Here is a 72,089-nt window from a genome sequence, read left to right on the forward strand (position 1 = left end):
CTAAACCCTAAAGCAAAAAAAAAAAAAAAAAAAAAAAAAAAAAAAAAAAAAAAAAAAAAAAAAACCGGTTAACCGGTTAGACCGGTTATTAAAAACCGGTTGTAAAAAAACCGGTTTAATAACCGGTTCTAACCGGTTTCTAAACCGGTCCAAACCGGTTTGGCCGGTTTGAGTTTTCATTGACAAAAACCGGTTAATAACCGGTCCGGTTATTAACCGAACCGGTTTTTTTCTGGATAAAAAAAACCGGTCCGGTTAATAACCGAACCGGTTTTTTCAAAAAAACCGATTTGTGCACCTCTACCTCAAGCACAAAACCTCAAACACAGTCACAAAACAATCCCGCCGTCAACACCGTCAATCCCTCCGTCAATCCCACCCAGATCTCAATCACAGGTTCAGCGGCGATGAAGCAAATCGGAAGATCGAGAAACTGAAGCAAATCGGAAGATCGAGAAACAGGTTCAGCGGTGATGAAGCACAAACACAAACCACCACTGTCAATCCCACCATCGCCGGCGGCTTCGAAGCTTCTCCGACGGCTTCGTTAACTTCACCGTCAAACAGATCCTCATGTTCAACAAGCATTTGATGTCATCATCTCCGGTAACTTCTCCGGCGGCTTCGAAGCTTCTGTTCAATCTCAACGGTAATATAACGGATTTGTTTTTGATTTTTGAGCCATTCTCGCGTTTTATAGAAAACGCCGGAAATTTTTTTTTTCCCAAAACGCCGTGGGGGGCGGTGTGCCCCCGACGTTATAGCCCATAACGTTTGGCACAACGTGCCACTACGGACGGTCTTAAGAGCACACATCATATCTATAATGTAAACACACCATATAACAACCCATATAATTAGGACAAAATTCTTTATATTATACTAGTTTTTATCCCGTATTACGGGGTTGTTTTACATTATTCGTTTCTAATATTTATATATGTTTTTTTAGATTTTAATTATATTTATTGCAAGAAAGTTAATAATATACTTAAGGTTTGATAATAAAATGGTTTCACAAATAAATGAGATGTTATAACCCGGTTAAAAGCTATCTGGTTTGGTGAGAACCATGACCCGATTATTTTTATTATTATTACTATAAAATTGATTCTTAATTATAAATAATATCTTTTTTTTAAATCGGATACTAATTATTTTAGTATATTCCTATTTTATAGGATTTTAATATAAAATATTTGGTGAAATTAATTTTAATTTAATGAGATGTTATAACCCATTTAATGGCTATCTGGGTTTGGTGTGACCCATACCCGTAAATTCGGGTTAAATGCAATGAGAAGTTTCCATTTACAAATAAAGCAATATGGTCGCTTGAGAGAATATATAGAGGTCTCTTTTATATATATTTAAGATTATCTTTTAAGAATCCTTGATCAAAATACATAACTCTGAAGGTGTTGCTTAAAAAGATTGAGAAAACATATTAGAGTTTTTGAGTCTTGAATACAATCTTAAAAGATTTCTTTGAATGTTAAATGTTTGAATGCATTTTTTTATAAGGTTTGTGAAATTTGTAAAAAAAGTTGACAATGAACTACATACAAAACCCATCATTCTGGGTTATAAATTGATGTTTGTTTCAACCAAGTGTTAGTTATACCCAAGCTTTAAAATTACCATTTGATACAAATTTTTATATAAGGGTTAATTACACTATTAGAAACTTTTTTCAGATAATTCACAAACTTAAGCAATTGAGTTTGATGATTATCAATTAAAAAAGTTTACAATACTAATATATTGTATATAAATCACAGGTCATATTTTAAATATATAAATGACTTTAAGTAGATTGTGAGAATTACAATTATAAACATTAAATTCAGGCTACGTGTTGGGTTTTTATGGAGTACTGAAAATGACCATACTTTCAACAATAAGGTCTAATCGACATCAACTCGGAAAGAGGTCAAAACAAATACGTTCCTATGATTAAAGTGCAAAGTCAAAAACGTTTCTATTGAATGAGTTTCTCGGTGTAATGAGTTTCACGTGTAAAATTTATGTTGTACTAAGAGCATTCATAACTACTCCTATGTAATATGTGAGGTGGTTCTCTATATTATATAGAGTGTTGGTTATGAGTGGACGATAGAGAAAATGTTACCGCTTATGAGTAAATCTAGAGAAATATTGTTCACCTTCTATAATTTTTTTGTATTTGTTGAAAGTGGTTGTGAGTGAACGAAAGAGAAAATGTATTGATAAAAATATAAAAAAAATATTATTTAATTAAAAGTGAGAAAGAAAAGATGATGACATTATATATATATCAAAAAGCAAGATATCACCCCCTCCCCAAAATTACTATTCATGAAACTATTAAATTTGTACCATTCATTTTTCCATAGTCTTCAACTATTAATCAAACTACCAAATTTGGACCACTCATTTTGCCATAGTTTCACACCAGACACGTGTGATCCCATCTGTGTTATCTTTAGTGGAAGGTTTTGGTCTCTTCACTTTTCTACAGACGCTTACTTTCTCTTTGCCAATGACACAATCAGGTAACATATTTTGGGTATGCAATGTTATGTATCTGTTAGTGTTCTTACTTTTAGGGTTTTAAACTTTGTTGCATGTGTCTTTTTGTTCATGTTTTCTGATTTTTGCAGGTCCATCGTCTCTGTAGTTTGTGGTTTTCCAATGCCGTTGCAGCCATGGCGGTTGAATAGTTTTTGCTTCAACGGTAAAACAGTCTTAGCCTCTACAAGTGAAAACTCTATTAGCATTTTCTGTTCATATGGGAATAGCAACTGAAACGGCTCTCGAGAGGTATGTTGGTGTGAGTCCTGTGTGCAATGTTGGGTTTATTTTGTGACTTGGTTAATTTGTAGGAGACTTCAAAAAGTAATTTCATGTTAATCCCTAATTGTTGTTTGTTATGGTTGCTGTTTAAATTGCATTTTTGTGTTTGCAAACTGTTATATGTAATGATGTTTGATACTTTGGCTTTTAATTTAGTGTTAATTCCTTATTGTTATGTGGTCTAATTCCATTTTTGTGTGTGCTTATTGTGTTTGGTTATAGTTAGGCATTGTGTTTGCGTATATGATTCTTTTGGTGTATGCTTATGTGTCTTGACTAATGTAGGCTACTTATATTTAGTCTCCTTATTTTGAATTTATTTATTTTGTGAATGTAATTTGGGTGGAAATTCAATGGTTACGTTAGAACATTCGTATGTGTATTGTAGCTTGCTTATATATTTTTTATTGGGTTCCTTAACTGTTAGTGTCCACATAACATTATAATACACACTCCTGAAAATGATAACTTCATTATTACAGATTCATTAACTCACCAATGTAGTCGCCTACAACACCCTCGAAGGCAGTAACTGTTGCATATATACGGACACCCCACAACGTACAAGGTAAACCACAACTTCCATTATACGATAGTTTTTAAGATGTATTTATGTTGGTTATTGTTGATTGCGGTTTTTCTTTATTTCAGAGGTGGCTGGATATATGAAGAGTATTGCCCAACTAGATACCGAACTTATTGTCAAAGACCAAAATCTACTTGCAGGTGGATACAAGAATGTGGTTGGACATTGGAGCAAGGAGGCACCATGGCACATTATGTCATCAATTGAGCAAAAAGGGGAATACAAAGGAAATGAATGCAAAGTTACTCTAATTAAGTCTTACTGCAAAACAATCTAAAGATGAGCTTGCCAAAATTTATAGGAACATCCTGGTCAAATCATCACCTTCGTCCCCTTATTTGTAGGTTGTTTGTCGCATAATATTATTCATGGTTTGTAGCTTTTGATTAATGACTAACAAATGCCCACGCGCCGCAACGCCCGGATATGAAAACTTGTTTTGTATAATTACAAAGATGGAGATAAAAGTAAAAAAGAAATAATATTTTTGTAAAATTTGCCATAAAAAACAATGATTCATATTAGTGACTAGTGAGAGTTAAGTTTAGAGTAAAACAAAAGATATAAATGCATACAAGATTCTTGCAATTATTAAGTTAAAAGATGGTTTTCTATTGATCTGTTATAAACCTAAAGTCACAATGTATACATTTATGTCTTTTTAACTCCAAGTAGACATAACCCCCATCTCACATAAAGAAAACGATTTAACCCGTTTAACCCCCTCAGTTTAATTTAAAAACAAATTTTAAATTATTATGTGTAAGTTGAAATACGAGTAACCATTTAACTTATCCTTCTTGCTTTTAATGTCTCTTAACCCATGAAAGAAGTAATATCTTAATTCTTACCTTTTGCTAGCTTTAATGTCTTGGACATTAAGGTATACACCAAATACCAAGAGGACTAACACTTTTAGATTTTTCTTTTTTTAAATTTGTTAATATTGGACATATGACATATCCTTAATTTAAGACAGATATTAATCAACCGGAAAGATCTAACCTAACGTATTTGGAATCAAGATTTATTAGTTTAGTTAAAGTATTAAAAAGGTCAAAAATAAGTATATAAAATAATTAGAAATAGAATTTAGAAGAAGATTCAAAATTGCCGACGAAAAGAAAATGGTAAGCAGCAGGTTTGACCATGATCACTGCACCAGGTGTCAATCACCTTTACAACTATACCCAACCCAACCCCAACTTGATGTAATGTAATCACCGTTTCATTTCGTGCTTATACGGCGGCCACCAATTTCAATTCTAAACCCTAATTCCCAAAATGCCAATCTCAATTTCAATTCCAATTACATCTCTCTAGACTTTATTCATTATTATTATTATTATTATTATTCAATCAGATCCACCTACATTTCATCACAACCAAAACCCCTAACGATTCATGGACTCACGTGACTCACTAGCACAACAACCACCACCACCGTCACTCCAACGTCACCAACAACAACCACCACCACACCACCACCAGTTACCTCCAGGAAGGATGATGCCACCTGGGTCTTACTCCACCCACCACCACCACCACTTACCCAACAACTCCACCGCTCCTCCGCCCACCAACAACACCATCATAACCCATGAAACCCTTCAGCAAAGGTTCGCCTTTGATGGGTCTGACCAGTACGCCGACGGATCGTCGCCGCCGGGTGGGTTTAGGCCAGGTGGGTTTAACATTGAGCCGGCCAGGAAGAAACGAGGCCGCCCGAGGAAGTATTCGCCCTCGCCCGATGGCAACATTGCGTTAGGGTTAGCTCCTGCTCCGGTTCCGGTTACTGCCGGTGGCCATTTAGAGAGTGTGAATGACGGTGGTAGTGCCGGCGGTACTCCGGGAACTGACCCGGCTGCTAAGAAACACCGAGGGAGGCCCCCGGGTTCCGGGAAGAAACAAATGGATGCTTTAGGTAGTATTTATGTGCAAGATCTGATTTTTATTATATTATTAAATTAAGTAATTAATTAGTTTTGGGTAGTATGATCTTGACTTTATAACTATTAAATTAACTGGTCTATGTGGTTAGAATTTTTTTTTAATTTTTGTTAAATATGGCAATTATTAGGTGTTAATAAGTTGGGTTTGTTGACAGGTGCGCCTGGTGTCGGTTTCACGCCTCATGTCATCACGGTTAAAGCAGGAGAGGTACTGCTCCCCAACTTTCTTTATAATCTTGTTTATTAATCTTTATTCTTTACAATTATAGAACTGGCTTATAATTTTCTTGAAACCGGAAGGTATTATTTAATGTTTTCTTGTAGGGTAGCTGGTGTTTTGACTAGTCAGGTTTACATGTATAATTAATGAATATTTAGTAAGCATATCCAAGTTTTTGAAACTATAATAAATACATTGCTGTTGATGTTCAAAATGCATAAATAGAAATATGGAATGAGTCTTGAATTTTATTTGTTAATGGAAAGAAAAACTGCAATAGATTATGTTGTTAAATTGTTCCCAAAATTAGTAGATAATATGTGGTTAAACAGGATAATTATTGACAAATTTGTACAAGAAACAGTGAAACACATGATATTTTCTTATCCATTTTTACTTATACTTCTTTCTTCAAAGAGTTTTTACATTCTTTGCCCTTTTGTCTCTTGAAACTTACCAAATTTATTATTTCTGAGTTGTTTTGAACTTTTGATCTTGTTGCAACGCTTTCTTTTACCTAGTTGTGTTTTAAATGAGTCACTCTTAACTCTTATGCTCGTTTCCGTCATTCAATGAAGCTCTATTTACAATATTTAGTTTAGCTCAATTTGGCTAAACCAACGCACGCCCCTTTTTATATGATACAATGCATATCCTATATCGGATTGGTGGGTTACGCACGTGGTGTGTTTTTGTTAACCTTGGAATTTGTTGGATAAAAAGGGAATATAAAAGATGGAAAACTCATTTATTGTAACATTAAGGGTTAAAGGTAAATTTTTGAAGCAATTAGGGAATGCGTGTAATCTCTTTCTTGATGCTTGACATTCTTTGCTTTACCTTTTTTTTGGTTGGTACTTCTAAAGTTTCCCTTTATTGGCTACCCTATTGTATACGTGTGTGATGTATTTGCGTCATCCCAACATTATGGTTCATTTGTACTTTTAAACGCCATATGTACGAACCATGACGGACAAACTATCTTTTTATTATGTATGTGTTTATACGTATGCATATTTATGAGCATGTGTGTGTATGTATATATGTATTTATATATCATTTAGATACTTTATCTCGGTGTTGTTATATACTTGTGTATACATTCTATATCTTGTATCTTTGGACTATTAGACGATATATTAGGGATTGTATTTTTTGTAAATTTATAGTATGCATCTATGTAGTGAAAGGTGATGCCCTATGAAGTGAGTTTTGGGTTTATTTTGTTTCTTTTTCTTGTTTCGACCTTTTATATTTACTTGGACTTTTTATTTCTTGTTTTAAATTTATACACATGAGTGTTTAACAGGTAAAATTAATTTAGCGTACAAGTAGTTATATTATTCTCCCTCCGTCCCGGTCAAAGTGTCTTAGTTTGAAAAACACAAAGTTTAAGATAGATTAAATTATTGTTTTCTTTGTTTACCAATTGACAATAATGTCCTTGGAAATTGGGTCCATCAATATTGTTTATTAATGTTAGTTGTGTGTGTTTAAGGGTAAACTTGGAAATTGGCTAATAAATATTGAAAGTGGACACTTGTAATGGGACAAATAAAAAAAAATGTAGACACTTTTAATGGGACGGAGGGAGTATATATATATTTTTTGATTGGATGATTTTTAGTGTTGATGTTTTCTGGTTAAGCAAAGTTTGTATTGAGCTTGAGGTCCTATTAGGTCTTTTATTACATTTTTGGAGTAGCATTAACTTTCTAAGCCTATAATCAGTGTGTCGTGTGTGTTATACACACAAATATTATGGTTGTGTGCTTTTTTTGCGCTTTTTGTTACTCAACATGCTAACCCTTTTGAGTGCGCCTTGTACCTTTGTCTCCCTAGATTAGTATGTTATATATACATTACATAATTCATAATCTCATATTAAATATCAAATAATCTACCCTATATATACATAGTCTCTATGTCCAGTTAATGCAATGCTTGTGTTTAATGAAGAAATATTTTAATTAATTTGGCTCAAAGTAAGGCCACTCATCTATATCTATAATCTATAATCTATAATTCTATAATTCTATAATCTCTAATAAAAGACTACGAGTTTTGCCACTTGTCACTCCCACATTAAACCTCACCATTTTTAACAAATTTATGATAGTAAAATAATACTTACCATTTTTAAAATTTATGCTTCAAAATTTTTCTAATTTAATATTTACTTCCTATTTTTTTTAAATATTTGATATATATAAATATCTTTTACTTTAAAATTGTTTTAAAGACTATTGTACAACAACTGTATTAATAGTGTTTAACGGGTTTATTGTTTCTTGTATACTGATTATTTATTAAATATTGTATTTTCAAGAACTACTCGTGTAATACACGGGACTCAAACTAGTAGGTTTTAAAGAGAAGCTTGGTTTGTTACTTGTACTTGAAGCTATCTGCAGCTTATAAGATTTTAGAGAAAACATATTAAAAATATCACCTCCTTATGTACAAGCAAATATGGATCCTAATTGTACACGTTCTTATACAACATAGCTATGCCTTGCAAATTGATAGCAAAGATAATATGCTTCTCAGTGACTTTGTGAAATTTATTTTTAATAAGATGAGCGCTACACTCAATCTAGGCTTTACGTACTTTTTTTATTTAAACATCTTATTTAACGATTATATCTATAAATATAGGCATATAGCTGATTGGATGTTTTGGATTACAGGATATAGCCTCAAAGATGACTGCATTCTCACAGCAAGGTCCTCGCACTGTTTGTATCCTATCAGCAAATGGTGCCATCAGCAATGTAACTCTTCGTCAACCCGCAATGTCTGGCGGCACTGTAACATATGAGGTTTATATCACCTTCACTCTAGTATATATCATATATATGTGTATCTATGTAAATGTAGAATGGTTTAAACTAGAACCATTACATAATTAGGAACAAAAGGAACAACCTTTTGGCCCTTGGATCATATTTCAATGGATGGATAAGATTTAAGATCCGAAACAATTATGTCTCTTCCACTTTATGAATCGCACGATCATCTCCAAAAGTGGTCCGTCTAGTTCCTAGTTTTAATGGTTCTCGTTTAAACCCACACATATATTGACTTTTTATCCTCTGTTTATATCACCTTCACTCTAGTATATATCATATATATGTGTGTGTACATATGCATATGTACATGTATATGCATTTAACAATATTAGTAGTTTATTCACTTTTTTATCCTCTGTTTATGACTTATTCGGGGCATTCAACAACTTTTAGCATTTGAGTTATGTTTTTATCTTTCATAGCAGTTGAAATGCGTTATGAATGAAACGGGTTGACATTCAACGCTATTTTTAATTCATGCAACCTCCTAAATTGCTTCGTTCAATAACTTAGATCATTAATGTAAATATTGTAGATTTTGTAATCATAAGTATTTTTAAAAGAATTGCAATTAAGTATTTAAGTGAAATAAATACCCATTTTGACATGTTACACAACCTACCAAATCTGACCTATAAAAGTTATTCCTGCTGAACTAAGAAATCTTATGTGGCTGCTGTTGATGTCATCTTTTAGGGTCGGTTCGAGATAATTTCTTTATCGGGTTCGTTCCTGCTAACAGATAGCGATGGTAACCAAAGCAGCAGGTCAAGTGGCTTGAGTGTTTCCCTTGCAGGTTCAGATGGTAGGGTCTTGGGCGGTGGAGTTGCAGGGTCCCTTGTTGCAGCAACGCCTGTTCAGGTCACCCCCCCTCTCTCTCTCTCTCACACAGACACACACACACAAACACGCACATCTATGTCATGAATTAACATTGTGTTGATTGTTTTGTTTCTATCAGGTGGTTGTCGGTAGCTTCATTACAGATGTCAAAAAGCCTAAATCAAGCAGCAGCCCAGCAGTGGCACCGCCTACAAACATGTTGACTTTTGGTGGTGGTGGGTCTGTGCCGGGTGCTAGTCCAGCTTCTGATGGACCATCAAGCGAGTCGTCTGGTGGTGATAGTGGTAGTAGCCCTCTTCATAGGCACCCGTACAGCAATGCTAGCCAACAACATCAACAACAACAGCAGCCACCACCTCAGATGCCCATGTATTCCAACATGGGCTGGCCAAACTCCACCATGAACATGCTTCGTAATTGATAACGGCTAATTTGAGTGGGGCGGGTTTGGTTGGTTGGTTGGTATGGTGTTCTTGTAACATAGGATCTTGAACTAAGTGATGTGATTATGCTATTGCGAATCGATATGTAGTTGTAATGTAGGAAATAAGATTGGATGTGCTTGTTGCAGTGGTATCGATCTAGGATTAATCTTGATGTCTTTTATTTTGATCTCTATCTGAGTTGAGTTATGCCTTTTTATTTATTTTTATATAAATTTAAATTATAGGCGTGATTGGGTTGCCAAGATTCGAGCGTGTCCTGAATCTTTCCAGCCGTCGTGATATTCTTGGATCTTGTCCTTTGTATAAATCAAATGGAGCTATTTAGTATGCGAGGGTGATGATTGGAGGGTAAATGTGAGAATAAAGGTGAGTTCTTTCTCCTATATCTTTGGGAGAAGCGAAGCAACTATAAATTGATCTGCGATATGCCAGCGGAACTTAAAATTTGGGTAAAGATCTCTTTCTAGCGTTCATCATCATGACTTGTTTAGGCATTGACATGACTCCCTCTTGTTTCCATAGTACTTTCTTTGAGAGATTCGGTCCAAGACTCGACAGGATGAGGAAGGGGTAAATTGGATCTTAGCATTAAATGTTCTTGACCGTTTGGAGAAGATCTTTGTATCCATACCGACTCCTCCAACGCGTCCCATTAGAGCAGTAGATGCTCTTGTTCCCACTGTTTCTCCATTAAAACCATTTATCATTTCTAGTTTTGTTGTGGGCTTGTTGGTGATTGCGCCTTGAAAACCGGCTTTTTGCAAAACCGGTTATTGGTCAACGGTCAAATAACCGATTAGACTGGATAATCGGGTCGGGTACTACCTGTTTTTGAGACAAACCGGTAAATAATCGGAAAAAATCCGATTTTTAAAAAATGATTAAAAAAACCAAATAACCGGTTCGGTTAACCGGTTTTGGAGATCAATAATATAAACCGGTTAGAACCGGGTATAAACCGGTTAGTGGTAGACTGGTTACTAGCCGGTTAGGTTTCCGGTTAGAAACCGATTAGAAATCGACTAATCGGTTAGCTTGTCCTGGTCATCCTCCAGTTGTAAATAATAAAAAGAGGGTTCCTGACCCGAAATGGTGTGACAAAAAAAACCGGTTTCAGCCAAAGCGGTTCCCAAACTGACCCAGCCCACCGATTCAATCAACAGTTCCCCTTCCGGAACTACCAAACCGGTTTTAAAACCGGACCGGTCTGAGAAAAACCTGTTTCTAACCGATCTGTTTGACCAGTTTGAACTTTCATGCTCCTAAACCAGTTTCTAAACCAAATCAGTTTGGGTCAAACTGGTTTAGACCAAACCGGTTTGGTTTGAGAAAAAAACCGATTTTGTACGCAACTGATCCTCATCATAGCAACTTTTTAGTCACTAATTTTTCATATAAAAAAACAGGAGCAATGGAAATGTCAAAATGCTATGAAAAAGAAAGAAGAAGAGAGAATTATTATTTTTCCTAATTTTTCTTTTTAACAAGTTTTTTCACATAAACTATTTCAAACCTTGCAAAAGCAAAGATTTGAAGCCACAAGTCCACAACCTTACTTTTAAGAGACAAACATCATACCATTAAGTACATAATAGGTAAATTCACAATCATTATAATTAAGGATTTCATTAATCACCCATTAATTAAGCTTTGTTTCAACCCTTTGAATCCTTGCAATTATTTTTTGCCTTAAAAGGAAAAAACGTTTATTAACCTAAAAAAAGGTCTAAAACAATAGGTTGCGATGTTTCTAGAATACATTTAAGGGTCATGGTAGTTTGCTGGAAGCTAGACATGTAGTATAGGAGCAACTATACAAAGCTTGATTAATCAAAATAGATATCTAGTGTTATTTATACATGCTTTGGTTATTTATACACCCTTTGACCAAATGTTTTCGATTTCGGTTATTCTTTCGGGTTCGGGTTTCATGCCATCAATAGTCTAGACGGTTGTGTGTTATACATAACATGATTCATAAGCTCATCATGCATGGTGTGATATATGTTGAATTTTTAAGATATTAGTATATTTTATTTTTGGCTGATTATCTAAGTATACAGTTAGGAAGAGATCTTGTGAACAAGTATGCTAAATGGATAGGTTTAAAGTCCATCTTAATATCTTATGATCTTATGTTAAGACACCCAATTCCCATATAATGCAATACTAGATGTTGAATTTAATATGACAAGCTTATAATAAAGATATTGGAACACGTTAATGTAATCTCTCATGACATGTGTTCAGACTACAAGGTAAAGAAGGTTGAAGTATAGTTTTTAATAGTTCATTGATAAATTGCAGTGCATGTGCAACAATAATAAACTACTTAAAAATATAAAGTTTAGCTGCTTCAAAAAGCGTTGGCCTTGAGCTTTGAAATATTTTTTTGAAGGATTGGAACACATGCTAATAAAATATTGTGTCATGTGGAATTTGGATCTGTAAACGCATTTGTATTTACCTACATGTATCTAAATATATAACTTGGGTTCAATCTATTGTGACACCGTGTTATTATAATATTTGTAGCGTGTAAGTACTAAAAGTGAAAATCTAGTCTAAAGAATATTTTCATTTATGCATGCGTTTGTGTTAATGTGAGGATAGTATAGTTAATCATGGATATCAATAAAATAGGGGAGGAATATTGGTAATTTAGTGTTATCAACATATATTTAGTATATTGGATCAACTTGTCGACCAAGATAATAATGTTGGTGATTTACCGAATTGGATGAGTGGGAGTGCGGGTTCGTTTAACAATAATATTATTTGGCCTTTGAAATAAACAATTGGGCTTTATTATTTGATTTATTCCAAGTGGCCGGGTTTTTATCATATTAGGGCCCAAATGTAAAATCGGTCACTGAATTAAGACTAGCCCAATTATATATATAGTGTAACTATAAAGTTTGGTGTCACAAAAGGGTTTTTTGATTACCTTTGTTTTGTTTATATATAAATCATTTTGATGTTTAACATATTGTAGTGTCTTTTTGTGTTGGTTGTTAGAAATTTGTTAATGCTTAGGAATAGGGAATTAGAAAAAACTTACTTGCTCTGCAGGTTCGAGGTGAACACAACCAATTTTTTTGGTATGAAACTTTTTTTTGGTTGTTGAATGGGGATAACTCTTTTTTTGGAACTAATTTTGGTTCGAGGTGAATATAAAGCCAAAGTTCTTGGTATTTTTTTTTTTTTTGAATCTGGATAACTCCTATCTTCGAACTGATTTTTTGTTTTTTTTTCTTTTCTGTTTTTTAGATTATTTAATTTATGTTTTTTTAAATATGTTATTGTAAATAAGAGTTTTTGGTTCCGCAATTACGTCATTGGGCCATTTGGTGACACCTTATTGGTGCAAAACACTTTTTTGTTTTAGTTTTAGCCTGCATGTAACGAATGTAAAGAAAACCAATCGAATGCCAATCTTGTTTTTATTTTGTATTTTTTTGCTTTATTTTAGTTCCGGTACCTTAATAAATGTGCCGACAAGTGACCCTATTCATATAGACTCGCCATGTTTGTTAGTTCCTATCGTAAACGAAAACCGACCGAATGCTGATTTGTTTTTTAGTTCGTGTACCGTAACGAACGTGACAGAAACATGTCGAATTTGCGTAGACTCAACGCCTCAATGCCCTGGATCGATAATAGTCGGGTTTTACCAACGCTCAGATAACCGAAGTAGACGGAATTCGCGTCGACTTACCGCCTCAACACTTAGAACCAACAACGCTTGGATTTTACCATCGTCCGGTTTTACCGACCTGCCCAGCGTAACCCGCCGGGTAAAACTCTAGTTATGTACAAAAAAAAGCCATCGATCGCACATGTACAGAAGTAGAGGAATACGGTTACGATCTCTCAGGTAATTGATCGATAAACAGAAATAGGCAAAACTCAAATCCATCATCATACACATCTGTCTAATCCAATAAATCATTTTGTGTAACACACAAATAAGTTTATCCGCCAGTGATTCAGATTGAGAGATTAATCCATGGCAATTCGTTCGTAAAGATTGAAATCAAGTTACAAGTTTTGTTTATTTGTTTAATTCCATCATACTAGTACACATTCCTACAACATTTATGGCTCGAAAGATGGAATTTGATTTAGCCACCCATTTTTCATTTGCCACAAATACCTTTCAAAAGTACCTCTATAAGGATCATCCTCTCGCTTCTTTAATAAATAAGCTATATTCTTCTCAACATCACATCTTATCTGCAAATACAACTCTTGCATATAATCATCGTCATCTAACATATGTTCTTTCCCTTTTGTTCGTATAGGCTTCCCAAACTTCAAGTAGAGTCGACCGTGTGGCTTGGGCAAAACTACGGGTATATGAAATTGTTGCTCTGCAACCTCTCCTTGCACACCCTCCCTGCGGTAATCAAATAACATGTATAAATAACATGGTCTTTACATCTAAAAGGTGTCATATTTGTGACTTATTAATATCGCCAATCGGTTCAGTTCCAAAAAATGGTGACAAATTTCCTTTTTCTTAATTGCAACTGAAGTTTTGTCGCTATCCTTTGTAAGATATATATTTTCTTTCAAAACCCGTTGCTAATTTTGCGACAAATTGACAAACTTTTCATTGCAAATATATTTGTCACAAATTCCACTGCTAATTTTTCAACATATTTTCCAACAAAGAAAATCTATTGAAAAATAGCGAAATTTCTTTTTGTCACGAATACTCAAGTAGATAGTAGTGATTGGCCTAACGGTATCTATGTGTATATAAGGCGGTTTTCAACCAAAGCGGTAGAGAGAGAGAGAGAGAGAGAGAGAGTTCACGCCATGTCATGTCATGTCATGTCAAATCCTAACAAGCAAAGTAGACGAGCATGCGAGTATGTCATCGCTCAAAAACAAAAACCGTAAGCATATAGCTATCATATAGGTACAACCTAAATAACAAGAGGTATGAACAAAGATCAAAGGCATCTCAAGAGGGTTGCATTCTTAGGTAGCTAAAAACGGTTTACAATCTCATGACCAAAATAAATCGTAAAATGTGAAGTTCACCTCAAGTTTATTCTCCCTTGGTTATTTTCATTCACCATATGATTGAGAAGAGGGTTTATCTTCATTTCATTATAATCAATGATTAGCTGAAAAAAAGTAGATTATCAACATGTAATTAACTAGTTATATCTACCTTTAAATTATGTTAAAGTTTGTAAAGAGAATGAATATATATGTTAGATCTTACTTCTAATAATTCATCTTCCCCAACCCCTCCAAATGGTATAATGGTGGCCCCAAACCTCACTGCCATTCTTACAAACTCTTGTTTATCTGGCCAAAATAACTTGCCAGCTTCACCCTGTTATTAACAGCAAAATAAAGTGATGAACGAACTTAATTCAATTTGTGAGACATTAATATGTAATGAAATTGTGCACCAAGCCAATGTATCTAATTGAAGGTTAATCTTAAATTATTATTAAAGTTATGGGTTTATTTTGTAATGTTTTATTTTACTTAATTGAATTGTAGTAGGTTTAGGAAATGTTTTCCTTAGAGAGAAAGTTTAGTAATCGTCTTGTAGAGCAAGTTTAGTAGAACTATAAATAGGGGTCTAGGTTATTGTTTTTTTATGTGTGTTAAGAAGTCTCTTTATATGTATGCACGTGAAGTTCGTTTGATTATATAAAAAGAGTCAAGGATTATCACCCTTATATCCCGTGTTTGTTTGTTTGATTCTTTTGAGCTAACAAATGGTATCAGAGCCTAGGCTCATTGAACACACGATTATTAGCATGTATAAACGATTCTTAAGAGTCAAGAGGTTTTATGTTTCGAAGCCTTTCCTAGCGACTGGATTTGCAAAAGGACTGAGTTTTGCTTTGGAAATCGTGTGATATATATTTGTGATTGTTCCATCAAAGTGAAAACAATTAATTTGTTTGTTACTGTCTCGATACAAGTGAAGTAAACAATTAATTTATTTTTCTTTGTTGATGTTGAGAATGAAGTACCAAAGTACTAGTAGGTAGCGTTTGTTTTGAGACGGAAATTGTGGTGTAATTATAATCTTCGTCACTGTGTGAAGCCGTCACTTGGAGTTATGATTAAAAAAAATACGAGTCATGGCTGGTGATAAAGAAGGAAATCCAGGGAGATCGGGATCAAAGAAAGAATTAATAAGTGGTCTTGTTTTGCAAGCACCGAAGTTAACTTCTACCAACTACACATCATGGTCGGTTATAGTGAAAATTGTTTTAGTTGCGAACAATTTGCAAGATGCAATTAATATGAAAAATGGGATAGAAATTGAAGAAATAAAGAAGTTTATGGCTTTAGATGTTATCTTCCAAACCTTACCAGAAGATGTGATGCTTTAAATGACCAAGTATTCAGAACCAAAAGATGTTTGGGAAGCATTGAGTATTTGTAATCTTGGTGTAGAAAGAACTCAGAAAGCTCGTGTTTAAATGTTAAGAACCGAGTTAGATGGATTGAAGATGGGAAAGACAGAAAGTATTGATGATTATGCAACTAAGTTCGGTGGAGTACAATGAAAGTACAAGAGCTTGGGAGCAGTACTTGAAGAAGAGGTTTTGGTAAGAACATTCTTGAACTCTTTGTCGGATAAGTATTTACCTACTGTTTCTTCGATGGAGCTACTCGCAGACATCAAAACTATGGCGTTTGAATATGTGGTTGGACGTTTAAAGGCATATGAAGAAAGAAACAAGTTCAAGAATGTGAATGGAAGTTCATCCCAAAGTCAACTCTTATTCACCAGACCAAAAATAAAGTTGGAAGTTACGAGGACGTGGAAGATACAACAGAAGAGGATGGGGGAATCCAAGATGTAATAGTGAACGCGAGAATGGTGAATAATGTGAAGACTGGCAAAAGAACCCTAAATAATGGCAAGACAGAAGGAAGTATATAACATGCTACAACTATGATAAGATTGGGGACTACACAAACGAATGTGAAGAACCGAGCAATGGGAAAGAAGACGTGGATTTGATAAAGACCGAAGATGATATTGATCCTGCATTGTTTATGCCAGTTTGTTCAATAAAGAAAGTAATTTTGAAGGAAGAAAGGGTTATCCCTGATGTGTTTGAAAATAATGAAGGAATATGACACTTAGATAATGGTGCAAGTCATCATATGCAAGGAAAGAAAGAGTTTTACTACCTTGAATGAACGAGTTTCGGGTCAAGTAAAGTTTGGTGATCATGGATCCGAGATTGAAATCAAAGGTAAAGGTAATGCGACTGTGGTATTGTTTTCTATATACCTAAGTTGAAGATCAATCTTCTTAGCTTAGGTCAGTTGGATGGAAAATGATGTAAGATTAAAATAGCCAATGAGATATTGAGGCTATATGATCAGAAAGAGAGATTGTTGATTAAGGTTTAGAGAATTCTAGATAGGACGTACAACATCAAGCTTTAGGTATGCTGTAATTCTAACAACTTTGAAGATGAAAAGAAAAAAAGTTATGATTTGAAACCGATTATGAAAGTGAGAGAAATCCGGTTTGGAACGATCACAAGTGATTTGTTTGAAGTTTGTGAAAGTATTAATCACGAGCGAGTATATGCGATGAAACGATTGGAGAAATAATTTAGCAATGTGGCTTCGAAGTTATGTATTAAAGGAACGAATGCTAAATTTGAAGAACGGTGAAGCAAGTATGCTATAGTTAGTTTAAAAGAAGGAACAAAAGCAGGAAGAAGAACAATTCAAGATTAAGTGGGTAAATGAAGGTTAATCTAGAATTATTATTAAAGTTAAGGGTTTGTTTTTTATAATTTATTTTACGTAATTGAATTATAGTTGGTGTAGGAAAGATTTGCTTTGAAGAGAAAGTTTAGTAAGTGTCTTAAAGAGCAATTTAGTAGATCTATATATAGGAGTATTGGTTATTGTTTTTGTGTGTGTTAAAAAGTTTCTCTCTTTGTATATTTGTGAAGTTCTTTAGATTATATGAAAAGAGACGAGGGTTGTCATCCTAGTATCTCGTGCTTGTTTGTTTGATTAACACTAATATCCACCACATATACTTTTTTCAGCAAAAAAGAACATTAATGTAACCTAATGTTATATGGTGGATTGACACTTTCAAGTGAAATATAATCATAAGCAACTCACCTTACGATGGAAAGCCTCCCGTATACCACCAGGGTAAAGTAATACGTGCGACTTCTTTGCTAACAATTTGAAGAAGTTTAATCCAGAAATCGGAATTGAACCACCTAGCTTCAGTAAATCGGCCATGGGAATCATATAGTATTCATGTTCAGGATCGATATTAATAAATTCCGGGTGAGTTAAACCATGAAGCGTGATTTTCTTTTCTCTCAAAAACTCCGTGACAAGCGAAAAAACATCAATCCCCATTAGCATGTGATTACCAACAATTAATACAGGCCCTTCGTCTGGAATCCCCGCAAGACCTCTAACTATCTTTCCATTCTCCATGGTTGAAAACATTACTGTATCCATATAAAGACGGTACCACCTGCATGTATATGCTTCATTTTTAAACGCGGAAAATGACAGTTTGATCGATAATCTTGACAAAATAGTTGTGGCTTCTAAAAGTTTTCAATCAACCAATGGTTGAGAAGATGTGTCATTGACGCAACAGATTTCCATTCTTCACCACTTTTCTGAAGCAGCATATCCATGCACGATCCAGGAGATCCATGCCTGGACGTGCAAGGAATCTATACTGTATACTGTTGCGCCGTAACACATGCATGGGGTGGAAGCTGGAATAAGTTTCTAATCAATAAGAAATAAAAGTCAAAAGATGTTTTTATAAAAGAAAAAGTCTTAAGTGTATTTTTTTCAAACTAATAAGTTAGCGAATTTGGTTATTTACCCGTTTTAATGTAATGAACGACGAATTTTAATCCAATAAGTTGCAAGTACAAACGTTCGATCTACCAAATAGGGGAAGGAAAATAAACAAGTTAAAGATAACTGTTATACCAAGTCTCCATAGGTGAGGTTTTAAACTCTGTAATACTGATAGGCAAGAAGTCCTTCAAAACATCATGCTTTGAAGAACGGCGGTACATGGAAGTAGTTTTAATAGTAGTAAGCATGTTAACACCACTCTCCTGCATCAACAAAATGAAATGACATCAGGGCCTTATGGTAGCTTCTTTTGTCACAAGTCTTTAATATTTTCCACACTGTTAACTAATGATAAGTCAACATGAATTAACATTTGATTTTGTCCAATCCTGGCCAGTTCCAGAACTCTAATCCTGATCGAATTGAGGTTTTTAAGAGTTTTTGTCTCAAGTTATGCATAATTAACATTTTTCCATGTTTAGGTTTATCTGTTCTTTCCTTAGCCTTCTATTTTGCAAACAAACGTCATTGGTTACCTGATGAGAAACACATAATTTTTCCTAATACATTTACACACCAGCTGATAAATCTTAATACAATAATACCAGTAGAATTGTGTGTCCATTTTCCTCAAACACGCGCACATCACAGTGCTTCAATGATCTGAAAAGCCTTTGTGCCTCCTCTTTACTTGGCAAGAGATTATCCCTGCCACTGAAATTATAAAATGAAATATCGTAGAAATATTAGATTCCAAAGTGCATTAAAGGGAAAATCACCAAAATAGTCTAGTTTGACAAAGAAATTTCCAATATAGTCATTGAAATTTAGCCTACCGATTCATAGTCATCAACCTTTTAAACCAATCATTTGTGACCCGTAATTTGCTTATGTTTTGTTTATTTTGTTGGGTCTTAGTACATTAAGCCTTAGCCTACACTTTTTGGCATGTAAAGGCATAAAAAGTATCGTGACAAAAAATCGTAGGCTAAATATGAAAGAGTAGGCTAAGCCAACCTGTTATTTGGTAGGCTAAATTTTGCCTACGAGTGACACATGTCTCTACCTGATTGGTTAGAAGGTGGGTCCCATGGTACTTTTTATATCATTAGAGCTAAAAAGCCTAGGCTAAGGCTACGTCCCCTTCACCGACTTGGTGGACACGACTCTCGAATTGGAATAAAAGGTGGATGATTATGAATCTGTAGGCTACATTTCAATGACTATTTTGAAAACTTCTTAGGCAAACCTGACTATTTTGGGAATTTTCCCTTATACCCTAGAGAACAAAACTTTGAAATGAGGGTCTTGGCCATGTTAGTTGTCAAATAATGTGCACATGAGAGTATAACTAAAAGATCAACTACTATTCACAGAATTGAAAGAAACCTAGCAAGCACAAGTACTTGAGATGTAACAGCATGGAGACGAGAGTTAGCATAGGCCGCAATTGATTTAACAAGCTTCAACCTCCATGTGAGAGTGTCTTTGGGTAATATTTTGGCTATCACCTAGCAGAAGAATCATAAAAGATGGAAGTGGTTGGAAAAATAATGATATTAAATAGTAATCAAATAAGTGAAGTTAGCATACAAACACTAAATCAAACAAACAATATTTGATTAATGGGCTAACTCTATAATATGGCTATTACTTTAAGAGGTAGACCAACTTTCCCCACTAATCCATGAAATCAAGGACAGTAGAGATACATATATAAGCACTCAACTAAAGAGATGGTTCTTACAGAAAGGTGTTGTAGATCTTTACTAAAACCAGCAAACAATTGCCACAAAGATTCCAAATAATCTCTACCGTAACTTCTAACCATTGCGATCTTTATATAATCACCTAAAAGGAAAATTTTTGGAATAGTATTTAAGAGAAAGATAGCAGAAAATACTAGAAGCATAGCTCAAATGTAAGTTTAATATGTAACCATTCAAATGCATATATATTATTACAAGGATTACACGCATTGAACGTACCAACAAGGGGGCTCATGGCATAAGGAAGCATCCCATAATATTCTTCAGGCAAGTCCCCCAAAAGCGATGGTAAAAAGTGCAATGGTGACCTCTCATAAGAAGTTGCTATAATGGTTACAATAGCAGTTACCATCTGGCATGCATACTTGAAATTCGCATTACCCTACAAATAAATATAAATTCGGAAAAGCATATAAAAAGGTTAACCTGGATTTGCTAGTATAAGTACTAAGTCAATTGTAGGATTGCGAGCAGCCACAGCAAGTGCTAAGGCTCCACCAAAAGATTCTCCAAGCAAATAAATTGGCTTATTTGGGGACAAAGTGTGCTCAATCATCACCATTTCTTCCACAATTTGAATCAAACCTTCATAAAACAAGGTGTTTATGAAAATACAATAATACATAACATCACAACTTGCTAAAAAGATATTCAAAAGATGTAACTTGTAACTTGTAAGTTTATGAATTTATACCAAATACGACGTGTATCATAAGAATTGAATAATTGATCTCATGTATATAAAAGTTGCAGGTTACGGAGAAGCTTTAGAATAAAGCTAAAAGATGATCAATTAAAGAGTATGGAAATTTTAAGCAATATTAGAACTCGTTTAGCATATACGCTAGAGAAGATGATATCAATGAAAGTAGTCACAAACATTCATAACTTCATCCACATAACTTTGGAGATGGAGAACAGCACGACACATCGTGGGTTGAACTTTTTAAGATACATCGTCGTGAATTCCAGGTGATTGACCATATCATCCATTTGGAATCACCCACATCTTCCAAACCTGGAGACAATGACAAAGCCATGGCAGACAGTCTTCACGCCTGTACCTAACGCCCTAAAACCACCACTATTTCCCCTGCACCCGCCATCCATATCGGCTATATTAACCACACCACCACCTCCACCACCGGCGCCAGACAATGACCACCAAACTTGGGGTCGGTTTTTACAAACCAAAGCCCATGTTCAATCTACACACAAACGTCATCACTGAACCCATTCCCCTAACCCAGCCAATGCCCTAACCAAACCAGTTTGGTACCATGCCATGATAGATGAGTTTAATGCTCTTATCGAAAATAGTACTTAGGAGTTAGTGCCTCATCATTCAGATACTAACCTTATTTGTTGTATGTGGATTTTTAAACAAAAAACTAAATCTGACTGCTCATTTGAGTGCTACAAGGCGCGTGTAGTTTGTGATGGTGTATATCAACCGGTGGGAGGGAACTGCCACAAAACATTCAGTTCCGTAGTCAAACCAGCTACGATTCGTACACTTTTGAGCATTGCTTTACTACACGGGTGGGATATAAATCAACTTGATTCCAAAAATGTGTTTCTATATGACACACTACCTGAAAAGGTTTATATGCATCAACCAATGGGTTTTCGTGATCCCTCTAATCCACACCAATTTTTGTAGACTGTATGGTTCAATTTACGGATTGAAACAAACATCAAGGGCTTGGTTCCAACGACCTCTTGATCATGTGGCCACTTAACACTTTGGGTTTTTTCCATAGCTCATGTGTTCACTCACTTTTCATTTTATCATAACAACATCTCTTGGTTAGTCTATCTTCAAGACACTTTGAATCGGGCAAAGATGGCAGACTTTGGTACATATACCTGTTGATTGTCATTAAGTTGGGCACTAATGTAGGTGAGTTAATTCCTACAACTTACTATAGCCTTGTAGATACTCTTCAGTACTTAACCTTCACTCGCCCATAAATCTACACAGTTCAACAAGATTGCATGTGTATGCATACCTCTCATTTTGGCCATCTCAATGCACTTAAACGGACTCTATGATATTTGAAGGGTACCTTAACGATGGGTGTTTACATGTGACATAACTCTATTTCTTCTCTTATTTCGTATACTAATGCCGGTGTGCCTCGACACTCATTGCTCCACCTCTGATTATCGTGTCTATTCGGATGACAATCTCATTTCTCGGTCATCCAAGAGACAAACCATGATTTCTCGGTATATTGTGGAAGCCGAATACCGGGGAATGTTATAGCAGAATTATGTTGGATTCAGAATCTGCTTCTCGAATCGGGTTGTCCTACACAACGAGCACTACTAGAAAATGGTTGTTTTTGCTACAAATGTTTCCTACAATTTTCCCACAATTAAAAATTTGCTGCAGTGTTCCCACAAAATTTTGGCAAAAAATATAAAAAACCTTAAAATTTGACACAAGTTTACGGCAACATAGCCACATAAATATAACTTGCCACATAAATCCATTTCCGACAGTTTTAAATCCCCATATATAAAAAAATAAAAAATAAAAAAACAAGTTTGCTTTAAATTTGTCGCAAACCTTACAAATTTTGCATCATATTTCTGACAACTTTATAATAAATCATTAAACACCATTCAGTTAAGAGACAAATAGAATTTGCTACAAGTTTGCCATAGTTCAATTAAATCAAAACACACATGTTGTGGCTATGTTGTCACAAAAGCTTGTAAAATTTTTTAGTGCTCGAGCATTGCTAGTCTCCATGATAGCAAGAGTGTTATTTATACGTCTAGAACACCTTTTCAGCATCAACTTACCAAACATATCGAGATCAACATTCATTTTGTTTGGGCAAAGTACACGCCGACCAAATCTATATGTTACACGTTCCTTCTCGTTATCAACTAGCCTATACTTTTTAAGAAGGGCTTACCAATGTAATGTTTAATGACTCAGATGCAGTATAAGCATCCGTGATCCTTCCTTAGACTTAAGGGATACATTAGACTAGATTATTTATATTGTGTATTGTATAGACTAGGGTAGTCAAGTGTTAATATCGTAATTGTAAATATGTTATGTTAATGAGAAGGAAACTATTCTTTGAGTCATAATCATTCTATTAATATAACCTTCCATTGGTGTTCGATCCCACACTGGAATATGCAAGCACTGTACATTGAAAATCCTGTCATTCAAATTGAGAAAAGTCATTGTAAGAGCAGGAGTAAAGTTTCCGCAGATGGTAACTTAGTATTATAAACTCTACCCAAGCACATAATATATATTGACTTGTGCTTAAGAGCAGCTTACTTTCCAAGAGCTTTCTCATGTATAACAAGGCCGACTCCAGTCCCATCTATCCCTAAACAAAGTATCACAGTACTGATAAGGACATACCGAATAATATTATAGGAGACCTAAACTGTTAGACTGCAGATTGTTGTTAAGTGAGCAAATAAATTAACACTAAATATATACCAGGTAAATACAAAAGAACTGGAGAATTTTTAATAGCTTGTGCACATGCAATGGGGCAGAACCACCTAGGAGGCCCTCCGTCGCTCTTAACCAAATTCCTGACTATTTCAATCCCATCGTCCACGGTTTGTGTCCCGTAACCATCATCCCAAAATACTTTCAACTCTTCAGGGACATCCTTCCCGCTCTTATTTCCTCCGACATTAGAAGCAGCTACATAGGCATACTTCTTGCTAACAGAAGAAACACCACTGATCCTAATTGATTCCCGTGAATTATCATTACCTACACTCCTAACAAGAACACGGAAACGCTGCCTGTGGTTTTCATTTAGATTGAAAGTGGGTGATGATGGAACACCGGAATGCCTTAAAGTTAAGATCATTAGGTTGTAGAATATTAGGGAAACCAATATGCTGTCATGATAAATTCGAACTCACTATATCAACCTCACTAGCAAGAATTGCAAAGGAAAAGGTCCAGGTCAATGTTACGTATTCAACACACCTTGAAAACAGAATGAAATGTAGGTCTCATGCATCATTCCATATGCATGACATAGAGATAAATTACATAGTGGGAAACAAGTACTCATAACAGTTCAAAACCGGAAATCTGCTCACGAACTCCAAACCGCAAGTAAGAAGTTGTGTATAAACAAACAACAGCATAATCATGAATGGAAAAAAAAATTACTTAATTGATCAAATTGTACATCTATTTACGTATTTAACTAAACCTTTTTATTTTTCAAAAGTTCATAAGTTTAAATGATGGATGTAAAGCTATGCATTTCTATAAAAAGCAATAATGTAGAGTTCATCCAACTATTTGACAATTTTCATTGAAAATATTGAACGATTAAAATTTGTACCGTTTGTGGTGAATAAACATATATACGACTGAGGCTGCGAACTGGAAGTAGCACCTCGAGCACAACCCCATGACCCACGCCTCACGGCCACGACCCCTGCCACGGGAGCGACCCATGTCATGACCATGCTCGCCTGAGCGGTGCTCCATGTTGGACAGAGGTTGGGTTTGTGGTTTGATCGTGTTGCGTGAGGGGCTTGGCTAATAGCCTGGGCTAGTACATGGTATGAGTAGACTTGCGACCGTCTTCAAGTATATATTTGTTTGGACCGAACCTCATAGAAATCTGGGACCGGTTTCGTTTGAGCAAGGATAGTAGCAGATGATTCTTATCGTTCATTTAGTCCGGAGATGAGTTGCAGCACAAGCTTGTCATTATCGACCGGGGTGTGACATTTGCTAACTGATCAGCAATTACAATAAAGCTTGATAGCCAGAGGAGACGTCCTTGAATCCGTCGAGCTGGGTATTAGCAAACTTCTGGTTGAGGAGGATGGCCCGGTTTATTTTGTTATCTTGGAAGATGTTTTCAAAAGCGGCTGTCGTCATAAGCAGTGGTGGTTCATCAGTTTTTGATTTTTGTTTGGAAGACGCGGCAGAGAGGACACGGGAGAGAGGTGTTCAAAAACAAGAAAAACACGACAATGAATCTTGAAAAGTTAAGACCATGATGTGTATTGGCTGGTTTCCAACTCCAGGGTACGATGAAGATATAGGTTTTGATGTTTAAATAGTAACTGCAGAATGAAGCTTTGATTTCAAGATGAAATAGAGGGAGAATCTAGTACTTTGTCAGTTGAGGGTCACCTAATTCTCTTGTAATCGGTTATCAACCAACTTGAGGCAAAACGCAGGAAGTTTTTTTTTGGGACGAGGACTCAAATGGTAACAAAATATGTTGGGTAGCTGGAGTAAGGTTACTACCCCTATTAACCCGGGTGGGGTCAGGCTTACCCCCCCCCCCCCCCCCTTGGGGATGTTAATGTTTACGAAATGATGGTGGCGATTTAAAACCGAACAAAACACGCTTTAGAGAAAGGTTATTCTTGCTATTCAAGAGTCGAACAGGTCTTGGCCGATCTTGCCTCATGCCAAGAGATTCAAAGGGATATGGAACTCTATTGCCAAATTAGAAAATCTGCTTGCGACTTCAAATTTGAATATGTCCAGATTATTAAAGGGTAAAGTTGGAAAGGGCAAGTCGTTTCAATTCTGGATTGATGCTTGGCTCACGTCTCAGCCTTTAAAAATTCAAACCCGAGCCTGTTCCTTAACGAACACAAGAAAATTAAACAGGTCAGTTGAAGGGTGTTATGACGAGTCTGCTCGTAAGTGGGTTCGGAAATGGAAGAGGAAAACTCTTAACTGGTGAGAAGCCTTTGAGCTCGAGGATTTAAGAATGCTTCTTCAGCAAGTGGATCTGACACATGTTGAGGATGACTAGACTTGGTTGGAAGACCTCTCCGGAAAATTCACAGTTTCGTCCATAAAGAAGGCTATGTTTAACGGCAGCGGCTTCCAATTCTTTTGTTATGCCTTGGAATAACTAGGCCCCGAAGAAAGTCAACATCTTCATGTGGAAGGCGGACATGGACAGGCTGGCAACTAGAGAGGGTCTAGCTTTTCGTTCCATCTCGCTGCCTTCGGTTTCATGTGGTTTGCGTGGGGGCTGCCTGGAAAATTAATGCCACCTTCTTGATCACCTCGTGCCGTCTCACGATTTTAGTTTGGAACTCGATCAGCTCATGGTTTAGGATCCTCCCGGTTTTCGTCCTTTTGGTTCGGAACAACTCACATTACATACCTCAGCTCCCCTCAGAGTTAAGAAGGAAAACGTATTAAACAGTATCCTTATGACGGCGAGTTGGTATATTTGGTTTGTTAGGAATGAGAATATGATGGAAAGTTTCCGTCGGCTCCCAAGGTCATGGTTTAAGCCTTTATCATGGACGGATTGGTGTAGTTTTGATATATAATGTTGTATGTTTGTCTCGGGCTCTATTTCCTTGCTAGTTGTGCCCTTTTAATGAAAGTTGCCCTTAAGAAGAAAAAAAATCTCCTATTTTAGGATCAAATACAAAAGGATTAAAAAAAATTGCCTTGAGAAAAACTTAAGGATTTAAAAAAAACAGTATTTATCTTTATAGTTTCATTAGTTCGCTACCAACTTTTTCTTCTTCAGTTGGGTTAAGGGAATGTGGTTAGTGGGTGAATGACCTTATATCCAATTTCAAACTTAGTTTTATCTTGGACTTGAGCATTTAACATATTTTTAAAGGTCATCAGAAGATTTGGTACACATTTCAACAAGAAATTTACTAATGTCTAATTCCTTTTTCGATTTCATAAGCTATATAAAGTACAATGGATCAAAATCACCTTATACACGGTAATATTTATTAGCGATACATATTCTACTGGAAACAGTAGTAACAACTATTTAATTTTCTGTGGTTAATTTTGTGACCGTTTTTCTAGGCCATAATCGCTGGTTTTGCGACCATTTCAATCAGTTGGTCCCAAATCTAACAGTAGTGGTAAGACTTTAAAAACATCTGTATAATACATTCAATGTACTGATTTAACCAACTCATGACCAAAGTCTGATGTATATGAAAGACTCAACATTTATGGCTCGAAAGACGGAATTTGATTTAGCGGCCCCTTTTTCATTTGCCACAAATACCTTTCAAAAGCACCTCTATAAGGATCCTCCTCTCGCTTCTTTAATAAATAAGCTATATTCTTTTCAACGTCACATCTTATCCGCAAATATAACTCTTGAAGATAATCATCGTCATCTAACATGTGTTCTTTTCCTTTTGTTCGTATAGGCTTCCCAAACTTCAAGTAGGGTCGACCGGGTGGCTTAGGCAAACATATAGGTATATGAAGTTGTTGCTCCGCAACCTCTCCTTTCATACCCTCCCTGGCATCAAATAACATGCATAAACAATATGGTCTTTATATAAAAAATGTGTCATATGGATCTGTGACTTATAAATACTACCAATGGGTGTCGTTTCAAAAATATAGTGATGGATTCCTTTTTCTTAATTGCAACAGAATTTTCGCTACCATATATCCATTTTGAAATGCATCATTTTGCAAAATCCGTTGCTTATTTTGCGACAAATTAAAGCTAGTGACAAACTTTTCATTGCAATATATTTGTCGCCAATTTTGTTGCTAGTTTTTCAACATTTTTTCCAAAAAGAAAATCCATTGCAAATTAGCGAAATTTTGTGTTCTGTCACGAATACTCAATTTGATAGTAGTGAGTGGTGTGTATTTAAGGTGGTCCTCAACTATAGTGGTAGAAAATTCACGTCATGTTCAAGGGGGCAATGCCTTGAGTAGATGAGCATGTGAGTATGTCGTCGTTCAAAAAACAAAAACCATAAACATATGGCTCAAATATAGATGAGGTGTGAACAAAATCAAAGTGCATCTCAAGAGGGTTGCATTGCTTGGGTAACTAAAAACGGTTTACAATCTCATGTCCAAAATAAATCATAAAGACTGTGAAGTTCACCTCAAGTTTATTCTTATTTGGTTACTTTCATTCACCATGTGATTGAGAAGAGGGTTTCTCTTCATGTCATTATAATCAATGATTAGCTGTCAAAAAAAGTAGATTATCAACATGTAATTAACTTGTTATTTCTACTTTGTAGATGAAGTTTTGGTTTATAAAGAGAATGAGCATGTTAGATCTTACTTCTAGTAAATCATCTTCCCCAACCCCTCCATATGGTATAATGGTGGCCCCAAATCTCACCGCCATTCTTACAAATTCCTGTTTATCAGGCCAAAATAACTTGCCAGCTTCACCCTGTTAACAACAAAATTAAAATTAGAAAGTGTACCATTTTAAAAGAAAATTAAATAATAATAATCAAATTATAATTTTAATAAGGAAAACTCCTCAAAATAGCCATGTTGACCTCCCAATTTTCAATTTTAGCCATCAATTAGTCAACATCCCCAAAATAGCCATCAAGAACCGTCGGATCCGACATAACTCGTTAAAGAACATTAATCTTGATGGCTATATTGAGGATTTTGACTACTTGATGGCTAAGTTGAAAACAGATAGGTCAACATGGCTATTTTAGGGATTTCCCCTTTTTAATAATCTAAGCTATAACTCCTTGGATATATAATTTGTAGGTTATAGTTTTGATTTTTGAAATCTGATATGACGAATAATATTCAATCCCCTTATCAAGTACAGTTGCATTTACCAAGATAAATAGAAGAAATATCCCTTAAATGCTCGATTACTCCATCCCTAGCCTTTTCATGGAATATTAAGCTAAAGTGTTGTAAAACGATTTATAATGTATATATAGAAAGGTATGGCTTTCACGTGACATATAAGCATAAGCAACTCACCTTACGATGGAAAGCCTCCCGTGCACCACCAGGGTAAAGTAATACATGTGACTTTTTTGCTAACAGTTTGAAAAAGTTTATCCCAGAAACCGGAATTGAGCCAGCTAGCTTCAGTAGATCGGTAAAGGGAATCAAATAGTATTCATGTTCAACATCGATATTAAAAAGCTCCGGGTGAGTTAAACCATGAAGCGTGATTTTCTTTTCTCTCAAAAACTCCTTGACAAGTGGAAAAACATCGATCCCCATTAGCGTGTGATTACCAACAATTAATACAGGCCCTTCGTCTGGAATCCCTGCAAGACCTCTAACTATCTTCCCATCTTCCATGGTTGAGAACATTGCTGCATCTATATAAAGATGGTACCACCTGCGCACATGCATATGCTTCTTTTATTAACAGGGTAAATTACTAAAATGACAAGTTTGATTAATGAGTTTGACAAAATAGCCTTGGCTTTTAGAAATTGTCAATCAATCAATCAGTGCCAGACAAGCGTCCATTGACGCAACAGATTTTAATCTTGGTTCACCGGTCCATTTTCTTAAACCAGAGTTATCACCACATTTCTGAACTAGCATATCTATATATGCATACAGGAGATCCATGCATTAGGGCCTAAGTCAAATCTATTTTCTCAAACTCATAACTTCATAAGTTAGCGATTTTGGTCATTTTTTGTGATGCTTTCCAAGGTATCCTTCACTTGAACTGAAGAGAGCGATGCTAACTCATGGATTTGAAAACATCATCTCAGTAATCCTAGAACACGCCTATATGAAGCCTTCCCGTTTTAATATTGCCAGCAACGAATTATTTTGATCTAATAAGTTGCAGTACAAGAGAGCTACCAAATAGGGAAAAGAAAACAAGGAGGTTAAAGATGATTGTTAAAATACCAAGTCTCCACAGGTGAGGCTTTAAACTCTGTAATACTAGCAGGCAAGAAGTCCTTCACGAAATCATGCTTTGAAAAACGACGGTACGTTGAAGTAGCTTTAATAGCAATAAGCACATTAACACCACTCTCCTGCACCAACAAAAAGAAGTGACATCACTGCCTTATGGTAGCTTCTTTTGTCACAACTCTTAAGTATTTGTTAGAACGCTGTTAAGTAATGATAAGTCAACATGATTTAACATTTGATTTTGTCCAACCATAGCCAGTTCCAGACTTCCAGAACTCTAATCCTGATCTAAATGAAGTTTCTAGATAGATTTTAGTCTAGAAATTCACCTAGGGGTGCAAATGAACCGAGCCGAGCCCGAGCTAGACTCGTTTTGACTTACAAGGGCTCGAGCTCGGCTCTTTTGAGCTCTTTTTCTAAAGCTCGAGCTCAGCTCGTGAGTTGTTTTTTCAAGCTCGGGCTCGGCTCTGCTCGGCTCGTTTATTATATATTATTTAATTTATATACATTTTTATTACTAGTATTTTTATAAATTTTGTGAAAAGTACCTTAAACGAGCCAAAGCTCTGCTCGAACTTGGTCGTGAAGTGTTAACTTAACACATAGAAGCCCAAAAGAGGTAAAACTTAAAAAAAAGCTCATTAAGGCTCCATGAGCCTAAACAAGCTTCTCGTGCAAGGCTCAAGTTCGATAACGAAACGAGTTTTATTTGAGGCTTGGGCTCGACTTGAGCTCGAAAAAAGCTCGGCTTGTTTCAAGCTTTTTATCAATCCGAGCTCGAGTAGGTCACAACCAGCTCAGCTCGTTTGCACTCACTAACAAAGTAGGTATAATTAACATCTTTACATGTTTAGATTTATTTGTTCTTTTCCTTAGCCTTGTATTTTGCAAACAAAGGTCATTTCTGATGAGAACACATAATATTTACTGATGCATTTACACACCAGCAGATCTTTTTTTTTTTTAATTTCTATTGGTGACAAGAAGGTGCAAGAATAGATTAATACAATAATACCAATAGAATTGTGTGTCCGTTTTCCTCAAACACTCGCACGTCACAGTGCTTCAATGATCTGAAAAGCCTTTGCGCCTCCTCTTTACTTGGCAAGAGGTTGTCCCTGCCACTGAAATTATAATATCGTAGAAATAATAGATTCCAAAGTGCATATACACCAATTGGAAAGGGAAAGTTACCAAAATAGTAAATAGTCATTGAAATTTAGCATACCGATTCATAGTCATCAACCTTTAGAACCAATTAGAGAGCAGCCACTTTTTGGCACTAAAGACATAAAAAGTACAGTGGAACTCACCTTATGACCAATCAGGGAGAGCGACACATGTCACTCGTAGACTAAATTTAGCCTACCAAAATAACACGCTGGTTTAGCCTATGCTTTCAGAATCAGCATATGGATTAACTTTGGCCTACTCTTTGAAAATTTTGATTGTGGATTCAAATATTAGCCTACGGATTAAATTTAGACTACGATCTAAAATTTTAGCATATGCTTTAAAAAGTAGCCTAAGCTTTAAAATTTGAGCTTACAGTTAAGTTTAGCTTATGCTTTTAAATTTAGTCTACAGATAAATTTTGCCTATGCTTTCAAATTTTAGTCTATGCTCTTAGATGTCGTAGGCTAAAATATGAAACTGTAGGTTAAATTTAATCCGTACATTAAATTTTGAAAGCGGAAGCTAAATTTTGCAAGCATTGGGTATCCTTTGCAAGCTCAGGCTAAAATCAATATGTAGGCTAAATTTGAAAGCATAAGCTAAAACCTGAAAGCGTTGACTAAATTTAAGTTGTAGGCTAACTTTTAATACCAAGTCGGCGGGTTATTTGGTACGCTAAATTTAGCCTACGAGTACATTTATCACTCCCTGATTGGTTAGAAGGTGGGTCCAATAGTTCTTTTTACGTCTTTCAGTGACAAAAGGTGGATGACTTTGAAATTGTTGGTTAAAATTCAATGACTATTTTGGAAACTCTTGGTCAGACTTGACTGTTTCGGTAATAATCCCTTTTATATCCCTAGAGAACAAAATTTTGAAACATGGACTTGGCCATTGTAAGTTGTCAATTAATGTGCACATGAATGTATACCTACAAAGATTAAACTATTATTCATAGAAGAAAGAAACCTAGCAAGTACAAGTACTTGAGATGTAACAGCATGGAGACGAGAGTTAGCATAGGCGGCAGTTGATTGAACAAGCTTCAACCTCCATTTGAGAGTGTCTTTGGGCAATATTTTGGCCATCACCTGCTAGCAGGAGAAATATAAAGGGTGGGAACTGGCATGGATGTAGAAATATTGATATTGATATTAAATAGTAATTCACACAAAGTGAAGCTAACATAGAAACACTAAATGAACCTAACAATATTAGATAAAGGGCTAATTCTATAAGATGACTATTTACATTCAAGAGGCAGATGCCAAAACTACACTTTCGTAACTAATTTAGGGCCTAACTAGAGACTTGGCCAAACTATACGTTCACTGCGCCATAGAGAAAACAAATAAAAAGCAGAAACAAGGTATCCACACTAAGTTTTACGAGATGTAGAAGTAGCAATGACAATTTGCTACCACCAAACCAAAGTAATAACAAAAGTTTTAGGGTTTTATGTAATAATGTAATATCCGACCCTTTGTATAAATAACTAATTTATGTCTGTTTTTCAGAGTTTGTTTGGGTCACTCGGGTGGAAACTTTCCACCTTGAATTGATTACACACAAGCATGTTAACCTAGGGCTGCAAACAAACCGAACAAACACGAAAAAGGCCTTGTTCATGTTTGTTTGTTAAGGAAATAATGTGTTCACGAACGCTACCGAACGAGATTTTATGTTCGTGTTCATTCATTAAGGTAATGAATGTATTCACGAACACAAATAAATTCGGCGAAGTTTAGAGAGTGAGATCGATGTATATTAATCAATGTGAATATTGAGTAAGGTAATGGGTACAATTCAAAAACCATGTAAGAATATGATTTTCTATTTTATGTTAGGGTAATAAATTAAACAATATAAATTTTTACAACATAAATAAAAGTACAAAAAACTTTCATGAACAACATATACAAAAGAACATAAACGAATGTTTATGAATACATTGTCGAACGTTCACAAACACAATTGAACGAATGGAGGCTCTGTTCATGTTCGTTTGTTTAACTAATCGAACGAAATTTCTTATTCATGTTCGCTCATTTATTAAACGAGCAAATATAAACAAACTTCCAGCCGAATGGTTCAAGAACGGTTTGCTGAATGTTAGGTTCGTTTACAGCCCTATGTTAACCTTGAAGTTCTCCTCTAATAGACAACAATGCATCCAAAACACATTGGCGGTATTTGAGATTAATAATAATAATAATAATAATAGTAATAATTCCTTATGAAACCAACATTTCTCCAAACTACGAGCGATGTGAAATTTTCCTAACATAGTAAAACATCTCTCCATGAAATGATCTAGCTACAGTATAACCTAGAGGAAAGGGTCAATGAGAAATAACTAGTCTCCCCATTACTATAATGATTACTAGGCTAAAAACCCGTGTACTACGCCACTGAATAAAGTAACTATTAATTAATTTCCAACTAAATATGGTTCTTACAGAAAGGAGTCGTAGATCTTTACTAAAACCAGCACACAATTGCAAAAGAGATTCCAAATGATTTCTACCATAACTTCTAACCATTGCAATCTTTATACAATCACCTAAAAGGAAAAATTTTGGAATAGTTAGTTAAGTCAAAGAGATATATGTTGCAGAAAAGGCCCAAGATTACACATTGTTTATTGTAGATATAAAAAAATATTAGAAGCATAGCTCAATGCAGTTTACTATGTAACCATTCAGATGCATATTATTACAAGGATTAGAGGTATTAAACAATTAAGTAGCTACTAGTCAAACACATTTAACAGTTTCTAGTTAACTTAAACATTAACATACCAGCAAGGGGGCTTATGGCATAAGGAAGCAACCCATAATATTCTTCAGGCAAGTCCCCCAAAAGTGATCGCAAAAAAAGCAAAGGTGACCTCTCATAAGAAGTTGCTGAAATGGATACAATAGTAGTTACCATCTGACATGCATACTCGAAACTTAGATTACCAGTTTTGCAGCGCAGCTTGTTGCCCGTTTATATGTCTCTCTATTGTAATTGGATTCTTGTAAATACCAATTTTACGAATAAACTTGTTAATTTACCCTAAAAATAAAAATAAATTAGATAAGCATGTAAAAAGCTGACCTGGATTTGCTAGTATAAGAATTGAGTCAACTTTAGGATTGCGAGCAGCCACTGCAAGTGCTAAGGCTCCACCAAAAGATTCTCCAAGCAAATAAATTGGCTTATTTGGGGACAAAGTGTGCTCAATCATCACAGTTTCTTCCACAATTTGAAACAAACCTTCAAGAAAACAAGGTGATAATGAAAATACATAATATCACAACTTGCAGAAAAGATATTCTAAAGATATAACTTGTAAGTTTCTGAATTTATACCAAATACAATGTGTATTATAAGAATTGATCTCATGCATATAACTGTCCAAGAAAATATAATTATCCTAAAACTTTATTAGATTATATAAGCTTTTATTATGTTTTAATACGTATTGAAATATTATGTAACATTACATTTAGTCTTACGTTTAGTTGTATTCAATTTACATTAGAATTTGGCTGGGTAACTTGGTAAAACGGCTGCAACACGAAATCGTTTCCAAATGGTTCTATGTCGCACCTAAAACCGTTGTGACGGTCAACAAAATGGTTACCCGCCAAAATTCTCTGTTTTTAATGATGAGTACCGACACCCAGCTTGTTCGGTGCCAAGATTGATCATAATTCTATCGATTAATCCTTATTTTAATTCTTGTTTCAGTTCAATATGTGTGCCATTCGGATTACCAATAATGTTGCAGGTTGCGGAGAAGCTTTAGCAATATCAGTCTTATAAAGCTAAGAGATCAACCAAAGAGTAAAGAAAATTTGAAACAATAGTAAAATCAGTACAGCACATATTCTAGCTAGAGAAGATGATAACCTTCCATTGGTGTTCGATCCCAAACTGGAATCTGCAAGCACTGAACATTGAAAACCCTGTCACTCAATTTGAAAAACATCAATGTAAGAACAAGAATAAAGTTTCCACACATGGTAATTTAGTATTATAAAGTCTACCCAAGCATAGTTTTCTTAGATCCTGGTAAGAAAATGGATCTATATTCATAAAAATCTATGTATAATAGTGACTTGTGCTTTACTCATCAACCCAAAAAAAATGATAAAACATTTTGTGTAGATCAAGAACAACTCATTTTCCAAGAGCTTTCTCATGTACAACAAGGCCGACTCCGGTCCCATCTATCCCTAAACAAAGTATAACACTGTTAGGGACATACCAAACAATATTTAGGAGCACTAAACAATTACGCCGCACATTGTTGTTAAGTGAGCAAAGACAAAGATGCATACATGCTTAAGATTGTGAAGTTTTTGTAGAAACCAAACACGAAAATTTAACACGAATTACCAGGTAAATACAAAAGAACTGGAGAATTTTTAATAGGTTTGCCACATGCAATGGGGCAGAACCACCTAGGAGGCCCTCCATCACTCTTAATCAAATTCCTACCTATTTCAAGCCCATCGTCAATGGTTTGTGTCCCGTAACCATCATCCCAAAATACTTTCAACTCTTCAGGAACATCCTGCCTCTCTTTTTCCCTCCAACATTAGAGACAGCTACATAGGCATCCTTCTTATTAACCGAAGAAACATCGCTGATCCCAGTTGATTCCCATGATTTATCATAACCTATACTCCTAACAAGAACACGCGAATGCGGCCTATGGTTTTCATTTAGATTAAAAAGGGGTAATGATGGAACACCGGAATGTCTTAAAGTTAAGGTCATTAGGATTGTAAGAATATTAAGGAAAGCGATATGCTGTTATGCTAACTTCAAAACTCACTATATCAACCTCACTAGCAAGAATTGCGAAGGAAAAGGTCCAAGTTGTGTGTTCAACGCAGCTTGAAATTGAAACAGATTGAAATACAGGTCTCATGCATCATTCCATATGCACGACATAGAGATAATCTCATAGGTAGGTGGGAAACAGTTACTCATAAAAATTTATAGCAGGAAATCTGCTCACGGACTCCAAACCGCACGTAAGAAGTTGCGTATTAACAAATTAACAACAGCAATCATGAATGGGTGAAAAAAAAAGTTACCTGGTTGATCAAATTGTACATCTAATTTACTTATTTAACTAAATTCAAAAAGTTCATAAGTTTAAACGATGATGTAAAACATACTATATAATATTTCGATATAAAGAATAATGTATAGTTTATCAACTATTTAAAAATTTTCAATAAAAATATATATCTAACGATTAAAATGTGTACCTTTTGTGTGTGTATATATATAACAAATATGATCATGAACTAATAAATATTCCTTTTGACAGTTCAATAACTTTTGCTTTACGGAATTGAAATGTTAGCATAGGTATAGTCGTTTTTTTTCCAAAAACTCAAATTTACATTTGTAATTCAACGTGATTTATGCGAGATACGGTATAAACAAAACAATATACATAAGTGACTTATAAATTAGTTTTAATAGTGGGCTTCAGTGAAAAGTGAATATTTAGTTGGTTGGTATCCTTAAACATTTTCCGTCTTAGAAAAAGTATAAGCTAAAACCTTAGAACAAAAGGTAACATTTTTCCCTCTCCTGAAGTAATATCATTTCGTTAGTTTAAACAATTTTAAGGTATACTGACAACAAACCAAAACCGGCTCTAGTTCTCTGATCCTTGCAATTGCGACTCTATATATAACGTGTTAATGTACACTCTACCTTGATTGCATGAAGCGTTAAACAAGGAATGATGGAGGCCAAATCGCCGGTGATCGGTCAGTTAAAGCACTTAATTACCGATGGAAATCCATAGGTAAATGTTAGTTGGAATTTTGCTAGTGGGTAATCTTATCTACATCATATTAATATTAATGGCAAAATTCGTCAAGGGATTGCCTACGGTAACGCTTACCATCTGGTCAGTGACAACTAATTTAACGTCCTTCTAGGTTTTTGTCTCCGATGACAGTCAACCGACGAAAAGTGTCGTCTTCGTGTTCAAATTGATTAATTTAAAAATAATTAGTTGAGTAAAGTGTCATTTTCGTCATTATGGTTTGACAAAAAATGCAAATCTAATCCAAAAAGATTATTTTTTGCATATGGACCCTCCACGTTTCCAAGTTCTTGCTAATTACATCCAAATCACTAACCCCGTTAAATTTAATCGTTAAGTCATGGGTAGACATGTCTTTTCACTATTTCTTTTTTATAATACTTATTTCAGTGAACTGCGGTTTTCGTCCCTCTGGTTTGTCCAAATCTGCGGTTTTAGTCCAATAGTTTCAAGTTTGTAATTTTCGTCCTTGTAGTTTCATTTAACTTGTAATTAAACCTGAATTCCCTAATATCGTTAAGTCTTGTCGTTAAACTATCAGTTTGCCCTTCACGTGAGGGGCAGTTTTGTTCCTTCTTTTTTTCTTTTTTCCCCAAATACACCACAACCCCTCACGTGAGGGGGCTTGCGAATTAGGATTGATGTTTATTTTGGGAAAAAAACAACAAAACTGGTCGTCACGTGAGAGGCACACAAATGGGTTAACTACCAGACTTAACGGAGGTTAATAAATTCGGGTTTAATTGCAGGTGAAATGAAACTGCAAAGGACGAAAATTGCAAACTTAAAACTGTTGGACTAAAACCGCATATTTGGACAAACCGCAAGTACAAAAACCGAAGTTCACTGAAATAACTATTATAATAAAGAAATAGTGAAAAGACATATCTCCCCCCTGCCTTAACGATTAAATTTAACGAGGTTAGTGATTTGGATGTAATTGGCAAGAACTGGATAACGTGGAGGGTCTATATTCAAAAAATAAACTTTTTGGACTAAATTCGCATTATTTGTTAAACCACAAGGACGAAAATGACACTTTACTCTAATTAGTTTTTATAAACCTTTTATGAAACCAAAATTAAATAAAAAAAACGGAAATGAGATTCTTCCCAATGAGCCTCATCATGATGGGAGAATTAAAGAAGCTGCATTGGACACTTGTTTAAAGCCGAAACACAAGAAGGTTTACAAGTACTCGGGGTACAAAGCAGTGGAGAAAATATAGAAGATTCGCAGAGACCAAGCCTCCCAGTGAGGATCTGAGCAAGATGAAGATGATTCGAAAGCTACCGAGTCAGAGACCGGTACGTTAAAACCAGAAGCTGCTCCAGCTATGAAAACCACGCAAGTTTCATGAAGAAAGAGAAAAACTGCTAACACTCCTCATGTCAGTGTTGCTCCTCAAGCATCGAGTGTTTCACTAGAGCAACCCTTGAAGAGAATAAGGAAGGTCAGTGAACTTTCCAAGAAGCTGAAAATAAAAATGAAGACAACAGTTGTTGAAAGTCAAATTCCACATAAATTTGCCACATCAACCCCTTCCCAATATACCATTCCTACCATCAGCACCACCCAGCGTGACCCACACGTCATTTCTCCTAAGACAATGAAGCAAACTACTGTTGAGTCGAAGAAGAAGCAAATCAAACCAAACAAACCACCATTTAGCCCTCCGTGATCTTTTGACTATAGTCCACTCAAATCTCCACCTCCTCAGCTTACTGAACCTTCCCAAGCCATCACTCTACCTCCTTGATGCGTGCGTGTGTGTGGTATAAAATATGATAGATGGAATGATTTGCTTTTGCACAAGATCGTGTTTTAAATTTATAAAAGTGATTTCTACAAAGACTAAACACACACAAAATAGGAAAGTGTACCTATCGTATATGTAGAATAGTATTGGTAAGAACCAAGTATCGATCCGTGGATACAAATGTTTCTAATAATAAATCGTTGTTTTACTTTAATCGGAGGTTTTAATCATTTTGGGGTTAATTTTTGAACTTTTTATAAAATATAAATACTTATATATAATATATAGGTGACCAAGACAAGAGATTCTAAACGAGTTGTTTAATTATGCGAAGGTTACCATCTAAGATCAAGAATCCACTCCATTTTAGCATTGATAATTAATATTTAAACATGTGGTAAACTTGCCGTAGCAATATATGATAGATAGCTCCTTAAACCTTAAGTGAGCATCTTTGGCACTAAGGAGATAACATGCGCATTTTAAAGTCCACCATTTCCTAATGTCATGCCATCTCAATGATGTCAATTTAAGTTGGCAAGTAGTTTCATAAAGTAGAAAAATTAGGATTGACTTCGATTTCTCAAATACCAATTCTAACAACTTCGGGTGGTTGTAGTTAACTCACACAACCTCCCCTTGGTTGATTTATGTAGGTTATAATTACACATTCCGTTAACATATGATTTCTTTAACTAGCTTGATATCCTAAGCAAAGCCATTTTCGGATTACCAAGATTTAGAGAAATACATCATAACTTATATCTCATCATTTCTAAGTACAATATAAGGATCCGTGTTTCGATAATGTATCAAAGTATTTCTGTCTTTCAAGAACATAAATCGATCATGAACGACTGCCAATATAATTGACAACCACCAACTTTGAATTAGTGATTTAAGATGGTGAAACATTTCTCATCAAAAGATAATTGTAATATAACCATGTACTTTACTAGATTACACCACATGTTTTGTATATTTATCAAGCTAAACAAAGCTTCTTCATAGATTTTAGATGGTAAAAGGAGTTTAGCTCATAATGAGCATAATGATAAACATTAAGATGAATGATGATAACAAATACATGATTAAACTTGGAATTATCTAATCAAATGTAGATGAATCTTCCTTCTTAATGATGGTGATGATGGTTGATGATGATGGTTGATGGTGATGATCTCCAAGCCTTCAAACTCTTCACTAAACCTTCTATGTGAGTGTTAGTGTGTGTTTTTATAAGAGAGAATCGGATATAAGTCTTTTCAAGGCACACTCTTCAAATGGCACAAGAGCCACTATTTATAGGCAATCTGGAGTGTGAAGCACGGCCCTGTGCTTAGTGGGCACGCCCCCATGCAATTTTATGACATGTGCCAGATTTATTTTGTCTTTTCTGAAAGGTGATCACGGCCCCGTGGTCGAGAGGCACGCCCCGTGGTTTTTAGTGACATGTGATAATTCTTTTTGTCTTTTTCTGTGTAGACATCCACGGCCCCGTTGTTGGTAGGCATGGCCCCGTGCTTTTGCTTCCAGATTTTGTCTTTTCTTGTGTTCAGAAGCATGGGGGCGTGTTTCTGTGTTTTCTTGTGTTTTCTTCTATTTTTCTTTGTCTTTTTGCTTGTTTCTTCGTTTGGGGCTTGGTTTCACCTGAAATTATGTTTTATTATGATAAGTAGCCTTTTATGCTATGTTATTTGATAGAAATTGCAGTTTTTAGAGATTATTTGATGCCGAAAAGATGTATATTTCTATGTACATCAAACATCCCCACACTTGAAAATTGCTTTTCCTCAAGCAATCTTCTTATAAATATCCTCTAAAAATAGCAAGCTTAGATTATAACCATCCCTTTTGTGAGCTCCAAGAAGATGAAACAAAGTAACCAATTTTTGTGTTAGTGATAAATAAAAGGAACTTTTGTTTCTATGAGCTTCCGTTTATGCAAAACGTCACGTTCTCACAATGTTCACTCACACTCGGTTTTATATCTGATCATACCTGTGATGTATGTATGTGAACGCTCTTAGTCAAAATGCAACCTGTGATAAATGAGCTTGTAACAAATTCAAATCTCCACCTTTGAAGGGTTGTATAGATCAGAAGGTAAAATGGGTTGGCTTTTGTGTGAGTATGGATGTGGTATTTTGTGGTGGTTCAAGTGTTTGAGTTATTGAGGATGGTAAATACAACTTCAACTGATTGTCGGGAGTCTTGAGATGTCTTCATTGGTTCGCTCCTTTTTTTTCTCCCGAATATATATATATATATATATATATATATATATATATATATATATATATTTATGATATACCTAGTGACTCTTTTAAGGTCAGATCGTCAAGACCGGTTTTGTCAAGGATGTGGATCAGTTCTTCCTCAATCCTGTTCTGAACATAACTCCCAACTGTAATGGATTGTTCTACTTTGAGCCTAATAGCCCCCACCCTCATTAGTTCGGTATATTCATGCTGAGACTGAGTTTGACTTTTTCTACATCTTCCTTCGTGGGACCAGTTTCCGCAACCTAAGCATCGTTCATATCTTTTTGCTCTTCTCTTCATTGCGTGTTTGGAAATTCCACAGAATGGTGGCCTTTGTTCATCTTGGCGCCACTTTTTCCTCACCTCATTGCTAAAGAGAAAGATTCTTTCCCTAAGTTCTGGAGGTAACCTAGGTTTTGTGAAGTGTATGCAACAAAGGAAATTGAAATCGAAATAATGCATTTCCAGTTCTTTAGGGTCTGCAGGTAAAAGACCAGTGTTGTATTTTACCGGTGAGAGGGATAAAATGATAGGGTTTTTGGTTAAGGTTTTTTTTTTGGGTTTTTTTAATTTGGCAATGGGTTTGATGGAATTGTGTCAATATTACCTTCTTCCTTACACAACGCTTCGTGCGGTCTTGAAATGAATAATTGTGACAAGTTCTAAATCACACGAAACATATACTCACTCAAAGCTTCCGAAAAAATTATTTATATGGCATGAGGTTTATCTCACTGTAACGGAGGAATTGGGTATTAACGCTATATTTTGCATAAATTTATTCTCAATATTACAAAACTTCTTTTTACTTTTTCACTTTTTTTGTAATGATTGGTTATTTGCAAAAAATTTCTTGGTTTTCTCTTTAGGTTTTAAAATAATCTTTGTTTGCTGCAAAAACCTTTGTTGATCTAGAGAATTTTTATAATTAATTGAACAAACAATTGGTCAAGTAATTCCCCTCCCCACACTTGAATCTCACATTGTCCTCAATGTGAAAAGATTCATGAAAATATAAAAATTCTATTGAGTATTATGGGTTAAAATGGAGAGTTACTTCCCTACGGGTTAACGAAATTTCGACAGAGCGTCCCCTGTTTATCGTCCGTTTTCCTGTTTTTGTACCTGTATAATATAGACCGCAAACAACCACAAGCATAAACTGCTGAAAATTGGGTATGGAATCATCCATCCCTTGCCCTATCGGGCTAAATTAGTTCCTACCGTAATGTGTCGGCACATATGGCCATGAGAGTATCCAAACCACACTATAAAAAAAGTCATCATTAGAGACTAAACTTTTAGGGACTGATATATTAGTCTCGAATACCTAGTATTAGAGATTGATATATGAGTTACTAATAATATTGGGGACTGATTTTTATACGAGTGATGTTAGAGACTGATAATCGGTCACTAACATTATTTGAGACTAAATTTCAGTCACAAATATGTGCAAACAATATAAGGTTTTGGTGATACACTTATTGGCCACTAAATTTCAGTCCTAAATAGATGATAAAAAATGTCTCAAACGCATAGTGACTAATCTCTAGTCTCCAACATGGAAGGAATATATTAGAGACTGACAATCAGTTCTTAATAAAGTCACCATTAGAGACTGTATTGTAACATTCTACTTTCGGTTATTATAATAAAAATAAATTTCGTTATTTCATAGTGGGTCGTTATCGGTTTAGATAAATAGAATACGAGTTGGGCTAGTGTTGGGTAAATGAATATGGGTTATGGACTTGGGTTAGGAAAGAAAGAATGAAAGACCATGGGCTTAAGCCCATGATCCATAAATATATAAACCCTTAATATCCATTTAATCCTCATTCACACATATTCCATACACCACCCAAAACACACACTTAAGATTTCTCTCTAGTTCTTCTTTATCCCTAGCCGAAATCAAGAAGGAAACCGAGCATCGACCCGAGGTAATGATAGTTTAATATTGTACGAGCCTAAACCGTTAGTTATAGTCGCGTAACGACGAGCCGACACCGTTAAACCGTTTAAATCACAAGATTCGGGTGGAATCGGGTATAAACCGGACCTAAGATGAGTTTAGGGATCACCCTAGCTCAAATCTGGATCAAACGGGACGAAAAACGATGAAAACGGTGGAAGAACGAGTGAGATCTCGTTTTTCCGGCGAAAACGCGGTTTTCCGGCGATGACAGCGCCGGAAAAGATAAAGGTGTCAGGGAATGTTCCCTGACCTAACCCTAGTTCGCTAAGGAAACTTAGAGAACTAGAGGGTGATTCGTTAGCTAGTTCGCTAAGGAAACTTAGAGAACTAGAGGGTGATTCGTTAGCTAGTTTGCTAAGGAAACTTAGAGAACTAGAGGGTGATTCGTTAGCTAGTTCGCTAAGGAAACTTAGAGAACTAGGGGGTGATTCGTTAGCTACTTCGTTATGGGAGCTTAGCGAATCAGAGGGTGATTCGTTAGCTAGTTCGTTATGGGAGCTTAGCGAATCAGAGGGTGATTCGTTAGCTAGTTCGTTATGGGAGCTTAGCGAATCAGAGGGTGATTCGTTAGCTAGTTCGTTATGGGAGCTTAGCGAATCAGAGGGTGATTCGTTAGCTAGTTCGTTATGAGAGCTTAGCGAATTAGAGGGTGATTCGTTAGTTAGTTCGTTATGGGAGCTTAGCGAATCAGAGGGTGATTCTCTACCCAATTCGTTAAGGGAAAAGTAACGAACTAGGAGTTTAATATAAAGACAGAATGGTCCATGGACTTAGAAAAGAATTATATAATTACATAACAGCCCTTGGAGTTTGGCAGTTTATGAAAGATACCTTTAAAGGTAAATGAGTAACGATTAACTAACCAGGTAATGATTTAATGAAGTAAAACAGCTTAGACGTGTAAGACTAATTAAGTAGCAATGAGATGACTAGAGCGGTACTTAATACTGTAATTATTATACAGTTAGTCGTGCACAGCTCAAGAAGGGAATAACCGTAAACGGTGAACGCAATCGCATTGAGGTGAGTTTCTAGCCCCACTTCTGTGTTATGTTTTCGGGGCTGTGTGCATACTCGATATGTTTGTTAATACACTTATCCTAAGTGATAAGTGTATTCCTTATATGAATGATGTGAAATGTATGAATGATTGCTTGTTAGTACGTGAACGATCTTCGGATATTGCACGTTTTGTCAGGTTGTAGTGTTACGTATAAGGTAAGTATAATGTATTTGCTTATATGTATGAATGCGATAAAGTTAACAAACGAAGGAAAGGCATGGTTGTATGGTAACGAAGAGGGACCAGACCCTAATAATATCTATGATGTTAGGGACCAGACCCTAATAATATCTATGATGTTAGGGACCAAACCCTAATAATATCTGTGATGTTTGGAACCAGACCCTAATAATATCTGTGATGTTAGGGACCAGAACCTTATAATATCTATGATGTTAGGGACTAGACCCTAATAATATCTGTGATGTTAGGGACCAGACCCTTATAATATCTGTGAGGTTATAGGGCGAAAGGCTCTTTAAAACGTATGATTATGTATGTAAAGAAAGTATGAAGGTAAGAATGAAAGTATATGCACTTATGTGTGTACGAAAGAAAGTTAAGAGGTTAAGTATGAAATGTAAGAAGGTATTGTATGATTATGTGATTAACTAGAACTCACTCAGCGTAGCTGACTTTTAGTATGCACCCAGGTGAGTAGAATGAGGCAGGTAGCTTGAGGAGGACACATGGCAGTGTTGGACGAAGCTGGCATCTGAAGATTTTGCTATGATGTTTTATTTTAAAAGACTATGTTTTGTTTTTAAATGACTATGAATGCTCGATAAGACAAGAATTATGGTTATGGAATGTAATGATTTGGATGTTTTTAATGTTCCACGAATGTTTTAATTAACTCTGATATTTAGAACTGCGTTTATGAGTAAATCCAACACGAAAGTAGGGCTACCGGTAACGGGGCCTTATAAGTTGGTATCAGAGTAAAGTTCGAGAGATTTAAGCATCCTATATGCTTAGACTCGAACAGAGAATGGGATTAAAGTAAGAAAAGAAAGAAGATGCCAGTTCAAGAATGCCATGTGTCACTCAAGCAAGCCCAGTAACGATAAAGTGTATGGATAAATATGTATGTTAATGTTAGCTTGATTTCTAAAGAAAGGATATGTGAATGTTAGGGATAGGATTATATGATTGATTAACTGTTTAGAATAGAACTAGCACAAATAGACTCATAAGGGGAAGTGTATAGGACATGGAAAGTAACGTGATCAGCTAATCACAATTGGCCACTGTTATTACCTGTTAGCCTTACTATCCTTGTACTAAATAGTTCCTTAAGTGATGATGTTTATGTTTTCCCTTTTAGAATATGATGGCTGGAACAAGAGGAAATGTGGAAGCGGGAGGTCAAAGACGCTACAGGACTCGTCGTGCCCAACGACCTTCGGTAGAAACAGCTTCCGACACCGAAGCTGAAGGAAGCGCAGCTGGAAGAAACCCGGAGAACAACGAAGGAGTCCAACTGGATCACGTGATTCAAGCAGCTATTTTTAAAGTCGTAGCTACTGTTGTGAAGAATATAACTCCTGGAGGGTCTGCTGGAAGCCGTGAAAGAACTGCCGAAGGGGCAGGTGGTGATGGTAGGAAAGATGATGAGAGGGAAAAGGGTGATTCAAGTGAGGTAAGGTCTGTGAAAGTTGATGATAGGAAGAGGGGCCGAGGCGGTTGAAACTATAAATCCTTCAAAGGTTGTGACCCGCCTAAGCTGACTGGTTTAGGAGACGCAATCGCTACTCTTAAATGGATAACCGCCATGGATAAAATTTTCCGCATTAGCGAGTGCCGTCCCGACCAAGCGGTAGGTTATGCTACTCAATCATTCGAGGATGAGGCTATGTATTGGTGGGAGAGTGTGGAGCAGAGGAAGACCCGTGAAGAGATCAAAGCGATGAAGTGGGAGGATCTGAAAGAGTTAGTGATGAAGAAGTTCTGTGCTGACGCCGAGGTTGAGAGGGCGGAGATGAAGTTCCTGAACTTGAAAGCTGGGACAATGACACATCATGAGTACACCACCGAGTTCAATCGAATGTCTAGGTTGGTACCCGATATGGTTAACACTGAGGCCAAGAGAATCAAGTGTTATGTGAGAGGATTGCCACAAAAAGTCCGCATGCTAGTCAGGACGAGTAAACCTGCTACTTTCGACTATGCTGTCGAACTAGCAGGGATGGTTTATGTAGACCTGGCTGCGGATGATATTGTAGTAGAAGGAGAAGAGAAGAAAGATAAGAAGTGGGTTGCTCCTGTTAAGCGACCCGGTACTCAGTTATGGAACTCCAAAGATAAGAAGCAGAAAGTGTGGGAGAAGAGATCGTGTAAGACCTGTGGAAAGATGCATGGTGGTGAGTGTAAGTGGAGTAGGAGTTCTGAGGTTTGTAGCAAATGTGGAAAGACTCACGGTGGAGAATGCCGGATGGGGTCTAATGTGTGTATAAATGTGGGAAGGTAGGGCATTATGCCAATGAGTGCAGTGCGAAGCCAGCATGTTACAAATATGGCAAGACAGGCCACATGGCGAGAGAGTGCACCGATGGTGAGGCTGGAGGTAGTGGGAAGAAAGATGCTGACCAAGCAAGGCCGAGGACTAGGGCCTACATGTTGACCCAAGAGCAAGCCAAGCAGATTCCCGATGTCGTCACAGGTACGTTTCTAGTAAACGGTATTTCCGCTTCAGTATTGTTTGATTCGAGTGCGAACAAAAGTTTCGTAGCCACACCATTTAGTAAACTAGCTAAAATGAAATGTTGCCGAGTGTCTGAAACTCTTATGGTAGAAACCGCTAGTGACACTTCGGTTAAAATAATGAAAATGGTTAAGGACTGTAAGATAGAATTGGAGGGACATGAGTTCCCTGTTACTTTGTATGTTATGACCTTAGGAGGGTTCGATGTGGTTTTGGGAATGGATTGGTTGTCTGAGTACGAAGCTCAGATAGTGTGTAGGAGTAGGATAATAAGGTTAAAGTCCTTGGATGGTAGTGCGGTGACGGTTTATGGTGATAAGGAAAGTTCTGGGGTTAATGTCATTTCGATGATAAAAGCCGAAGGATTGTTAAGGCGAGGGTGCGGTGCCTACCTGGCGTATGTCGTCAACGCTACGGCCGAGTCGAAAGAAATGAAAGATGTTCCTATTGTGTGCGACTACCCAGAAGTATTCCCTGAGGATCTTCCGGGGTTGCCACCGGAGCGAGAGATAGAATTCCAAATAGATTTAGTACCAGGAGCCCAGCCTGTCGCGAAAGCGCCTTACCGTCTAGCGCCATCCGAGATGAAAGAATTAATGTCCCAACTGCAAGAACTCCTCGATAAGGGTTTTATTAGACCAAGTGTTTCCTCGTGGGGCGCACCTGTGTTACTCGTGAAGAAGAAGGACAGAAGCATGAGAATGTGCATAGATTATCGCGAGCTGAACAAGCTTACGGTAAAGAATAGATATCCTTTGCCAAGGATTGACGATCTGTTTGACCAACTGCAAGGTACAAGTTGGTTCTCACGGATAGATCTCAGATCAGGCTACCATCAGTTAAAGGTGAAAGAGGCAGACATCCCTAAAACAGCGTTTCGAACGCGGTATGGACACTACGAGTTTCTCGTAATGTCATTCGGTCTAACAAATGCTCCCGCAGCATTTATGGACATGATGAATAGGGTGTGTCGGCCCATGTTGGATAAGTCAGTTATTGTTTTCATCGACGATATACTGATTTATTCAAAGAGCGAGTCTGACCATGCCGAGCATCTAAGAGAAGTATTGGAAACTCTGAAGAAAGAGAAGTTGTATGCTAAGTTTTTGAAATGCGTTCTGGTTGCGAGAAGTGCAATTTCTTGGTCACGTGATTAATTCTGAAGGGATTACCGTGGACCCAGCTAAGATTGAGGCAATAACGAATTGGAAGACTCCACAGAATCCGACTGATATACGAAGCTTCTTAGGGTTAGCTGGCTACTATAGGAGATTCATCGAGGGTTTCTCCAAGATAGCCGCACCGTTGACCGGTATGACCCGAAAGTCGGTAGTATTCAGTTGGGGAAAGTTTCAAGAAGAAGCCTTTGAGGAATTAAAGAAGAGACTCACGCAAGCTCCAATCCTTGCTCTACCCGATGGTGACGAGGATTTAGTTGTTTGTGCTGATGCCTCGCATCAAGGGCTAGGTTGCGTGTTGATGCAACGAGGGAAGGTGATAGCTTACGCGTCTAGACAGTTGAAAGTCCATGAGAGTACTTATCTGATGCATGATTTAGAGTTTGTAGCTGTAGTGCATGCTCTTAAGGTATGGAGGCATTATCTCTATGGTACTAAGTGTACTATCTATACAGATCATAAGAGTTTAAAGTACTTCTTCGAGCAGAAAGAATTGAACATGAGGCAGAGAAGATGGTTGGAGTTGATTAAGGATTATGACTGCGACATTAAGTACTACCCCGGTAAAGCTAACGTGGTCGCTGATGCACTAAGTCGTAAGAATGAGGAAGTCCTTGCAACAGTAAAGTCATACCAGTTGATAATGAACTCAAGTCTTTTTGAAGAAATCATCAAGGTGCAGTCAGAGGTGTTAGTAGATGAAGGGTTAGTAAAGAAATAAAGGATTTATGTCCAGCAAGATGAGTTGATGGAAAACACTCATGGAGTTAAGACTAGGTCCGACCGTATGTGGATCCCACGCCATGGTGATCTTAGAAGTCGAATCTTAGATGAAGCTCATAAGTCAAGGTACTCAATCCATCCAGGAGCTACTAAGATGTATCAAGATTTAAAAAGAGACTATTGGTGGCCGGGAATGAAGAATGAGGTAGTAGATTATGTCAGTAAGTGCTTAACTTGCTTACAAGTCAAAGCCGAACATCAGAAGCCTTATGGAAAAATGCAGCCTCTAGAGATACCAGAGTGGAAATGGGAACACATCACTATGGATTTCATAACTAAGCTACCTCGTACAGCTAAGCATCATGATACTATCTGGGTGATTGTGGACCGTTTGACCAAGAGTGCTCACTTTCTGCCCATACGAGAGGCCATCTCGTTAGAAACGTTAGCAAGCTTGTTCATTAAAGAAGTTGTAACCAAGCATGGAGTACCGTTATCGATCGTGTCTGATAGAGATACACGGTTTACTTCGAGGTTCTGGAAGAAATTCCATGAAGCTATAGGAACGAGATTGAACATCAGTACGGCGTATCATCCTCAAACAGATGGACAGTCTGAAAGGACGATCCAAACCCTTGAGGATATGCTGCGTGCTTGTGTTTTAGATTTTGGTGGAAGTTGGGATGATCATCTGCACCTGGCAGAGTTCTCCTATAACAACAGTTACCATTCAAGTATTGGTATGCTTTACGGTAGACGATGTAGAACCCCGGTGTGTTGGGGTGAGATTGGTCACAAGAAAATGGGAAGCCTAGAAGTGGTTCAAGAAACGTCTTCAAGGTTCGATCAGATCAAAGCAAGAATGAAAGCCGCTCAAGACAGATAGAATTCGTATGCGGATAAGCGGCGACGACCAATTGAGTTTAACATTGATGACAATGTGATGCTTAAGGTCTCGCCTTGGAAAGGAATTATCCGTTTTAGAAAGAGGGGGAAGTTGAGTCCAAGGTACATTGGACCGTTTAAAATTATAGATCGTGTAGGCGAAGTGGCTTATAAACTAGACTTGACAGAAGAGTTAGAAGGAATTCATTCAACCTTCCATGTTTCTCATCTGAGAAAATGTCTAGCTGATGACACGTCCCACGTACCATTAATGGACATTAAGGTTAATGAATAGTTGAACTACATTGAGCAACCGATCGAGATAGTTGACCGCAAGGACAAGCAGCTTCGTCACAAGGTTATATCTTTAGTGAATGTGATATGGAAGCATCGTAAAGGTTCAGATGCTAAAAGGGGAGGATGAGATGCGCAAGTTTTACCCAAATTTGTTTATGTAATAGTTAGGTTTCGGGGACGAAACCTCTTTAAGGAGGGAAGACTTGTAACATCCTACTTTCGGTTATTATAATAAAAATAAATTTCGCTATTTCATAGTGGGTCGTTATCGGTTTAGATAAATAGAATACGAGTTGGGCTAGTGTTGGGTAAATGAATATGGGTTATGGACTTGGGTTAGGAAAGAAAGAAGGAAAGACCATGGGCTTAAGCCCATGATCCATAAATATATAAACCCTTGATATCCATTTAATCCTCATTCACACATATTCCATACACCACCCAAAACACACACTTAAGATTTCTCTCTAGTTCTTCCTTATCTTTAGCCGAAATCAAGAAGGAAACCGAGCACCTACCCGAGGTAATGATAGTTTAATATTGTACGAAACTAAACCGTTAGTTATAGTCGCGTAACGACGAGCCGACACTGTTAAACCGTTTAAATCACAAGATTCGGGTGGAATCGGGTATAAACCGGACCTAAGATGAGTTTAGGGATCACCCTAGCTCAAATCTGGATCAAACGGGACGAAAAACGATGAAAACGGTGGAAGAACGAGTGAGATCTCGTTTTTCCGGCAAAAACGCGGTTTTCCGGCTATGATGGCGCCGGAAAGGCGGAGCCGGAAATGATAAAGGTGTCAGGGAATGTTCCCTGACCTAACCCTAGTTCGCTAAGGAAACTTAGAGAACTAGAGGGTGATTCGTTAGCTAGTTCGCTAAGGAAACTTAGAGAACTAGAGGGTGATTCGTTAGCTAGTTCACTAAGGAAACTTAGAGAACTAGAGGGTGATTCGTTAGTTAATTCGTTATGGGAGCTTAGCGAATCAGAGGGTGATTCGTTAACTAGTTCGTTATGGGAGCTTAGCGAATCAGAGGGTGATTCGTTAGCTAGTTCGTTATGGGAGCTTAGAGAATCAGAGGGTGATTCGTTAGCTAGTTCGTTATGGGAGCTTAGCGAATCAGAGGGTGATTCGTTAGCTAGTTCGTTATGGGAGCTTAGCGAATCAGAGGGTGATTCTCTACCCAATTCGTTAAGGAAAAAGTAACGAACTAGGAGTTTAATATAAAGACAGAATGGTCCCTGGACTTAGAAAAGAATTATATAATTACATAACAGCCCTTGGAGTTTGGCAGTTTATGAAAGATACCTTTAAAGGTAAATGAGTAACGATTAACTAACCATGTAATGATTTAATGAAGTAAAACAGCTTAGACGTGTAAGACTAATTAAGTAGCAATGAGATGACTAGAGCGGTACTTAATACTGTAATTATTATACAGTTAGTCGTGCACAGCTCAAAAAGGGAATAACCGTAAACGGTGAACGCAACCGTATTGAGGTGAGTTTCTAGCCCCACTTCTGTGTTATGTTTTCGGGGCTGTGTGCATACTCGATATGTTTGTTAATACACTTATCCTAAGTGATAAGTGTATGCCTTATATGAATGATGTGAAATGTATGAATGATTGCTTGTTAGTACGTGAACGATCTTCGGATATTGCACGTACTGTCAGGTTGTAGTGTTACGTATAAGGTAAGTATAATGTATTTGCTTATATGTATGAATGCGATAAAGTTAACAAACGAAGGAAAGGCATGGTTGTATGGTATCGAAGAGGGACCAAGCCCTAATAATATCTATGATGTTAGGGACCAGACCCTAATAATATCTGTGATGTTAGGGACCAGACCCTAATAATATCTGTGATGTTAGGGACCAGACCCTAATAATATCTATGATGTTAGGGACCAGACCCTTATAATATCTGTGAGGTTATAGGGCGAAAGGCTCTTTAAAACGTATGATTATGTATGTAAAGAAAGTATGAAGGTAAGAATGAAAGTATATGCACTTATGTGTGTACGAAAGAAAGTTAAGAGGTTAAGTATGAAATGTAAGAAGGTATTGTATGATTATGTGATTAACTAGAACTCACTCAGCGTAGCTGACTTTTAGTATGCACGCATGTGAGTAGAATGAGGCAGGTAGCTTGAGGAGGACACATGGCAGAGTTGGACGAAGCTGGCATCTGAAGATTTTGCTATGATGTTTTATTTTAAAAGACTATGTTTTGTTTTTAAATGACTATGAATGCTCGATAAGACAAGAATTATGGTATGGAATGTAATGGTTTGGATGTTTTTAATGTTCCGCGAATGTTTTAATTAACTCTGATATTTAGAACTGCATTTATGAGTAAATTCAACACGAAAGTAGGGCTACCGGTAACGGGGCCTTACATGTATTTCCAGTGATTGAATATTAGTCTGGAATACTTAGTATATGGGACTGATGTGTTAGTTACAAAAAATATTGACAACTTAATTTCATGCAAATGATGTTAGGGACTAATAATCAGTCGCTAACATTATTTGAGACTAAGTTTCAATCACAAGTGGGGGACTAATATTTAGTCTTGAACGCCTTTTTGTATTTGAAAGGATCAAGGACTGAATTTCGGCCTCCAATATATTTAACACAAATTCTAGCCTTTTAATGAAAGTATTAGAGACTAAATGCCTATCTCAAAAACATTGTACGGGACAATCTCTAAAAGTTTTGGTTAATAATATAAGTAGAGACTAGTATCCAATAGCTGATACATATTCTACTATGTTTAGGAAGTATATGTAAAACTAGAAAAAAGAAACCTTATTGACATACCTAGATTTGGTAAATGTGACCCATTAGGGTTATTGGGAGTTTAGGTCAAACATATAATGAGTTAAAATGAGTAAAACTAAAAGAATGAAAAGTTCATGGACCGATATTTTGTGTCAAAAAGGATTTTGGTCAAGGTAAATAATTTTAAGAGGTCGATGGCCAAGTAAGGTCAGTTATGGCAACTGACAGTCAATAAGTGTCAATGATGGGCAATTAGGGTCATACATGATCAATTAGGGTTAGTGTTATTTAATTACCATTGTCGATGTTTAGTTAAGGCCACTCTTTGTCAAGGTGGGTGTTATCATTCAATTATTCAGTTATGACCAATTATGATGGTCAATTAGAGTACTTAATCATATTTTTGGTCCATGATAGATCGTTAGGGTAAATGACGATTCTTTAGGGATAGTAATTGGTAATGAGGGTTATTGATGGTCAACTAGAGTCGTTATCGTTAATTAGGGTTGTTAATAATCAATTAGTTGTTAATGGTCAATTAAGGTCATGAGGGTCAGTTAGATTCACTGATGGCCTATTAAGGTCAATGATAATCAATTAAAGTACTTGATGATCATTAGCGTTTTTTACAGTTAATAACATATATTGATGGTCAAATAGAGTCAATTATGGTCATTGTTTAGTTAGGGTCGTTAGTAGTCAATAGGGGTCGTTGATGCCAATATGGATAATAAGGGTCGTTAATGGTCAATTAAGGTTGTTGATGGTTAATAAGGGTTGTTTATGGTTAAAAAAGGGTGTTGATGGCCAATAAAGGTTGTTCATGGTCAATTAGAGTCGTTGATAATCCATTAAAGATATTGATGTTCACTTATGGTTGTTGATTGATCAGTAATGATCACTATTAGGGAAAATACTTATAATATTTTTTTTTATCTACTTTTATATAAAATGAAAATTTTAAATTTAATATGTCTTTCTTTCTTTTTAAAATTTGTTTATATAAATTTGTATTACAACAAATTAACTTTTGTTAAATAAGAAAAATAAATCTCTTTTGTTTTAGTTTTCCATTATACTTCCAATTCCCCCCCACCCAAATAGAATTCACGCACTCCCGCCTCTCGTTTAATTTTTTTGAATTTTCCTCCCACTTACATCATCAATCTATTCTCTCACTTTTGAGAAGTTAGGGTTACGATATTAGCTTTCAGATCATTCGATTCATAACCCTCACCCTGTTCGGCTCCTGTTTTCATAGCCCTTGCCATTGCCGACAATACACCAGTTTAGGAGCCGCCGATTCAGCGTCTGGACCGCACCGGCTTTGAAAATCGAGAAAGTCACAAACATGACTTTTGATTTTTCCTATTAGAAGGTAACCTTCGCTTTTTGTTTACTTCCCGACTTATCATATGTTTTCCATACATCTTGATTTTGTAAATTGTTTTTATTTGAATTTCGGATTCGAATAATAATTATTAATTTCTTATATAATCAAATAGGGCCTTCAGTTTCAATATAGTTAAATGTTTCCATCGTTCCCTATGATTTTGTATGTGATAAACCATATGGCATAGTAATCTGAGTCATTTTTTTTTTATATTTGATTATTATGCTTAATTTGAAGATGCAATAAAGCTAGTATAATCATATTGCTTATAAATCATACGCAATATTTAGTGGAGCTTCATGTTATAATCTTAAATTCAAGTACATGAAAGTGGGCCTAAGTAGAATTGCAGACGTATTGATATGACATGTTCCTTTTCATCACAGGCAAAATATAATATATAACTCATAAAGATTGTGATTTTCATGTATTTTTGTTGGGAAATATTTGTATAAAAGTTGAATTATGAACTATGAGGCACTATCTTGTATTGTGACCTTGTGCGTTAGAAATACATATTGGGAAATGTAACTCATTAGCTATTTTTATTTGACCCATTGGAGACAAACTGAACCAGATCTAAATGCATTAATGCTAAATTGAAATTGCAAATATGAATCCTGTAGTTCCCAAATACAAAATTAAATAGGCTCTAGTAGGGTTGAGCCGCCTTGCTATAGACAAATGGGTTTCTTGAAACAACTTTAATAGACATTATTATGCGAGGAAGCTATAGATGAACTTGGATGGAGATATATCTTCGTTGTGCAACAATATATTGTCACTTGCTTTCATGTTATCAAGATATATTGATTATAAAATTTATTTCATAATTTTTTTAGTTTGATACTTGAGTTTTTGAGGTACCCCTGAGTTTAACATTAGTCTGTGTTTCCATATGTTGACAGATTTCAACAATCAGCTTCAAGGGTTTGAATCATAGTTTTACTGGTTTGATGGCATGCAGTGGGCTGCATGAGTAAAATGTGTCACATGTGTAGGAAACTCACGAAGAGGCTAGGCAAAACGAAGACCAAGGCTGCCATCTAGTTTAAATCTCAAAGAAGCTATTTGTGGTGTTGAAAAAAGATATCGAAGTAACTTATCTAGAGAGCTATGGACCTTGCAGCGATTTGGATCATACCTACGCTTCCAAATGCACATGCGGCGTTAAAAGTCAAGTCTGTTTATGCCACTATATTTATGTGACTTTTATTCCTTATATTTATAGAATTTAACTTTTTTGTAAATTTGTTTAATATATGAATTTAAAAAAAAGTTTGAATAGTGCTCTAAATTTGTGTTTTGTTTGTTTCGCTTTTGTATTTGCACTCATTCATTTTGTTGTGAAACATAAATTGAACATTCGATACTAAAATTTTCAGTCCGTAAAAGTAACATATTAACGCTGATAACATGCCATTAAAGAATAATTTTCAGTTTCTAAACCATCTTATTAGAAACTGAACTACCACATATCAAAGACTAAAATGACATCGTATCATAGACTAATTACCAGTCTTTAAAACATTTTATTAGAGACTAAACTGGCATGAAATCACAAATATATTGAAACGTATTAGAGACTAAATAGTCAGTTTAAAGGACTGATTTTAGTTCCTAAAAAATTGCGTTGGGGACTGAACTTTCATAGTAACAAAGAGTGATTTTTAGTCATGGAAGAAATGTATCAGAGACTGAAAGGACATGGTACCGAGCAACAATTTGAGGACTGAATTTATGTGTATTTGACACTGAACGTTAGTCCCTTTTGATGCCATGCAATGTGGACTGATTTTCAGTTCCTAAAACTAGTATCTAGTACTAGGAATAGGGGACTGACTTGGGACGGGTGAAATCAATCCCTGAAAACAATTAAGGACTGATTTGGTTGTTTCAGAAACTGATTTTTCAGCCTCGAATACCAATCTTTTTTGTAGTGCCAACAAATAAACAAACACACGAATAAGACAGAAAGTAAATTGTTTAAAAACTCGTAACTACACTGGGACCAGAAGCACGGCGCCGTGCTTTTGGAAGCACGGTACCTTGCTGCATGATGCAGACGGTATCCTTTTGAATTTTTCGTTTATTTTTCGAGCTGGTTCGTTTATTTTCTGGTTAATTTTAGACAGTAATTAAAATTCTAAACTTCATTCAAACATAAAACATAAAACAAAGACATAATTAAACATAGCGGAAATGAAAAGTACAACAACAACTCTTGATTCTAAAACATAACACTAGCGGGAGCAACTTCAACATGAGACAAAGTCAGAACTTTAACAACCACTATTCCCGAACAAGTCCTGGATGTGTGGTGGTGCTCATTTGGCTTCCAAGAGCTCGGAGAGCTTGTTGTCGAGCTTAACGATTTCTCGGTTGAAAAAGTTAAGCTTGGAGGCCACATCTTTGTGGTGGCCATCCACAACATGGAAGTTTTCGAACCACAGTAGTTCGACTTTGTTGATTAGCTCGATTACGCGAGCTTCGGTTTGAATGTTGCTTTCAACTTGGTCTCTCATAATGCATTGTAGCCTCATGACCTCTTCCTCAAGATTTGAGGAAGATTCATGTTGTTTGCCCTTCCTCACTGGTCTCCATTCAACCTTTTTGCTTTCCATTTCAATAATGTTGTGTTTGGTGTGAATGGAATAGTGAGTTTATGCATGCATAATATAGAGACTGGAAAGTTGAACACGGCCCCGTGCTTTTGGAAGCACGGCCCCGTGCTGCTAGGGTAATAAATGTTTCTGATTCAGAGAATTGTACGGAGTCAGCGCGTATAATGCTAAAGATTCTAGGGTGACCATGACCTCGTTCTTAGGGAAGCACGGCCCGTGCTTTTTGTCACATATGTTTTTCTTGTAATTTTTAGCAAAACGCGAGAGCTGGAATTCTTAGAATGACGGTTAGAATGATAATTTAGAAGTTTAGTCATCTAAAAAATACTTTTCATTAAAATTAAAAAGGTCCTAAAACAATTACGGGGTAAGCCCGGTTTTCCTAAAAATAAGAAAATAATCGGGTTAAGCCCGAAATCCTAACACATAGTGCATAATGCACTTGTTTACACATAAAAGCAGAAAGTTAAGTTTCCTAGATTTCCCCGAAAGGCTCTCCTCCTCCGAATGGTGTTGGTGGTGGAAAATACGTGAAACCAAGAACTTGAAATTGGAGTTATTCTTTGATGTCTCGGAGTTCCATTTTCATGTTTTCCACTGATTCGGTGAGTTGAACGAGACGCATCTTAGCAAGGAGATTCATTTCGGTGAGTTCTTTAACGAGTTCTTGAAGTTTCAAGAGAAGCTCGGTTTTGGAAACATGGCGGGAATCGTTTCTCTGGTGTCGGGAAACGGGTATTGCTTCACTCATCTCAGTTGGCATGTTGAATTTTCAGAGGTTATTAGTTTGGTTTTTGTTGGTGCAAGAAATGCAATGACACAAGGTGCCTTTTATAGCCAACCAGCAAGCCAAGCACGGCCCCATGTTTTTGCTCTGACAATTCTGTTACAAACCAGTATGACTGAGATTTTTGCAGTGAAGATGCCGGTCCGCAATTTTTGGCACAGGACCGTGCTTTTGAGAGCACGCCCCCGTGATTTTCAATAATTTATTTATTATTTATTATTATTTTTTTGGTTAATTATTTACAAGGCCTAGTTTTGTGAAGGTCTTGGCCAGACCTTGTTTCCTTGATTTCTTATTCAGGGAGTTGGAGGGTTAATACCTCCAGAACTTCTTCAAGTGGACCGTCGAGATATGGTTTTAATCGATGTCCATTTACTTTGAACTTTTGGCCATTTGAGTTTGAAATTTCGATTGTCCCATAGTCAAAAACAGATTCAACTATGTATGGACCTGCCCATCAAGATTTCAGTTTTCCTGGAAAAGACGTAAACGAGCGTTGTATAACAGTACACGATCGCCAGTTTGAAATTTTTTGTTACCTTTTAAATGGGCGTCGTGTAGGCGTTTAGTCTTTTCCTTGTAAGACCAGGAATTTTCGTAGGCCAATGTCCTCAGTTCCTCGAGCTCACGAATTTGATCTTCCGGGTTTACTCCGGCGGACGTTAGATCAAAGTTCACTGCTCTGAGGGCCCAGTAGGCTTTGTGTTTTAATTCTACTGGTAGCTTGTAGGGTGTTGTTCCTATGGGGGGTTTGTAGGCCGTCCTGAGGGCCCACAAAGCGTCATCTAACTTTTCTGCCCAATTTTTGTGATTTATTCCTACAGTTCTTTCTAAAATCCTCTTAATTTCTCGATTTGAGACCTCTACTTGCCCACTAGTCTGAGGGTGATATGGTGTTGCCAGTCGGTGGTGAACCCCATATCTTGCTAAGACTTTTTTCATTAGAGTGTTACAGAAGTGGGTACCTCTGTCGCTGATTAGGGCCTTTGGAGTACCGAATCGTGAAAATAACTTTTTCAGAAATTTTACTACAACCCGAGCATCATTAGTGGGAAGAGCTTGTGCTTCTATCCATTTAGATACATAATCAACTACTACAAGGAGGTATTTATTTCCGAATGAGTTATGAAACGGGCCCATGAAATCTATTCCCTATACATCAAAGATCTCACAAATTTGATTGCCTTTTTGAGCGATCTCATTTTTTGATGAGATGCTCCCGGCTCTTTGACAAGCATCGCATGCTTGGATCAAAGTATGTGTATCTTTGTATATGGTGGGCCAGAAAAATCCTGCATCAAACACTTTCCTGACCGTAGTGGCGGTACCATGGTGTCCACCAGTTGGTCCTTCATGGCAGTGTTTGAGAATGTCTAAGGCCTCCTTGCCTGCTACGCACCTACGAATAATTTGATCCGCACCTATCCTAAACACGTATGGATCTTCCCAGAAATAAAACTTAAGATCGGAGAAGAATTTCTTCCGCTGTTGATGAGTAAGCCCTTTTCTTATGATTCTACAAGCTAGGTAATTTGCGAAGTCGGCATACCAAGGACTTTCGTCTTTTTCCTCTATGACTGCTTGAATGCGCATGAGAATTTCATGTGGGAAATTATCGTTGATAATTTCTTTGTTAAGTTCTTCAGGAGTTAGACATTCTAAGCGCGAAAGGTGGTCTGCGGCGACATTCTCTGCTCCCCTTTTGTCCTTGACTTTAATGTCAAATTCTTGGAGTAACAGGATCCATCGGATGAGTCTGGGTTTGGCATATTGTTTGCTGAAGAGGTAACGTATTGCGGCACGGTCGGTGTAAACTATGGTTTTGGAAAGAACTAGATAGGATCTAAATTTTTCAAAGGCGAATACTACTGCTAGTAACTCTTTTTCTGTTGTGGTGTAGTTTTCTTGTGCATCATTCAGAGTTTTACTGGCATAATAAATTGGGTGAAAGTGTTTTTCTTTGCGTTGTCCGAGTACGGCTCCAACTGCAAAGTCACTTGCATCGCACATGATTTTGAATGGAAGGTTCCAATCGGGTGTAGTTATGATTGGTGCGTTGACAAGTTTGTCTTTTAATGTGTTGAATGATTCAACACATTCTTCAGAGAAGATGAATGGTGCGTCTTTTTCTAGAAGTTTGGTCATAGGTCTAGAGATTTTTGAAAAGTATTTTATGAAGCGGCGGAAGAAACCTGCGTGACCTAGAAAACTTCTAATGGCTTTGACTGAAGTTGGCGGTGGAAGTTTGGATATGGTTTCTATTTTGGCTCCATCAACTTCTAGTCCGTTTTGAGAAATCTTGTGACCGAGAACAATGTCTTCCTTTACCAAAAAGTGGCATTTTTCCCAGTTGAGCACTAGATTCACTTCTTCACACCTAGCTAACATTTTGTCTAGGTTTTTCAGACAATGATCGAAGGAGTCTCCGAAGACTGAGAAATCGTCCACGAAGACTTCCATAGAGTTTTCGATTATTTCATGAAAAATGGCCACCATACAAAGTTGGAAGGTGGCTGGAGCATTACATAGTCCAAATGGCATTCTTCGGTAGGCGAAGGTTCTGTATGGACATGTAAATGTGGTTTTCTCCTGATCCTCAGGAGCAATGGGAATTTGGAAATATCCGGAGAATCCGTCAAGAAAACAGTAGAACATTTTTCCAGATAATCGCTCAAGCATTTGGTCGATAAAAGGAAGTGGAAAATGATCTTTTCTTGTGGCGTCATTAAGCTTCCGGTAGTCAATGCAAACTCACCAGCCGGTGATGGTTCTCATTGGTATCAGCTCGTCCTTCTCGTTCATTACAACAGTCATTCCTCCCTTCTTGGGTACTACTTGAACGGGACTAACCCAATGTGAATCTGAGATTGGGGTAGATTAATACGGCATCAAGGAGTTTGATTACTTCTTTCTTCACCACATCTTGCATGTTGGGATTGAGACGTCTCTGATGTTGGACCACGGGTTTGTATTCTTCTTCCATGAGAATTTTGTGAGTACAAAAAGGACTGATGCCCTTGATATCCATGATCTTCCATGCAATAGCCTTCTTATGGTTTTTAAGAACCTTAAGAAGTTCGTCTTTCTCTTCTTTAGAAAGGTGAGATGAAATAATTACTGGGAGTTGAGAATCTTTTTCTAGAAAGGCATATTCGAGATGTTTTGGTACTTCTTTTAACTCTAAGGCTGGTGGTTCTTCGATTGATGGTTTTGATTTTTCATTGTTTTCAGTGATTTCATATATCACTTCTGATTCTTCGTGGTAGTCATTATTGAGATTTTCGTTTTCTAAAATGGGTTTGTTGAGTGTTTTGTCTAAGACTTGTGTTTCTAGTGGTGTATTGGTGGAGGAATCTCGCATATAGCAACTTACGATGGAATCTATGATGTCGACACAGTATAATGTGTCATCGTGTTGTTGCGGATATTGCATAGATTTTCCTATGTCAAAAGTGATTGCCTCGTCATTGACCCTGAGAGTGAGTTTGCCGATGCAAACATCAATAATAGCCTTTGCGGTGGCTAAAAAGGGTCTTCCTAAAATCAGAGGTACACTTTTGTCTTCCTCCATGTCTAGAATTACAAAATCTACTGGGAAAACAAACTTGTCAATTTTGACAAGCATGTTTTCAATAATGCCCCGAGGATATTTAACAGATCGGTCAGCTAAATGAATGCTCATGCGGGTGGGCTTTGGTTCTCCTATCCCTAGTTTTGCAAAAACCGCATAAGGCATTAAATTAATACTAGCTCCTAGGTCAGCCAGGGCATTGCTAACAGACAAATTTCCTATGAGACAAGGGATAGTAAAGCTCCCTAGATCGTTCATCTTTGTTGGCAGCTTGCTTTGGAGGACAGCTGAACATTCTTCACTTAGGGTGACATGCGAGAGCTCCTCCAGCTTTCTTTTGTTTGTCAGCACTTCTTTGAGAATTTTGGCGTATTTGGGCATCTGAGCAATAGCTTCGACAAAAGGGATGTTGATATGGAGTTGCTTTAAGTGTTCTAGAAACTTCCCATACTGAGCTTCCAATCGTTCCTGCTTCAGTCTTCCAGGGTATGGAATAGGTGGAACATAAGTTCAAACTGGCTCATTGGGCTGTACTGGGCTTGTTGGGGTCAGCCTCTCCTATGTTTCATCATGAGACTTCTTCTCCATAACTGGTTCTGAAGTTGGTGAGACAACAGTGGTCGTACCGCTTCTGAGTGTAACGACGTTAGCTGTTGCATTCGGGTTGGTGATTGTGTTGCTTGGAAGAGTGCCAGGTGGTCTTTCAGATAATTGTTGGGCAATTTATCCGATTTGAGTTTCTAGGTTCTGAAGTGATGCTTGTTGACTTTTGAGATCGGCTTCATGTTTTAGTAGTACTCCACTGATATCAACAGCTCTTGAGTCGGCTTTCTTCTCTGCTTCATTTGTTTTGGTCATGAGTTGAATTAACAATTCTTCGATCTTAGAGTAGCCTGGGTTTTGATTGCTACTAGAACTTTGATCTTGAAATTGAGTTTTAGGCTGGAAGGGTTGATTCATCGGTCTCTTTTCGAATCCGGGTAGGGTTTGAGTGTTACCTCCGTCTTTCCAACTGAAATTCGGGTGGTTTCTCCATCCTGGATTGTAGTTGTTGCTGAAAGCGTTGTTCTGATGAGCGATGAAATCGACTTCTTCCATGGCCATGATGACTTGTTTACAGTCACTTGTCTTATGACTCCCTCCACAAGTGTCACAGGTGAGTCTGGTTGTTGATAGCTCGGCTTGAAGTTGTTCGATTTTTTTAGAAAGAGCTTCAAGCTGTGCTGTGACAAGAGTATTGGAATCGACGTGATCTATTCCTTTATGGGTAGGTGTAGATCTTGGTGGGTTGTAAGCGAAACTCTTCTTTGCGGCTTTCTACAGGACTTCAAATGCTTCGTTAGGTGATTTGGATCCCAGGTCTCCACCAGCGATTTGGTCGATGGCCTGTTTGTTTTGACTGGATTGTGCGTCAAAGAAAGTTTGTACTTGTAACCATACGCTCAGTCCATGATGTGGGCATCTTCTCATAAGACTTTTGTATCTTTACTATGCTGCGTGTAACGATTCATCATCATCGGTCCGAAATCCGGTAATGCTGGCTCGGTATTTGGCAGTTTTGTCAGGCGGAAAATATTTGAGGAGAAACTGTTCAACCATCTGGTCCCAAGTGGTGATGGTACCAGAGGAAATATATTCTATCCATTCTAGGGCTTGGCCCCTTAGAGAGAAAGGAAAGAGTTTGAGTTTGATTTGATCGTCTGAATAGTTTTGAATTTTAAAGGTTCCAAAGATTCGTAAGAATCGAGATATGTGAGAAAGAGGGTCTTCGTCGAGGAGACCATGAAATTGAACTGAATTTTCCACCATATGAATGGTACTTGATTTGATTTCGAAATTTTCGGTGATTTCGGGTGGAGCCACTCCATTGTCGTAGCCTTCGAGAGTTGGCTTGGCATACTGGCTCATGTTCGGCTCATTATTCTGGGCCGCCATCATTTCTTCAGTTTGATTTTCTCCTAATGTGGTGGCGTCTACTTATTCATCTTTGATTGCTTCGGCGGTTTCTATAGCCCGTTTACGAGTTTGTCGACGAAAGATTCGTTCTGGTTCAGAAATTTGAGAAACAAGCTCAGATTCAAAAGTAGAGGACATACATGGGACTAAATCAAAATTAAACACTAAAATAAAAGTTAGCTAAAGTTATTCTAAGTTAGATTATAAGTTAGGCTAAGCTATTTTAAACTAAACTAAGGTCTAAGTTAATTAAGCTAAAGTAAAGGTAAAATAAAGGTAAAAAGTAGCCTAGCCGTAAAATTATATAGTTAAAAAAAATATGAAGATAATATAAAATAGAAGTAAAAAATTTGTATAATTATAGACAATGATTAAATTAAAACTTGGATCGTTCTTAGAAACGTACCGTGTCCCCGGCAACGGCACCAAAAACTTGATGCGTGCGTGCGTGTGGTATAAAATATGATAGATGGAATGATTTGCTTTTGCACAAGATCGTGTTTTAAATTTATAAAAGTGATTTCTACAAAGACTAAACACACACAAAATAGGCAAGTGTACCTATCGTATATGTAGAATAATATTGGTAAGAACCAAGTATCGATCCGTGGACACAAATGTTTCTAATAATAAATCGTTGTTTTACTTTGATCGGAGGATTTAATCATTTTGGGGTTAATTTTTGAACTTTTTATAAAATATAAATACTTATATATAATATATAGGTGACCAAGACAAGAGATTCTAAACGAGTTGTTCAATTATGCGAAGGTTACCATCTAATAAGATCAAGAATCCACTCCATTTTAGCATTGATATTTAATATTTAAACATGTGGTAAACTTGTCGTAGCAATATATGATAGATAGCTCCTTAAACCTTAAGTGAGCATCTTTGGCACTAAGGAGATAACATGCGCATTTTAAAGTCCACCATTTCCTAATGTCATGCCATCTCAATGATGTCAATTTAAGTTGGCAAGTAGTTTAATAAAGTAGGAAAATTAGGATTGACTTCGATTTCTCAAATACCAATTCTAACAACTTCGGGTGGTTGTAGTTAACTCACACAACCTCCCCTTGGTTGATTTATGTAGGTTATAATTACACATTCCGTTAACATATGATTTCTTTAACTAGCTTGATATCCTAAGCAAAGCCATTTTCGGATTACCAAGATTTAGAGAAATACATCATAACTTATATCTCATCATTTCTAAGTACAATATAAGGATCCGTGTTTCGATAATGTATCAAAGTATTTCTGTCTTTCAAGAACATGAATCGATCATGAACGATTGCCAATATAATTGACAACCACCAACTTTGAATTAGTTATTTAAGATGGTGAAACATTTCTCATCAAAAGACAATTGTAATATAACCATGTACTTTACTAGACTACACCACATGTTTTGTATATTTATCAAGCTAAACAAAGCTCTTCATAGATTTTAGATGGTAAAAGGAGTTTAGCTCATAATGAGCATAATGATAAACATTAAGATGAATGATGATAACAAATACATGATTAAACTTGGAATGATCTAACCAAATGTAGATGAATCTTCCTTCTTAATGATGGTGATGATGGTTGATGATGATGGTTGATGGTGATGATCTCCAAGCCTTCAAACTCTTCACTAAACCTTCTGTGTGAGTGTTAGTGTGTGTTTTTATAAGAGAGAATCGGATATAAGTCTTTTCAAGGCACACTCTTCAAGCACGGCCATGTGCTTAGTGGGCACGCCCCCGTGCATTTTTATGACATGTGCCAGATTTATTTTGTCTTTTCTGAAAGGTGATCACGGCCCCATGGTCGAGAGGCACGGCCCCGTGGTTTTTAGTGACATGTGCCAATTCTTTTTGTCTTTTTCTGTGTAGACGTCCGCGGCCCAGTGGTTGGTAGGCACGACCCCGTGCTTTTGCTTCCAGATTTTGTCTTTTCTTGTGTTCAGAAGCACGGGGGCGTGTTTCTTTGTTTTCTTGTGTTTTCTTCTATTTTTCTTCGTCTTTTTGCTTGTTTCTTCGTTTGGGGCTTACTTTCACCTTAAATTATGTTTTATTATGATAAGCAGCCTTTTATGCTATGTTATTTGATAGAAATTGCAGTTTTTAGAGATTATTTGATGCCGAAAAGATGTATATTTCTATGTACATCACTCCTCCCACCTCTTTAAAAATGCTAGACCTACCATTAAGCACACCTCCTTCCTCACCTATAGAAACTACCACTACCACCACTCAACCTATCTAAACTATAACATCACCTGCCCAAACCATCACTATGCCTATCTCAACCACTATAAATGCCCTAACCACTCAACCACCCACTCCCACCATCATGTCCACTTAAATACCAATCCAACATATCCAAACCTTCACATCACCCGTAGTTACCCCCACCAGACCAACCCTAACCACCACTCAATCTGAAACCCATCCAACCTCAACTAAGTAGTCCTCCTTACCCCAAAACCGTTGTGTGCGAGTAAGTCTGTAAAATTTCCTATTATTACAGACGTTAAGGAGGTTGGGACGGGATTTAAAGATGATCGGGGTCGAACAATAAAATAAAATATTGAAAGTCTAGAAGCAGAGAAGAAAGCTGATAAATAAAAGATCACTCAGCTTTAAACAAAGGTCGAGGTCTTACAAAAACAGTGGTCGGTCAACAAACTGCTAAAGTTGAATACCAAAGGAAACAAGGAGAGCTTGATGTTGAAGTTTAAAACAAATTCTTGGTGAACACTCTACAGACGACTGTTGATAATTAATCTAGATAATTAATCTTCTGTTGATAAATCTCAAAATAATACTATTTAAGATCTGCAAGAAGAGATTGTTCATCTTAAAGAATCAAATGCCAAGCAACAGAAGATTAACGAAGAAATTTAAGAGAAATACAAGGTTGCTTGTTGTAACATATGTTAATTTCCAAACCCGAAAACCCGACTCGTTTTAAATTTTTGGATTTGTTTTTATTTTTTATAATGTGTTTATTATCTTGGTTATGACTCCATGAACATCTCTTAATCAATTTTCTATGTTACAACTTTCAATTTATGATTTTAATCAAAGTTTTAGAGACATGTTGAATTTCAATAACTTTTTTGACTAATTTAACTAAGTTGAAACATCCCTGGACAATTTCTCCTATAAATTAAGCTTCATATTTGTTACTTTCACCAATTTTGGTCAAAGATCGTTTAATTGCATTCATTTTTGCTAGTCTTATGTCTTTTGACTAGCCACTTGACTAGTCATCCAATTAATTCATTTTAACCTTGTTTTTAACTAATTTTGGCCTATATAAACACCACTTCACTTCTACAAATCTTGCACCACAACTCATTTCACTCCCAATTATATTCTAGCTCTTTAATTTGTACAAAGTCCAAGTTTGACCAAGGAAGTCAAGCCGCACAAGTTCAAGTTTATTCTTTTTGTCTTGTGTTCACACCTCTGGTTAGCATGTGATTTTTCAGAGAGTTTAGTTTGTTTAGGACGTAATGCTATGTTAAAAATATTTTTCAACGACATTCGTCTGACCGAAAACGAACTCAACTTGCTTATGTATATTTTGGACAAAGTTTGGTTGTTTTTCTACATATAACTTGAAACATAAACTGCTAAAGTTCTAACCAAAGGATAATATTTTTAACATGATGAAAACGAATCTGACATAAAAACCGGGTTCGGATCCGACTAAAAACGAACCACTCGCTTAAACCATTTTCTTACTTTTTAGGCCGTTTAACTTTCTTGAACGGCCGAACTCATAAAAGTTGATTAACAAATATCGCAACCCAAATTCTTAATTTATTTTACCAACCTGGGTATTTATATGTCAAAAACATTACTAAACCAATTATAGAGGGAAAAATATATTTTTCGTTATAAACTCTAAAAAATCAAAACTTTGAACAAAACTTGTCGTCGTCTTTAATACTTTATGTCCATTATTTGAATCAAGAATTTATTTTCTAGGGCAGCTCGTCGAACCGAACTTGTCCGGTTCAGCTCGCTTAAATGCTTAGTTCACTTTCGCTCGCTTACTTTAACAAGTGAGTTTTTCATAACCCCTTTTCTTTTGCTTTTAATATCTTGGGGTGTAGCACGTCACAATTTTTATCTCGTTAGTTATCCGCTTTACAAATCGATTCGCCATTATGTCATGCTTGTTAATAATATTCTTTCATATTGTTTATGGTTATCATACGTGTATTATGTGCAATGTATTTATCGCTTTATGGTTGGTACATCAAACATCGAAGCGGGAAGTTCCGACGGGAAGTACCTGCGCCATGAAAAATCGTAAAAATTTTGGATCAAAATTGCCAATTTTTAAACTCCGAGGATTAAAATGAAAATTCTGTTTGTAAGTCCGATCGTGATACGCGACGGCTTAGACCTAACGTCATCGCGTATAGTGATGACGTGGTCTGACACAGGGACACATGTCCCGCCACGTGTCCCCATGTGGCGCAAAGTCTGCCACGTGGCACCGCGACCGCCACGTGGCGCCATGTGGCGAGCCTATGGGTGACTCAGTCCACCTATGTCGCGATACGCGACCGCTATGATCAAGGGACCATCGCGTATCGCGATGTGTCCCCTGATTTGCCTATAAAAGGAGGCCATCGACCCTCCCATTCTTCACACCAAAATTTCATAACTCTTTCTCTCTAGAATACTCTCTCTCACTCTAGAAATCACCTCGTAAAACGTGCCACCGAACTCACCTCATAATCCGTACCCAATCCCGACGTACCTCGTAATTCGTACCACATACCAAACGACGACATCTTGAAGTTCGTGTCACCAAGGAGACGACCCGCCGACTACCTCGAAGTACGTGCCAAACAAGAGACGATGATTGGTGTGCCTCGATAAACGTGTCAAAGAAGGTGTTGATCAAGAAAGATCGAGAGAAGTAAAGGCGTCGAAGTGCTGCCCAAGTATCTAGGGTTGTATAAGCGAAACAAGGTATGCATAATGCCCGAATAAAATAATAATAAAATTTTATTAAAGGCTTAAAACCCTAAGTCGAAAATATACTCGATACCTCGAAAATAAAAAAAGAAAATATAACAAAGAGATATAAAAGAAAGAGATACAAGTATAATGTGATTCTTTGTTATAAATATTATTTAATTTTATTATTATTATTATTCTTAAATAATAAGTAAACTAAAGTATACGTTTCTTCAAGAAGAAGAAACGTAGTGTTTAAGAAAGTAAAACAAGTAAAACTAGAGGTTTAACTTGTAAAAGAATAGAAAATATATTTAAACTAAGAGTTTAAAAAGAAAATATAATCGAGGTAAAGATTATACAAAAAAGACTAAAGGTCTTAAGCCGGATTAAAGATATGGCATTAGTAAAAGGTTATACTCGTACTATAGGTCCGAAATAACAAGGAAGGACCGGTCAGTGTATTGAAGCTGATATTTTCAAGAAAGGTGAATACGCCCAACTTTTATAAACTTGTTTTAATCGAGTCAAATAAATGAAATTACATGAGATTACGTATCTCTAAAACGTTATCAACAAAAGTAATCGCTAGCCCTCAGGCTGTCGTGTACGTTTGTTTGGATCCGTACATATGTAGTAAAAAGTCGGTGGGCACACCGCACCACACCTGGTCATGAGCCTCCGCCACGATGGGCCGGACCTAAGTTACGTCCGAGTGAGGGTGATCATGTGTATGCTGATGGTACCTAAGTAATGTCGAACGCTGCGATGTTTGCTGAGTGGTTTGTGTAGATCTTAAGTTTATAATTGTGATTTGTTTTTAAAACTTGATTATTCCTAAGCCACAATGGGCCAGACCTAAGTTATGTCTCGAGGGGTAATCAAGTAAAGAAATGTTTTACGCGTCAGTTTATTCACCAGCAAGTGTTGCTGACGTATTTTCTAAACATTTTACAGGTAAGAAGATTAGCCCCTTGAAGAATCAAAGTGGATGGTATATGATCTGATGGCTCAGATATATTTGTTAAACATTATAAATATGTAATGGTGGTTTAATATAAACAAGTAACCTTTTGTAAAACATTAACGTGTATTTTATAATCCCGTCTTTTGATTTGTAAATATAATATTTTAATCCATGCAAACTTATTTTCCGCTTTAATCCGCTAACTCTGATTTATTTACAAATGTGGTACTAACTGTTGGTTGCATGCCCAAGCCTAATATGGGGTGTGACACGCCACCTATTCTATGTCCTAGTTGGACAAAATGGTGGTTATCATTCCCCTAGGTTGAGCGTTATTTCATACTTGTTATCATTTACAATATGATAAGATTTATTACATGTGACAAGTCAATCGAGCAAGGTTGCGTATTATATTTATCAAAACTTATGAAATCTCATCAAAATGTGTTGTTGCCAAAATATATTACTTTAAATGTGCTGCAGATTAATACGATGAAGTGACAGGATAAGAAAACTAGTTATGCCTTAGGATTATTTCACTGAATAATATTTGTTTCATTTAGATGTAATGTCGTTTGTCTTATTATCATACTATTTGTGTACTTGCAAAATTATGGAATAAAATAAATATATTATCACTATAAATATTGTTACGAGCTTGTGAGTTATCTCTACGTTGCACTCAGGCGTATTCCACTTAAAGTCGGGGTGTTACAATTATGATTTGATCGAGTTTGGGGTTGATGATATGGAGGGGTTGAAGAAGAGATTGCCAAAGTTCTTCAGCAGTTGGGACAGTAGAGAGGAAGCGTCTAATGATGATGTGCCTATGGTGGTGAAGGTGGTGATCCCGTTGGTGGTACATATGGTACTGCATCACAAAAGACTGTGGTGGTGGAGGAAGAAGAGTCAGACAATGATGAGTTTAACGAGTCTGATGATGACGATTATGATGATGACGTGCACGATTCTTACGATGATGATGACAATAATGATGATGGTGGTGGTGATAGTGATGTCGATGTTGGAAACCAAGAGGGTGAAACCGCTTCTTACGATGTTAAAATGCAGTTTGCTGATCCTGAGTCTGAACAACGTCTCAAGGAGAGCCAAGACATGGAGAATATGGTTGAAGAGCAGTTTAAATGTATAGAAGACAACATGTCTTCGGGTCCTCTATCTCCTATTGTGGGAAGTGTTGAATCGGTGTATGTGGCTGATTATCTTTATGAACCTGGTTGACACTGTTGGCCCTTCTCAGGCAATCTTAGAGCCTGAAGTGACACGTGCTCTAGCCATTGTTGAAACACCTACCTTCAAAAAGAGAAAGTTCATTGGCATTAATTATTAGTGGAATTTTTGTGACCGAATGATCCATATCATGATGCTAGTTCATTCAATTAAGCAAATGGGACCATATCAATGAACAATGGGTAATCCGAAGGGAAAACAGTGATATGATGTATCTTCGCCACCCTGAACTGCACACCTTGTTAGAAATAGACCTGATCTACTTTGCACGATGTAGGGCTCCATTACCGGTGCCTCACATTTGGACGTTGGATTTACTCTTTAACATAGTTCTAATAATCAGAGTTAATAAAAACTGTCAATAAAACATACATATAAATCCATATCTTGTCTTAATAAATATATATTGTCTTTAAAACATAAACTAATAAACGACTTGGGTCTTCCGATGCCAGCCTCTTATTCAATGCCACGTGTTCCCCTCAAGCGAGTTGCCTCATCCTACTCACCTGCGTGCATGCTAAAAGTCAGCTACGCTGAGTGAGTTCTAGTTAAACATACATCATAAAATACATTCATACTTACATACTTTCATTCATACTTTCATACTTTCATTCATACTTACTTACATTCATATCTTACGTGATAAAGAGCATTACGCCCTACTTCCTCGAATATTATTAGGGTCCGGTTCTCTCTTTCCTCGGGTATTACTAGGGCCCGGTTCCCTCCTTCCTCGGGTATTATTAGGGCCCGGATCCCTCCTTCCTCGGGTATTATTAGGGTCCGGTTCCCTCCTTCCTCGAGTATTATTAGGGCCCGGTTCCCTCTTTCCTCGAATATTAGTAGGGTTCGGTTCCCTAGTTCTCGAATATTAGTAGGATTCCCTCTTTCCTCGAGTATTATTAGGGCCCGGTTCCCTCTTCGTACCATGCAACCATACATTAACCTTCTTTTATTAACTTTATAACATTCACATATAAGCATGCATACTTTACCTTCATTAAACATAGCACTAAAACTTGTCAGCACGTGCAATATCCGAAGATCATTCACGTATTGACAAGCCATCATTCCTAACCTTCACATAATCACATAAGATATACACTTATCACTTAGGATAAATGTATTAACAAACACATCGAGTATGCACACAGCCCTGAAAACATAACACGGAAATGGGGCTAGAAACTCACCTGGATTACGCTCGCTGTTAATCGTTATCCCCTTCTTTAACTGAGCCCGGCTAACTGTTAAATATATATTTGTTAATTACCATATAATTAATTAAGTTGGTATTTTAATTAACCAACACACTCTCTTAATTGGGCTTTTCTTGATTATTCTAAATGATGGGTTAGTTTTGCTTAAGATAGGTTATGGGCTTAAAGCTTGCGGATTTAATTAAGTCAGGCCCAACTGCCCATTAAAGTATCTAGGCCTAACTGGGTTCAGGCCCAGACACAAAAGTGGGTGGTCGAGAACTTAGGGCAGAGAACCCCTGTTGACCGAGAACCCATGTTTGGCCGAAAACTTAGGTTGACCGAGAACTTCATAGAGTGACCGAGAACCCTCAGTCTTAGCCGAGAACCCTCAGTTTGGACCGAGAACCCTCAACTTGGACCGAGAACTCTCAGGTCAGGTGTATTCAGCTCATCTTTCTATCTTTATCACTTTTACCTAGCTCAGTTAACTGTTTTAAGGTTCATATCATGATCTTAACCACTTTTCTCTATCATTCATACCCATTTTACACCCATTATCATCACGGCTTCAAGATCTAACCCATTTTAGTCATAAAGTGTAAACCTTTATAGTTCTAAAACGTTATAGGCTAGATCTAGGGTTCATATATGAGTCGTATGTTGTCATAA

The 72,089-nt window shown here is 36.7% G+C and overlaps 2 protein-coding genes and 1 pseudogene across 3 annotated transcripts; 1 reads left to right on the plus strand and 2 right to left on the minus strand.

Moving 5' to 3' along the window:
* Positions 1-4,804: 4,804 nt before the first annotated feature.
* On the plus strand, positions 4,805-9,929 carry LOC143621393 (AT-hook motif nuclear-localized protein 10-like). Its single transcript, XM_077092829.1, has 5 exons — positions 4,805-5,345; positions 5,529-5,581; positions 8,284-8,415; positions 9,142-9,306; positions 9,407-9,929. The coding sequence occupies exons 1-5, from the start codon at positions 4,826-4,828 to the stop codon at positions 9,707-9,709; spliced, it is 1,173 nt and encodes a 390-aa protein (XP_076948944.1). The 5' UTR covers positions 4,805-4,825; the 3' UTR covers positions 9,710-9,929.
* Positions 9,930-13,760: 3,831 nt separating this feature from the next.
* On the minus strand, positions 13,761-24,257 carry LOC143621394 (phytyl ester synthase 1, chloroplastic-like). The gene is made up of 13 exons (XM_077092830.1): positions 23,841-24,257; positions 23,673-23,724; positions 23,492-23,547; positions 20,789-20,947; positions 20,582-20,686; positions 20,341-20,444; positions 19,983-20,104; positions 19,199-19,307; positions 18,726-18,856; positions 17,880-18,249; positions 14,974-15,087; positions 14,787-14,872; positions 13,761-14,133 (listed from the first exon to the last, which is right to left on the minus strand). The coding sequence occupies exons 1-13, from the start codon at positions 24,223-24,225 to the stop codon at positions 13,833-13,835; spliced, it is 2,094 nt and encodes a 697-aa protein (XP_076948945.1). The 5' UTR covers positions 24,226-24,257; the 3' UTR covers positions 13,761-13,832.
* Positions 24,258-26,968: 2,711 nt separating this feature from the next.
* Positions 26,969-36,076, minus strand: LOC143621395 (phytyl ester synthase 1, chloroplastic-like; annotated as a pseudogene). Its single transcript, XR_013151510.1, has 13 exons — positions 35,586-36,076; positions 35,344-35,422; positions 35,097-35,152; positions 34,299-34,457; positions 33,998-34,102; positions 33,656-33,759; positions 32,166-32,287; positions 31,036-31,144; positions 30,012-30,142; positions 29,112-29,481; positions 28,435-28,548; positions 28,249-28,334; positions 26,969-27,642 (listed from the first exon to the last, which is right to left on the minus strand). The product of XR_013151510.1 is annotated as a phytyl ester synthase 1, chloroplastic-like (transcript).
* Between the last annotated feature and the right edge of the window lie 36,013 nt (positions 36,077-72,089).

Source organism: Bidens hawaiensis, unplaced genomic scaffold (genome assembly GCF_021521415.1).
Source record: "Bidens hawaiensis isolate Kalapana, Puna unplaced genomic scaffold, B.hawaiensis_p1.1 tig00002839_1, whole genome shotgun sequence".
Classification (NCBI taxonomy): Eukaryota; Viridiplantae; Streptophyta; class Magnoliopsida; order Asterales; family Asteraceae; genus Bidens; species Bidens hawaiensis.

Coding starts and splice junctions, on each gene's coding strand:
- LOC143621394 (XM_077092830.1), bottom strand. CDS start 24,225: ATGATCTTAACTTTAAGGCATTCCGGTGTTCCATCATCACCCACTTTC. Junction 20,948..23,491: donor GGATCGAACACCAATGGAAG/GTTATATTAATA, acceptor TGTTTTATGAAG/GTTTGATTCAAATTGTGGAA. Junction 20,687..20,788: donor ACTTATACTAGCAAATCCAG/GTTAACCTTTTT, acceptor TAACCATTATAG/CAACTTCTTATGAGAGGTCA.
- LOC143621393 (XM_077092829.1), top strand. CDS start 4,826: ATGGACTCACGTGACTCACTAGCACAACAACCACCACCACCGTCACTC. Junction 5,582..8,283: donor TCACGGTTAAAGCAGGAGAG/GTACTGCTCCCC, acceptor TTTGGATTACAG/GATATAGCCTCAAAGATGAC. Junction 9,307..9,406: donor TTGCAGCAACGCCTGTTCAG/GTCACCCCCCCT, acceptor TGTTTCTATCAG/GTGGTTGTCGGTAGCTTCAT.